General features: G+C 38.0%; 2 protein-coding genes across 3 annotated transcripts; both read right to left on the reverse strand.

Annotated features, from left to right (window-relative positions):
- Window positions 1-8,111: 8,111 nt before the first annotated feature.
- Window positions 8,112-26,068, reverse strand: tmem101 (transmembrane protein 101). 2 transcript variants are annotated; one of them, XM_059956569.1, is made up of 4 exons: window positions 25,987-26,068; window positions 19,959-20,139; window positions 17,610-17,756; window positions 8,112-10,910 (listed from the first exon to the last, which is right to left on the reverse strand). In XM_059956569.1, exons 2-4 carry the CDS (start codon window positions 20,100-20,102, stop codon window positions 10,602-10,604), a joined length of 600 nt encoding a protein of 199 aa, XP_059812552.1. In that variant the 5' UTR covers window positions 20,103-20,139; window positions 25,987-26,068; the 3' UTR covers window positions 8,112-10,601. The 2 variants fall into 2 exon arrangements, with proteins under 2 accessions (XP_059812552.1, XP_059812551.1); XM_059956568.1 differs by having other exon boundaries at window positions 25,849-26,017.
- An 11,197-nt stretch (window positions 26,069-37,265) lies between these two features.
- LOC132384495 (slit homolog 2 protein-like) lies at window positions 37,266-41,666 on the reverse strand. The gene is made up of 2 exons (XM_059955644.1): window positions 41,643-41,666; window positions 37,266-39,795 (listed from the first exon to the last, which is right to left on the reverse strand). Exon 2 carries the CDS (start codon window positions 39,456-39,458, stop codon window positions 38,391-38,393), a length of 1,068 nt encoding a protein of 355 aa, XP_059811627.1. The 5' UTR covers window positions 39,459-39,795; window positions 41,643-41,666; the 3' UTR covers window positions 37,266-38,390.
- Window positions 41,667-52,013: the final 10,347 nt, after the last annotated feature.

Below are 52,013 nucleotides of genomic sequence, written 5' to 3' on the forward strand. Positions count from 1 at the left end.
ATTTATTTTAACTGGACAAATGTTTATTTGTATGCTCCTCTGTTTAAGTGCTTCCCAGTCTAAATTAAAATTTTCTTCAATATATCACAATAAAAGTATAAATATCATGGAATTGGAGGAAAAAAACATTTTCTTTACAAAATAAATTGGAAATTGGCCAGATTAACGTAGTGCCTGTAGGTGAATCACTGCTTAGATGCATTTATGTGTAATCCACTTGAGTCACATAGCTCATTTAATTAGTGCTGTACTGTTTCCATCATAGTCAGATGGAAACAAACCTACAATTGCCCAAATGCCCCCTTTTCTATTGAGGCAAAGAAGGGAGAGATATACCTGAAGTCTAGCTATGAACACTGTCCTGCTTGTAAAGTGTACATGAATAATAGTCTTTGAATGTAATAATCCCTGTGACTGAGTAGCAATCATTTGCTGGTAGGGTCTCATACATGAATAAAGATGATATTGATACACCTGGATGTTTCCTGTTTTTTAACATGTATTTTCTATCAATATACCTTTTTATATGCTTAGTTTTGCATTATTCTTTATTGTAACTAAATCTGCCAGTTTTCTTAAAAATTAAAAAAAAATCATCTTTCAATGTCTTGAATGGAAGAAAAAAACCTGTTTTTGGAAAAACAAGAACCACTACATCCTAGGCTTTATTCTGCCAATGTTTTCAGATTTTAGCCTCATAGAACTTGTGCTAAACATTGGTTATGCTTCCACATAAACAGTTAATTCACATAGCCATTCGAATGTATGACAAGCAGATTGTACACAATGGTATAAAATGAAAGTTGTCAAGGTGTAAGTCCCGAATGTATTCAATTCTGTACCTTTTACCACAGAGCAATTTTCTTGTATTTAAGCAACTTACATGAAGTGGTGAAGTTAGAAACGTGTTTTTGATATTCTGATAACAAGGGTGACTTTCTACCACAGGCTTCTTTGGTTATTGCTCCACTGAAATTTCAGTTTACATGGCTGAAATTTACTGTTTGGTTTCTCACTTATTTTCTTCAGTTCAGTATCCAAACCCATTATGACAGCTCTAATTCATTCACTTGCATTGCCTCAAATTATGGACCACTTCACTTAAATGTTGTTTTTACCATACATAGGCTACTAAAACATTGTTTTGAAAGTACGCAATTTCCTGTAAATAGATTAATTGTTATAGATATTGTTGATTGTTGTGGCTGCTAAGTTGAATATCGAAAGTATGATAGCCAAGCCAGTGTCTCTTCTTTTCCAGCAGCCACAGGTGTGTAGTTTGTAAGGAACACTGCCTAACATTTAAGAACCAAAACCCTGTCTAAATTCTCTGCATTCAATGTAGAAAAGAAATGAAATTATTGCAACAAGAATGTGGCAGAAATAAATAATAAAAGCCTTTTTTTTAACTCACTTCAAGGCAGAAACACATACAAATATTTAAAATTGTTATGTTCAAAGTACTGGTTTAGAGTTCCATATTGTAATCTAGTGAATTAAGATATTCAACACAGCATTATAGCAATGGACAGATTGGATAGATTTTATTTAATACCACTGTTATGCAACACATATTAAGGATAAACAGGTATGTGGAACAGTGCTGATTTTTTTTTAAACAGAAAATTGGGTACAGTTAAGTATCGACCAGAGCCCATGGCTGACATGATGTAATGGACACTATGAAATGTGAAAAAATATTTATTGATTTTTTAAGTCTCTCTCCAATATTGCACAGCACCCACTTTAGTATGATTTTATGAAGGTTGCCAATATGATTAGGCCTACAAAACTGCCAATTAATGTCCTTCCTTACTCTTCAGTCTTTAATTGCAGAACAAAAGACACAGGCAGAACCCGGGTTACGTAAGGGTTCCTGAGAACTGTCCATAAGCCGGTTTCTCTGTAAGTCAGAAACATCCATTTTCTCTTGTCCAAAATACACTTGCTATAATTCTTTTATTTAATTGAATATACCCTCTAACACCACCCATAATTAAACTAATGAAATATATACTATATCCAATCATTATCATCTGGAAGAATGTTTCAAAAATGCGTGGGGAAAATACAATGAAGTAAGTAGGCTTTAGATGAAACATCAAGAATTTTTTAACTAAATGGTTAGAAGTCCCAGAATGTTATTGCATTGAAAAAGAGAAGATACTTCTATCTGTACCAGCTTTCTGAAATAGTTACATCTTAATCCCATGTCCTTGCCCTTCACAATTAGAAAAAGATCCAGCCCTTTTTTAAAAAAAAGTGTGAATTCTTCCAGTATTAATACATGTGGAAAATGATTTCTCTAACTTTCCATTCTTTCAGTGAAGGTTTTAAATGCATATCCCCTGGATTCATACAATATTGAACAGATCTCATCTTAGCTGCTTCATAGTGATATTTTTTTAAAGACCTTGGTCTTTAGTTATTTTAAGGGAATGCGGATTCTCAGCTGAAGTAGACCCTGGTACATAAAATGGAGCACAAAAGCCTCTAAGAGGAATTGCCATTATTTCTTTTCCAGGACCCACAGGTTGTATCCTAATCTGTAAATTGAAAGTGCATCTTACTAAAAACTAAAAAAGTGGAGACAAGGAGTCGTAATAATACTTCATGCTTACACCCACTTACTGGCTCGAAAAACATTTCCACCCTAGAAGTGGCAATGCTAACGGTGTGTGTCAGTATACACAAGTGGAAAAACAGTGGGAAGGTGAAAGGTCACAACATATCCAATAGTGATTGGGAGTTATTTTCACTATTTTGATGCCACAGTTGTGACTGAGTGGACAGCACTGTTGCCTCAGTGAATCTATAATTCTGTTACACTCTGTGGAAAAGGACAGCTCCAAATATCAATCACCACATAAAAATGTTTAACCAAGGAAGATTCCCTTGGAATAAAAAATGACCAAATTGCTAGAAATGTATAGTTCAACACCAGAAGAAATGGGACTTTTTCACAACACAGATGCAGCCAGCAAAGTACTTCTGTAATTTAGTGTCAGAATCATACCTAATTTGTGTACAGGAACTTCCCATAAAATATGGAATAATATGAAAAATGGATCTTAATAACAATTCAATTTTTCTCTACTCACTGCCTGAGCTGCTGGGCATTTCTGACATTCTTCTTATTGTTACACGTCTGAGAAATAGCTCTGCTCGTAATTAAACAACTTTAATGTGTTCCTTATTCTGTTTTCTTTCTAATTGCCCTCATTAATAAATGAGCCAAATGGAATCACCTTAACAACCAGTCTCCCCCTATCAGAGATATTCCCTCACCCTCTCAACAACACAAAAATATCTTGTTTTCTCACTTTCCAAGTTCTGATGGAGGGTTACAGCACCATGGTCAAACAGAATGGAAATAGGCTATTCAGCCTACCGGACCATCAAGCAAAAGAGGTGATGCTGGAGTTTAATATATGAAGAATGATCTCCAGAGTGACAGATGGCCTTTTAAATAAGGATACCAGCATCTTGGATTATCAATTAGGTAGATTACCAATTTCTTTGAAATTTGAGATTGCCATTTATGCTCATCTTTAAAGTGGGATTCCCTGAAACATTAATTCATTCTTTCTCATTAACTTTTTGTCTTTCCACAAATCCTCCCTTGACCTGAATTTTTCTGTTTTTTTTTGTAAAACGTGATGCAAGCCTTGGTTTTTGTACTTTTAAGACTGTGCTCATTTTGCTCTAACAAATTTTACTCCAATCTATACTTTTAATAGCTTTGCTTCATTGATTTATTATTCATTAATATGGAAAAACATAGGAAGGTTAAGTTATTGGAACAGCATCCAATGTTTCTGGACCATTGATCCAGAGGTATGTTTGGAATCCACCCTGACAGCTGGAACATGGAAATTCAAGAAGCTAAGTAAAATCTGGAATTTTAAAAAAGCTGTCACAGTAACTCAAGACTGTTGCAAGAATGCATATAGTTTATGGAAAGAAATCAGCTACTCTTCACTGGTCTAGCCTATATGCAGCTCCAATAACAGTTAATTCTTAACTTTGACATGTAAAATTACTTATTCCTCCCTCAACAGCCATAAAATAGAAATCATTTATTTGAAAATCAAACTGACTAGATATGTAGGAAATCTGAAAGTGCTCAGCTGGAGGGAGAAACATAGTCAATGTTTCTTCAAAACTGCAGAAATGATAAAGTTAATTGTAGAAACAATTGACGAGAACAAAGGAAATGTTGCTGATAATGTGGAGACCAAGACTACCTAGGTGTCACACCGCTTGCAGAACTGTCTAGTTAAGAAATGAATAGTCAAAAAAATGTTAGAGACAGGAAACTGCTGGAACTGTAAGAGGCAGAGTGCAACAGTTGCTGGAAATCTGAAATAAAAATATTGGAAATTAGAGCATGAAGGTAAATGACATTAAAACCAGCTAATTCATACACATTCAGAAATGGTGACGTTTGACATTGCTGAATTTAATATTGGAGTTCCAAGGCTTCAAGATGTCTAAAAGGAAGATGAGGTGCTGCTCTCGAATTTACATTAGGAGTCATTCGTTGTAGGAGGCCAGAGTAGTGAAGTCTGAGAGAGAAATAGAGATTGAGTGATAGGTGACTAGAAGCTCAGGGTTGCCTTTGCAGATGGAACGGCAGTGAGCTGCAAAGCTAGCACCAAACCTGCAATTGCCTTTGCAGAAAGCCTCATTCTGTCCTTTCCAGCTATGATTTTAGTTCTCCAACTCACTCCCACTCTGACCTCTCATCTGCAACTACTTAAACTGTTCTTTAGAATTTCCAAATATAAAAGCATAGTTTTTTTATTCGTAAGGAATTGCAGACTATTACTAGCAATGCTGGCATTTCATAAACATGAGAATATTCGCAGATGCCAGAAATCCAAAGCAACATACACAAAATGGTGAAGGAACTCAGCAGGCAGCGTCTATGGAAATGAATAAACAGTTGATGTTTCGGGCCAAGACCCTTCTTCAGGATATTTATTGCTTATCCATAATTTTCCTTGAGAAATTGGCAATGAGCAACCTCAATGATCTACTCATGCAAATGGAAAAGATTCTCCCCTCCAGTATGGAGTTCCAAGATCCAAATCAAGCAACAACGAAGGAATAACACATCATTCTTACTGGGAACATTGTGCAACTTGAAACTTGATGGTGATAATATTTTCAAATACCTGCTGGCCTTGTGCTTTTAGAAGGTAGAGACTGCATTTAAGATGGATTGCCAAAGGAAACAGACATAATTCATGATCTTATAGGAGAGGAAAAATCAACAAAGCAGGTGAATTTTTTAGACTAATCAAATATGTTCGGTGTGCAGTTTGGAAGGCAAGCTGCAGCCACTGGTGTCTGCATCTGCTGCCTTTACCCTTCTTGGTGGCAGAATCCATGGGCTAGAGAGGCATTGTTAGGCATTTTGTAGATTGCATACACTCAGCTTCAGTGAAGAGAAGTCAGGTGAACCGCTCTGACATGGATGTCATTGAGCTTCCCAACATTGATTATTCTTAGTTATTTGTTGCTAAAGTAAATTTATTCATGAAAACGTCAAGGAAAATTGATAAGAATTTTGTGAAAAACATTTCCCTCCCCTCACAAGGATTAAAGAATGACACAAAACATGCTTTGAAACTTTATTAGATTTAATATTGAAGTTTACTTTTACATTCAATTTGTATTTTAAACTAGAGAGAAACATTTGATATAATTCTAACCTTTAAATAATTAATGGTTTGAACATAAGCTATGGAAGCTACCCAGTGAAAAAGATGATTTGAACCTTTTAATAACATTTATGCATTGGCTGAAAATAAGAAACTGGAAAAGCACCTTCATTGTTAATTGGCTGCTAAGAAACAGTATACCATCAATTCCATTAATTTTAAAATCTGAATCATTTTTGAAAATATTTTCCCATTTCTCATACTGACCACATTTTTAAAATTGTTTGGAAAATAAATGTGAGCAAACATTTCAATGCATTGTTTTTTAAAATTGTTCTTACAGCCATACCGCATTGAAACAGCCTTCCAACCTGTTGTGTCTGTGCCGATCATCAAGCACTCATGTAGACTTAAGTATTTTCCCTCCTGGATCACCATCAATTGTAGCAATCCCAATTCGTGCCAACCTCTCCTCAATTCTCCTGCCACAGGCCTATGCCAATTATATTTTTAACAACAGTCTATTTGTCAGCACGTATTTAAAATGTGGGAGGAAAGTGGAGCACTTGGGGTGGTGTGGGGGAGAATCCACAGTCACAGAGAGAGCGTGGTAATGTCAAGATCATACATGGCCTTGAGAGTCGTGAGAGAATGGTCTAACTGCTGTACCACTGTGCTATTCATATAATCTTCAATGGTCAGTGTGGGTAACTTGCTTGAACTAAGTAAATTGGGAATAATTTGCAAATTTTATTAACCTCATGTCTCAGTGCAAGGGTCTTCAAATTCAGCTGCTTTACATTAGAATCTACACATACCTTTTTCATGACTAAGACTTATGATCCCATCCTCCTACAAATGAGTAAAATCACTGTTCATGGCATCTTGTATATCACAGCACAACTAAATTATATTTAGCTTTTCAATCCTTTGCCTTTGAAGGATAAGTTACCAAGGGAAATTAAGACTGATTTTATATAATTAAGATTCAGACTTTGCAGTGGGTGCATGAACTCTTTTTCCACGTATTGCAATACATTTTGCAAGCATCTTCATGAACTAAAATTTTTTCCATTACTAAAAATCTCCTGTATTTACAGGGTCACAAAAGTCAATACATTTGGAGAAAGACAGTAGAGGGAAAAATAATTCCTGCCATTTAATTACAAAACAGCTTGACATTAGCGTCACTGCACAACAAGGTTATGTAAACAATTTATGCAAGTGCACACAGAAAATAATTCATGGTTACTAGTTCAAGTTTCAATTAGTAAGTAGATTAATAAAGGTTTGTTTATCCAAAGAGAATCCTATAGATGGTCCTTTTTGTTATTATACAACTATGATTGCAGCCATTTAAGCAATGATTTCTAATTAGATGAGCTTATGTTTTCAGAATCATAATATTTTGGCATAAAATACAAAGAATTATCACATCTGGTAATGATGAATTTTGATAGAATTTCTTTGGAATTTGACCAACATGGTAAGACTCAAACACTTCATTACAAAACAAGTTTGCTTTTGAAGTTTTAAACTAATTCTGTTACAATTTCCCCTCATTCAAATGACTGACAAAAGTGAATGAAATTGAAAAATTAGATTTCACATCTATGTACCAGAATTACTGCACATTTCATATAAAAAAAATCCTTAGGGAATATTCTCCAAACAAATATTGTATTTTGGTTAAAGCTGCAATAAATGTCAAGTACTTTCTCACATCAGAAAGCTACATAAATAATGAGGGATGATGTAATGATGAAATTTGGCTCAAGAAGCTACAAAATCATTGTCTTTCACAAGGAAAAATAAAATTTGCACTTTGGTATGGTGTAAGTGAACAAAAAGATTTCATACCAAATTGGATTTCAATAGATTTTCCTTGAAATGATTAAATTAGCAACATCCACCTTGAACAAGTTTAGAAAAAAGTACTTAAATCCAAATAATTCATGTACAATGTCAATCAGCCAAGAAACTGTAAATGTTTGAATTGCAACTATGTTAGTGCTATTATTGCCATTGCATTTTAAACTTTATGCTTGGATCAAATTCTACTAAGTACAGAACGCAAACTGGTCTGGGAGGGGGGAAAGAAAAAGAGGCAATGGAGTATGCTTTAGCAGTGATGCTGTGTGGTAAGGAAGTGGGCGTGGATAAGGATGTGTGTATCTGTGCTGGCAAAATGCATGTGTGTGCATCCAATGGATATAGGCACTTGCGCATTATCACGTGCTAAGTCTGTACAGCAGAGCCTGCTCATCAGTCATTTTGGACCAAGATATCATGCTGACAAGACCTTAAGGCAATTGGTATGTAACATTATTCCCAATTTTAAAGAAGTCACACAGGGGCATCACCCACTCGTCACTCAAGGGGAAGTAAGACATCCTTCCTTGTGAGTGCAAGCTATGAATAAAGTAACTCAATTTTAATAAGTCAGTTAAAATGACAAACTTTTTAATGACTACAAACTAATTACAGCTTGGGGCACATTTGCGTTGACTGGTAACCTATTCAGTTTCTATTCAGATTGAAAATAGAATACGTGCATAAAAATTATCCATGGAAAATTACCAATCACTTCGTGATTTAAACAAAAGAGCATTCAAATCATTCTATAGTTAACTTCATTTGAACAGCTCCTTAGGCTTAATGAAAGCCATTTTGTCATTTACTATATTTATAGTGAAAATTTTACTCCCAATCTATACACTCACAGTTTGAAACAAACACTTATACAATATCGATCAACCTACAAGGAACAGAAGTGAGTGGATTGGATCCAACTGATGCAAAAATTACCACCACCCACTTAATCTAAACATACTATTCACGGAGAAAAGTAACAACGATAATATTGTCAAGGATAGATTAACTTTCGTTTTACATTCTTCAGCAATTTCAGTACAGAGCATAGAAACTCTACAGGCTTCAATACGACCAAAATATAACTAGATTTACAGACATTTTCAAAACGAGTTACAAGGCTGCTACAGTTTTACCTTGTACAATATTGATCCCATTTTTTCAAATTATCCAGGTGCCACAGTTCACAAGCACTTCAATTGACAAGCCAAATTACTAAAACATATAGCATGTTCTGTGGTGAAATCATGTGTTTTTTATGCTCTCCTTAAAATGCTCATTTAAGTTCTTTTTATTCCTGCATAAGTATTCACAAATACAACATAAAAATTTGGAAATTCCAAATATTTATATATGGTAGGCATTGGTCTCTTTTTGTTTTAATTAAATGTCTATTTCCTTAAAATTGAAATGCATTTCTGGATATTTGCTTACAGAAATGGAAGTCCTTTGCACTTCAGTGAAATCACAATGAAAAAATTAGAATAATGTAACTTAACTATTTTAAAGAGACCTTGATTTCCCTAATTTCATGGAATCCATAATTATGGATGAAATCCATAATTTCATCACAATCTGGCTTCATCAATCAGAATGGGTGCACTTGCTGAACTTTTTATAAAATGATGGGAAACAAGAGATCCTCCATTTCTTCACAAAAACCAATACATTTTTGAAATCCTGACTCCACTTTTTAAATTCTGTTTTCCAAATGAGCACAACTGTTTGTGAGACTGTAATGCTTTAGTAAAATTTTGTTCAGTCATCAGGGATTAGATGAAAAGATTGGGAAAGAAAAAGAAATCTCACAGTAAATCTGAAACTATTAATTAGTCAACATACTCCAAGAAATTCCTAAAAGCTCTATCTCTGTTTCACTCTGAAAACAGACAGCTACATTAATGCAACCTGAAAAGCAACCATTAGATTATAAAAAGACAATTTTTAAACTATAACTTGAACTTATATAACCATAACTATCCAAATGCAACCACTCATTGTACCTCGAGTTATTAAAAGAGAGATTCACCATTAATAACCACAGCCCGCCAAAAACTGCAGATGCAGAATTGAGACAAAAAAAACCCCAAAAAAATCTGTTGAAAAATTAGATAAATCGCTTACTTTGCGAAAAATATCAACATAACCAACATGTTTAAAACAACCATTTCACTCAAATGGATTGATGCTACGGCTTCATACCAACACGTACACTGCTGTGATCAACAGTATTCACTTGGACCGCAGTGCTAATTCATCATGTATTCTGGTTTACCTACCCTTCCTGCTACAGAGGTTCATGGGAAATTCTAGAGGAGTAATCCTTCAGAAACTGATAGTTAAAACTAGAGACTGCTGATGGATGAACTGACTATTGTGCTAACAAGTACAACTGGATAAAAGTTTTGTCAGTGCATCAGAGTCCAATTAAAACATTATTCAAAAACATGTCCCACATGTGGATTGTAACTGATCCACTTCCTCAAGAATTAAGGAGTTCTTCAGGCTACCAGTTAGATCAACCAATACACTAGCTGCATAGGTGTAGTTCATCTGTTTGCTCAGATAAATTGGAAAAATTGCAGCTTTAAGGGAGAAATATACTCATTCATAATAATAGAAATGTGTTGTATTATACTACCGGGAATCAAGTTACATAAATCATGACATAATGTTGTATAAATTATAGAGCTTACTTATTATTCAAGACAGTGCATGGAATTTAGAGTGAGGATTATAAATGAACACAGTGAGCCAATTTTCCAGATACATACATGTAGTGTGAAAGCCTATCTGCCAAAGGCAATCACTCAAGACAGTCCTAAAAAGTGAGACTGTGCCAGAAGCAAAATTACAGAATGTTGCCCTCAGTATGCACGTTCACTAGAATCTAAGCTATTGCTCACACAGCTGTTTATCTTCAGAATTGTGTAAGAATAATAACTATACTGAAAATATATTCAAGAACCTGTACAATTTTTTTAAATGTCAAATAAATAGCAGTACAAGGCAGTGGTTTCATTAGTGCCATGCAATGAGAAGCTCAACCTTTAAAAATCATTAGCAATCTGTGGCCAAAATGATGGCAGCACCAAAAATGCCCACATTCTGCCCAAGCAGTTTCATTTGATTCCAAAATTCAACCCGACGAGAATGGTGCCAATAGCCCACATTTCCATCAATAAACAGAACTACAATAGGCATAAGAATAGAAAGCATTTGGGCTGCAGTCCGAACACAGTATCCAGAGAGGAAAGACAAAGCCAACACAGCATAAAGTACAAACAACAACTGCAGTGTAATTTCACCTCCTATGATGTGATTCAGATAGGCCAGGCGATCCTCCTTACTGTGCTGAAGGGAGTAAGCCTAAAGATCAAATACAATAGAATTAGAATACCAGTACTTAAACTGCCATCTATCATAACTACTGCATGTTCCAAAGAACATTTTATTTCTGCAATTTCTGCTACCTCAAGCCAAAATCTAACTGAAATACAATTCTACATTGCTGGAAGGCTTTTGGGGAGGAGGCAATTAAGAGACTGAAGTGAATTAAGTCAGTATCACAAACATGAGAAAATCTGCTTATGTTGGAAATCCTAAGCAGCACACACAAAATACTAGAGGAACTTAGCAGGCCAGGGGTCATCTATGGAAAAGAGTAAACAATCGGCGTTTTGAGCCAAGACCTTTCTTCAGGACTCAAAAGTCCCCTATTGACCCGACATGCTGACTGTTTACTCATTTCCCCATAGATACTGCCTGGCCTGCTGAGCGCCTCCAGCATTTTGTGTGTATTGCTTTGAATTAAGTTAGGACAGGTCCGAATATTTATTTTACAAAAAAGGAAAAAAAATATTCACATAATGCATAGAAAAACATTATCAAAAATATACCGGGGTGGAGTTTCAAGATGGCGACGTAAGCATCTGCCTTTTAGGCGCTCTTTATTTTTTTAACTATAATCACCCTTTAATTAGATCTTTTCGAACTTAATCATATGAGTTGCTACCTTTGATTGACCCTTTTTTCCTAAAATAATAGTTGATCTAATCTTGTCAAACTTAAAATGGCTACAAGTAAGAAATCGGCTAAGGATCCTGTATCCATCGACGCAATTTCTGGTCTTTTGGACATTAAACTGGATGTTAAATTTGCGGGTATGGAAGGTAAATTGGACAATAAACTGGATGCTAAATTTGCGGGTCTGGAAGGCAGACTAGAAGGTAAATTGGACAGTAAACTGTTAAGTTTGGAAAGGAGGATTACTTCGAAAATATCCGATCTTGAAGGAGTTGTTAAATCGCTTGAAACTAAGTTTCAGTCGCAGGCGTTAGAGGTTCAACAGCATGGAAATAAGATCACGACTCTTGAACAATCAATTTGTGAAAAAGCACGTACAATTGAAGTGTTAGAGAAGAAGATAGAGTCGACTGCTAAAACTTTAGATCAGTACAAGTTTAAAATTACTGATCTTGAAAATCGTTCTCGCAGACAGAATTTGCGCATCATCGGAATTCCCGAAAAAGTTGAGTCCGGTGATTTAACTGAATTTTTCTCTAAATTACTGTGGGAAATTTTCGGTGGTGAAGGTTTGAAAAATGAACCTGTTATTGACCGCGCTCATAGAGTTGCGAGGCTTTCGTCTGTGCCTGATAAACCACGAGCGGTGATTGTTCGCCTTCATTATCCTCGTGAGAAAGAGCTTCTAATTCGATTAGCTCGTAAAAAAGGTATGATCTCCTACAGAAATTACTCATTTCGAATAGTTGAGGACTATTCGTATGAAGTAATGAAAGCCAGGATCGCTTTTAAACCAGTGATGGCAGAGATTCATTCGATTGGATTTAAACAAGCTTTAATGTATCCAGCGAAGCTTAGAATGGTGCTGCCCGACAACAGTCTACACTTTTTTAACACTCCTGAAGAAGCGAAGAAATTTGTTGAAGAATATCGATCCTCTAGTGCAACTTGAACTATGAGTTACATTGAAGATTTTTTTTTTGGAGAGAGGATGTCATTTCATTTTAAGTTTTAACCCTGGAAGTTGGGTTATAACTTTTTATTTTGAACTATGGGTCTGGGTCTTTTTTTTTTTACTACTATTATTATTGCTTATAGATGCTGTTTTAATTTTTATAATATCCTTTTTTATACACGTTTGTATTTTGTAATAATGAATTATTTTTTCAAAATGTCGTTTCTTCTTCCCATAAGTCTTTACTTTTTATAAGCGTTTATTTGCTTGCCTGTATTTAGAAATGGAACAAAGGTTTTGAGTTCTTTTTTTTTAGTTTTTTTTTATATATGTTGTAGTGTCTATTAAATCTTTTTTTTTTAAAATTCTATTTTGATAACTTTTTTACTAAATTTTCTTATTAGATTGCTGAATTTATATTCATATTTTGTAATATGGCTTTCTCAAAATGTCGTTTCTTCTTCCCATAAGTCTTGGCTTGTGAAACGTCATCTTTGTATCTGAATATGGAATTTCTTTTTTAAAGATGTATTACATTTTTAAACTTTAATGTTCATTTTTTTTTTATTAATGATTTTTCTGGTTTTACTATTTTAGTTTTTTTTTGATTTGTCTGATATGTGTGTGTATGTGTATGTGTATATATATATATGTAGGTATATATATATATATATTTTTTTTTTTTGCAACTCTATATTTTAATTAGGGTGTTATATAGTTTTTTCTTAAAAAATTTTCTTATGGAGCTGCCATCTTGAAATGGGGGTAATATTAGTATTAGTTTATGCGCCTGCCGCTTGGCTTTCTTTCAAAGGGTGGGGGGAGGGGGGAGGGATCTTTTTTCATGCTTTTGCTTTTTATTTTTTTGCTTTTAGTTTATGGGCTGACTTTAAATTGTTAATATTGTTGAGGTGTCAGGATCTCCGGTTGCTCCTGAATCAATTTTCCTTCTTCCTAAATTGTGGGTTATGTGTCTTTTTAACCTTTTATGATACCCATATTAGGAGGGAGGATAATCAACGTTTTTTTAGGTTCTGGAAAGGTCAACAATTTCACTCAAATTGTACCGCTAAAATTAGGGGTGTGTCTATTTTTATAGACGCCTCAATTTCGTTTACACATTATGAAATTATTTCTGATCCACAGGGTAGATTTTTGTTGATAACTGGTTCACTTTTTAATCGGAAAGTTGTTTTAGTTAATATTTATGCTCCAAACTTTGATTGTCCTGAATTTTTTAAACGTTTATTTACTTCTCTTCCTAATTTGAATGAATATATGTTGATTATGGGTGGAGACTTTAATTGTTGTTTGAATCCTTCGATGGATAGATCTAAACCTATTCGAACTCTTCCGAATAGATCAGCTTTACTTATTAATTCTTTTATGGTTGATTCTGGAATTACTGAAATATGGCGGTTTTTGAACCCTAAAGATAAAGAATTTTCATTTTTTTCACATGTATATCATAGTTATTCTAGAATTGATTACTTTCTTATTGATCATCGTTTATTAACAGATGTTATTGATTGTAAATACGATTCTATTGCTATTTCGGATCATGCGCCTTTGAAGTTATCTATCAAGATTTCGGACTCTTCTATCAATACTAGATCTTGGAGACTTAATGCTACTTTACTTCAAGATCCAGAATTTATTACCTTCATAAAGCAACAAATTGACTTATTTTTTTCAACAAACTATAATGAAGAGATTGATAAAGGAATACTTTGGGACTCTTTCAAGGCTTTTATTCGTGGACAAATTATTTCATATTCCGCTGGTAAAAGAAAACAAAGATATTCAGATATAGCTTTATTGGTGGATAAAATTAAAGAAATTGATAAGATTTATTCCGTTACTCCTACCAAAGAACTTTATAAGAAGAGAGTTGAGCTTCAAATGGAACATAGTTTATTATTATCTTCTTCAATTGAGAATCAATTAATTAAGACTAGGGCTCAATTTTATATTCATAGTGATCGAACTGGTAAATTGTTAGCTAATCAATTAAAAGCTATTTCGACTAAGCGACAAATTATTAAAATTCGTAAACAAGACGGTAATTTAACTACTGATTATAAAGAAATCAATAACACTTTTCAAGATTTTTATAAATCTTTATATCAATCAGAATTTGACGGTGACCGGTTTACGATGGATAATTTTTTTAATAATTTGAATATTCCTAAACTGATAGATGAAGATTGTAGCTTGCTTGATGCTCCTATTTCTATGGATGAAATAAGAGAGGCTATCTCATCAATGAATTCAGGGAAAGCTCCTGGTCCTGATGGTTTTATTGTAGAATTTTTTAAAACTTTTTCTTTATTGCTTTCTCCTTGGCTATGTGAAATCTTTAATGATGCGTTTGTTAAGAAGAGACTACCTCAATCGTTTTATGAAGCTACTATCTCTTTAATTCTTAAAAAAGATAAAGATCCTACTTTATGTGCATCTTATCGCCCTATATCATTATTAAATGTAGACTCTAAGATTCTTACAAAAATTTTAGCCATTAGATTAGAAAAGGTATTACCACAGATTATTTCAGAAGATCAAACTGGTTTTATTAGGAATCGATATTCCTTTTTTAATATTAGAAAATTGATTAACATAATTTATACTTCATCACCTACAACCCCAGAATGTGTTATCTCATTAGATGCTGAAAAAGCCTTTGATAGAGTTGAATGGACATATTTATTTAATGCATTGAGAAACTTTAATTTTAGTCCTAATTTTATATCATGGATTAAATTAATATATTATAAACCTGTTGCTTCTGTTCTTACAAATAATTATAGATCCTCTTTTTTTCAATTATCTCGTGGTACGAGACAAGGTTGTCCTTTAAGTCCTTTATTATTTAATATTGCATTAGAACCTTTAGCTATTGCTATTCGTGAGTCTCCTAATATTTTTGGTATTACCCGTAATGAGAAGTTATACAAATTATCGCTTTATGCTGATGATTTGTTGTTATATATTTCTAATCCTAGTAGGTCTATTCCTGCTATTTTATCCTTGTTGGCTCAATTTGGTAGCTTTTCTGGTTATAAGTTAAACTTAGATAAGAGTGAGTTATTCCCTTTAAACGCGCAAACTTTATTGAGTGATAGGATGCCATTTAAAGTTGTTACTGATAACTTTATCTATTTAGGTATAAAAATCACCAAGAAATATAAAGATTTATTTGGACTGAATTTTTTACCTATGCTTCATCAAATTCAGCAACTTACTACTAGATGGTCTCCCTTATTTTTATCATTAGTTGGTCGGATTAATGCTATTAAAATGATGATTTTACCGAAATTTTTATATTTATTCCAAGCTTTACCAATTTTTATTCCTAAATCTTTTTTTGATAATATTGATTCAAAAATTTCCTCATTTGTGTGGCAAAATAAAAATCCTAGGTTAAGCAAAAGGCAATTACAAAAGTCTAAAAAAGATGGTGGTCTAGCTTTACCTAACTTTAGATTTTATTATTGGGCGAATAATATTCGTAACCTAATGTACTGGAAACTAGATTTGGATTCACCTGTGTGCCCACAGTGGGTAAATTTAGAATGTAGTGAGGTTAAGGGATATTCTATATTTTCCGTTCTTGGTTCTTTTCTTCCTATTGATTTAGCCAAATTCAATAAACAGATATCTAACCCTGTTGTTAAACATACACTACGAATTTGGTTTCAATTTCGCAAATTCTTTAATCTGAAAAACTTTGCTCTGGACAGCCCTATTTTATGTAATTTTTTTTTTAAACCTTCATTGACAGATCAAGCTTTTAGTATATGGAAAAGGAAAGGTATAAAATGTTTTCGTGATCTTTTTTTTGAAGGTACTTTGATGTCTTTTGATCAACTATCCAACAAATTTGAATTACCTAAATCTAATTTTTTTAGATACTTACAAATTAGAAATTTCTTACATAAAATTCTTCCATCTTTTCCTAACTCAACTCCATCGGATTTTTCAGATTTGATTTTTACTTTTAATCCTTGTCAGAAGGGATTAGTAGCTTTTATTTATAACATGATTATGAAGATACAGCCAGAAATATCGGATAGAATTAGACAAGAATGGGAAAAAGAACTTCGATGTAATATATCAACAGATAAATGGGAAAAAATTTTACAAATGGTTAATTCCTCCTCTATTTGTGCTAAACATGCTTTAATACAATTTAAAATTGTACATAGAGCTTATATGTCTAAAGATAAGCTTGCCCGATTTTATTCGCATATTAATCCTCAATGTGACAGATGTCACTTAGAAGTGGCTTCATTGACTCACATGTTTTGGACATGTCCCACTTTACATAACTATTGGAAGGACATTTTTGATGTCATTTCCTCAGTATGGAATATCGATTTACAACCCCATTTTATTACTGCAATTTTCGGTATACCAAATGAAGATGGCAATCAGCTTTCCCCTTCAATCAGACGAATGATTGCCTTTGTAACATTAATTGCCAGAAGGTCTATATTACAAAACTGGAAAGAAGTAAATTCTCCTACTACATTTCAGTGGTTCTCCCAAACTATTTCTTATTTGAGTTTGGAAAAAATCAGAAGCACTATCTTTGATTCTTCAATTAAATTTGAAGAAACCTGGGGACCATTTATTCGACACTTTCATATGAATTAATTTGGCCTATTTCAGATCCTTTTCTCTACTTATACTTGTTCAGGTATGGAGTTCCGGAGTTCTTTTCTTGACACCTTTATATATTTATAAAGTGCTATTATTGCCCATGTTAGTTTTAGTTTAGTATTTTTTTTCAATATATATTTTTTCTCATATATAATTTCAATTTTTTTTTTTCTTCTTTTTTCGACGATTATTTTTGTTTTTTTTTCATACATATTTATATAGACTTGATTGATTTATGTACCTTTTGTTGATGGATGTTTTAATAGGATATTATTATCCTATTACTAATGTAATCTCAAGTTTATTGAATCTGTAATCTATTCATTATTATGTGCTGTTTTTTTTATATATGAAATTTAATAAAAAGATTGAAAAAGAAAGAAAGAAAAATATACCTTTAGTGGAAAAAAATATTAATTACTCACCACACAAATAAGGTGGATGCCAAGAAACACTTGCCCAGTGGACTGTAGTGACCTTGTACGAGGTTTCTGCCGATATACCTCACCAGCTCCACTTGCTAAAATCAGAAATCCTCCAATTACAGCTATAGTCCTGGAATACATTCTTACCTGTGGAATTCAAAATACTTATTTACATAATCTATATGGTTTTTTTAAAAACTGCATCAGTCAAGTCACATTTATGATGTATGCTATTGTATTTTATATCTGAACACTGGTCATCATCCAGTAATAAAAGGTCACCATATTTAAAAAGGAATTCAATCACTGCCCAGAAAATACAAACTGCATTTTGATGCACCCTTAATATCCAGCAAGGCTCACAGATACAAACAGTACAAAAGAGTCCAACTGAATTCTGTTCATCCATCATAAGTTTTATTTTTCGGCGGATTAATGGTGCTGAACAAAGACACTTATTTTCTGCAGCATAAACAAGCAGATAAATGATGCTAAAAAAAAACAGAAAAATCTTGTTTGAATAGACTATAAGGATACAAACCCAGAAACCTTTCAGTTTTGAAGGATTATTCGGGCATTTTCAAATCACAATTTAGTATTAACTGCTTTAGCGGTATATGGTCAAATAAAATCAGTGAACATCAGTGGCAAACAAGAATAAAAGCCTCATTGAATGTACCTCAATGTACCCTTCCATGCTGACTAATTTCAGCTGATCATAGAAACTGGTACTTAAAAGTTTAAAGTAAATTTACTATTAAAGTGCATATAGGTCACCATATAGAACCCTGCAATTCGTCTTCTTGCAGGCATTCACAGTAAATACAAAGAAACATAATAGAATCAATTAAAAACTGCACATAAAAACATTCAAACAACTGTCTGCAAAAGACAAATAGTGCAAGTACAAAAAAAAACAAATAAATAATAAATATTGAGAGTATAAATTGTAGAGTCTTTGAAAGCGAGTCCATTAGTTATAGAATTAGTTCACTGTTGGGATAAGTGAAATTATCAAATTAATGAATAACGCATGCTAGGAAATCATTTGTGCTTAAGGTTGCCTACCCCTGACCTAGATGATGGGTGCCATTTCCCTGGGGCCACACTTATCTACCATCCTTTATAATCGCAGATTCATGTGAGATGTGATGTTCACAGATGAAGAGAAGGAAATAAATATATTTTAGAACACAGAGAAAACAAAAATGACATAAATGCAAGTCATTCCTCAAATTCATGCTAATTCTTGCCTGCCTGTGGCTGCAAATTAAATAACATGAACGTAGGCCACAACTTGACTAACTTGTTTCGCTGAACACCTACGCTCTGTCCGCCAGAGAAAGCAGGATCTCCCAGTGGCCACACATTTTAATTCCACATCCCATCCCCATTCTGATATGTCTATCCATGGCCTCCTCTACTGTCAAGATGAAGCCACACTCAGGTTGGAGGAACAACATCTTATATACCGGCTGGGTAGCCTCCAACTTGATGGCATGAACATTGACTTCTCTAACTTCCGTTAATCCCCCTCCTCCCCTTCTTACCCCATCCCTGATATAATTTAGCTTTCCCCCCCTCCTTTTTTTCCTCTCTCTTTCTGCCCATCGCTCTGCCTGTTCTCCATCTCTCTCTGGTGTTCCCCTCCCCCTTTCTTTCTCCCTAAGCCTCCCGTCCCAAGATCCTTTCCCTTCTCTAGCTCTGTATCCCTTTTGCCAATCACCTTTCCAGCTCTCAGCTTCACCCCACTCCGGTCTTCTTTTATCATTTCGCATTTTCCCCTCCCCCTCCTACTTTCAAATCTCTTACTATCTTTCCTTTCGGTTAGTCCAGACGAAGGGTCTCTGCCCGAAACATCAACAGCGCTTCTCCCTATCGAAGCTGCCTGGCCTGCTGCATTCCACCAGCATTTGTGTGTGTTATTTGAATTTCCAGCATCTGCAGGTTTCCTCGTGTTTGACTAAAACTGATTTGTTTTGCAAAAGTGATGTCTATAATGGTGCTAATAAATCACAACCAGACTCAAACTTGTGCAGCATTATTAATTACCCTGTAGTTATTATTATACTTCAGCAATTCTAGCACCAAGAAACACTGCCATCCAAGCATGTCAACTGAGGATGATGTCAATCTCAGGACTGATTCAGTTTTACTTAATCTGAATAGTCATAAGTAGCTCCCTTCCAGTTTTCCTCCTTTGAGTAGAGTTATGCTGAAATGACAGCAGGAAATTTAAGGTCAACAACAGATTATGAGTGGCATGAATATCATATAAAATGGAATTACTTCATGGTATCTCCATTTGAATTAGATTTTTGATTTTCTGGTGCAATCTGGCTTCCTTACCTTAAGCCAGTCCCCATAGTGCACTTGCTCTCCAACGTATGATGCATATGTGCTGATAGCCAATTGAAGGGCAGCTCCCAAAGCAAACCATCGCCTCTTCACACCAAAGGACATGAAACTGGCACAGATAACTGCAGCACCCATATCAAAATAGAGGTATGGCACAGGAATATCTGGCTTCCTAAGAGCAAACATGAAAGTAGTTAAACTGCAATTACAAAACATTCTTGACAGCCTTCAAAAGAAACCAATTAGTTTAACAATGAAATTTACAGACTAAATTTCACAAGATATGAAGTCTATAATTTCCTTACAACATGGAAGAAAACCATTTCAAGACACTGCATCTGAACTGGTTCAAGGAATAATCCTATTTCCCATTAATTTTCCCTGCAACTTCTCCCCACATTCCCATCAACTCTCCCCAACCATCTCCTATCCACAACACAAAGAGAAAATTTACAGTGGCTTACTAAATTACCAATCCATGCATCTTTGGGACATCAAGTAAGCAAGGGAAAATCCACAGGAAAAGCATGCAAGTCTCACAGAGACAGGATTGAATCAAAATCACTGGAGTTGTGAGGCAGCAGTTTATAAATGGAACCACTGTGTGGCTCCACTCACTAATAGGAATACTGAATATTAGCTTAAAACTACATTCCTCTCGTGCTGTGGGCAGCATGGGAGTTAGCTTCGTTCAAAGCTGTCTGATTGCTCAAATTAAACAAAATTGTCACTCTGTTCCAGAATTCACGCCCTCAGCTGTGACAATCTGGGATTGGAAATATTTAAAATTTATTGCAAATTCTCTTTAATAGAGTCTACCTCAGCCTACATTCTAGACTTTTTGACAAATTGGTGCCTACCAGATTACCAGTTAGCAAATCAATGCAAGTACTGGTTTAGCTGTTGATTTGGCTCTTCTTAGACAAAGCTAGTAATGGGCATCAGCATCTTTGGGTGAGCTAAATGTTGAAAATGAAGTTCCTCATCAGTCCAGTTGGGAAAAGAGGTTAGTTAGCCTGATTTCAGTGATTGGCAAGATGTTAGTCCACTATTAAGAATGAGGTTTTGGGGTAGTTGGAGGAAACAGCAGACAGAACAGACAGAGAGTTAGTGGATGTTGTTTACTTGTATTTTCAGTTGCACATGAGGCTGCTAACCAAGATAAGAGCTGATGGTATTACAGGAACAATACTAGCATGGACAGACTGACTGACTGACTGGCAAAAGGTAAAGAGTGGGAATAAAGGGTACCTTTCGTGGTTGGCTGTCAGTGACTGGTGGTGTTCCGCAGAGGTCAGTGTTGGGTCTGCTACTTTTTACGTTGTGTGTTAAAGATCTGGATGATGAAATTGATGGCTTAGTGGCCAAGTTTGCAGATGTTACAAAGAAAGGTGGAGGGGTAGCAGGTGTTGAGGAAGAAGGGAGTCTACAGAAGGAATTGGACAGATTAGGAGAATAGGCAAAGAAATGGAATATAGCGTAGCTAAATGTATGGAATAGAGGCATAAACTATTTTCTAAACAAGGAGCAAATTCAGAAATTGGAGGTGCAAAGGGACTTGAGAGTTCTAAAGCAGAATACCCTGAAGGTTAATTTGCAGGTTGAGTCAGTAGTAAGGAAGTGCAAGTGCAATGTTAGCAGTTATTTGAAATGCTGCTAGGCTGGAAGACGATGAAGAGTGAGGATCAGAGAAACCATTTTATTGCTCTGGCCAGCCAACAGCAGAGGTGCAGGAAATAAATGAGAAGCAGTCGAGGCTCTAGCATCTATGGTTGAAGGGAAGCTAAAGAAAGATGACATCTTAGAATCATGAAAAGTCTCTTCATCAAAGCAGACATAACACAGACAGAGGAGCTAAATGAATGGGATGAATCCTTATGGAAAGCAGGAAGAAGTACTGGCCTGTGGGTTCATAACCAATATCATGGCCTATCCCCAAAGATGGAGAGCGAAAAATCCAGCAGGGGAAACAGAATCAGAAAAGGGTCATGTTAAATAGGCAGCAGAGAAAACCAGCTGCAAAATTATTGAAATTTAAGTTCTGTCTGAGTGTAGGAAGTAGCAATACATTCATCCATGCATAGGAACAACAACTGAGGAAAATAAGTATTAAATCTTCTGTTCAAGTTTTAAGCTGCACCAAGTCTTAGCAATCTGAAAATTTACAGGGCCGTGGTAAATATATTCAACCCCCAACCCTTTGTTCACATAGATATGTATTTTAACCAGGGATTTTGATCAATTTAACTGAGAACTTTTATTCATGAATCACATGCTCTTTTTTTTTCACAGTACAGCCAAAAAAAGTGATAATTGTAGAGCACAAAGAACTAAAAATTCAAAAACTTAAGTGTCAGCAACTCAAAAGTATTCATCCCCCTTTGCTCAGTACTTAGTTGAACCACCTCTTGCAGCTATTACAGTTGCTAATCATTTCGGATAAATCTCTATCAGCTTTGCACAATGTGATGAAGCAAGATTTGCCCATTCCTCCTTGCAAAATTGTTCAAGCTGTGTCAGGTTAGTTGGGGATCGGCAGTGGACAGCAATCTTAAGGTCTTGCCAGAGGTGCTCAATCGGGGTAAGATCAGGACTCTGACTGGGCCACACAAGGATATCAATTTTCTTTATCTGAGGCCACTTCATGGCTGCTCTGGCAATGTGCTTTGGGTCATTGTCCTGCTGAAAGCCAAACTTCCTCCACAGGTTAAGCTTCTGTCACAGGCTAGCAAGGTTTTATCCAGGATCTCTCTGTACTTAGCAACACTCATCTTCTCATCAATCGTGACCAGATTTCCATCCCCATAACAGAAGCTATCTCCACCATACTTTACAATGGGGATAGCATTACCTGGCTGATGTGCAATATTAGATTTATGCCACACATAGTGCTGAGGCCAAAAGGTTCCACTTTAGTCTCATTTGAGCAAGTTTAGAAGGGCAGCCTGACCTAGACAATGTGGCTGTGGCTTTATACTTTGTCCACTTTTTCACAATGGACGGCACTGAGCTCAAGGTATGTTCAGTACCTTTGAGATGGTCCTGTACCCTTCCCCAGATTTGTGCTTCTCTATTATCATTTCCGACATACATTGAATGCTCACCTGGAGAAGAGGGATCCTTATATTAGAATGCTGTCCTTGGACTATAGGTCAGCATTCAACACCATAATTCCCCACAGGCTCGATAAGAAGCTCAGAGATCTTGGCCTGCACCCTGCCTTGTGTAACTGGATCCTGGACTTCCTGTCAGATCGTCGGCAGGTGGTAAGGATAGGCTCCCTCACCTCCGACCCCCAACACAGGAGCCCCGCCAGGACTGTGTCCTGAGCCCCCTCCTCTACTCCCTAGACACGATTGTGTTACCATACACAGCTCCAATCTGCTGATCAAATTTGCAGAGGACACGACATTGATAGGCCTTATTTCCAACAATGATGAGACAGCCTACAGAGGAGAAGTCAATAACCTGACACAGTAGTGCCAAGAAAACAACCTCTCCCTTGATACGATCATGGATTACAGGAAAAACGGAGACAGGCTAGCCCCTATAGACATCAATGGATCTGGGGTTGAGAGTGTGAACAGCTTTAAGTTCCTCAGCATAAACATCTCTGAGGAGTTCATGTGGTCTGCACATACCAGCTGTGTGTTGAAAAAAAGTACAACAGCGTCTCTTTCACCTCAGAAGTTCAGCATGAGTCCCCAAAACTACAGGGGCACCATCGACAGCATCCTGACTGGCTGTGTCATCAGCTGGTACAGGAACTGTACTACCCTCAACTGCAGGGCACTGCAGAGAGTGGTGCGGACAGCCCAGCGCATCTGTGGATGTGAACTTTCCTCTATTCAGGACACTTACAGCAGCAGGGGTGTAAAAAGGGCCCAAAGGGTCATCAGAGGTTCTAACCACCCCAACCACAAACTGTTCCAGCTGCTACCATCTGGCAAACGGTACGGCAGCATTAAGGCCAGGACCAACTGGCTCTGGGACAGCTTCTTTCATCAGGCCATCAGATTGATCAATACACATTGATCTGATTGCATACCTGGCTGCACATACATGTATATAAAACAATTATGTATACAATTTTAGTCTTTGGGCAATATCCTCCCACATTTCTCCTCTTTATTGCTTGTACAGTCAGCCCTCCTTATCCGTGGGGGATTGGTTCTGGGACCCCCCCCCCCACGCGGATACCAAAAATCGCGCTCAAGTCCCTTATTTAACCGGTCTCAGTGTGGTGATCTTTAGGACCTGGCGCAGCTCTGAATCCGCAATGTTTTTGTTCACGAAAATAATCATGATTGAAAATAAGGTGGAAGTAATAAAGCGATCAGAAAGAGGTGAAACGTCATTGGAAAAGCGTTAGGCTACAGCTCATCAACGATCGGAACAATTTTAATGGAGCATGTGAAAGGCCCTGCCCTGATGAAAGCTACAAGTATTACTAAGCAACGCAGTGGTTTAATTATTGAAATATGTACGTTTCTTAAGTTTTATATGCAGAGAAAGGTAAAATATATACTATACACTAAGAAAAACGTTTGACTAACTGATGCTAAATAATACCGGATGTACCTGTTCTGACTTCAAATCCGACTTAAAGACAGACTCAGGAACGGAACTCCTTCATAACCTGGGGACTGCCTGTACTTTTAAATCATCTCTAGATTACTTATAGTACCTGATACAATGTAAATTCTATGTAAATAGTTGTTATACTGTATTGTTTAGGGAATAATGACAAGAAAAAAAAGTCTGTACATGCTCAAACAATGAATACTGGAGAGAGAACTTCCGGGTTTCCCTGATCCGCGGTTGGTTGAATCAGCCCATGCAGAATCCGCGGATTAGGACGGCCAACTGTACATTGCAATGGAGACGCAGCTTAAAGGTTTTTTATTCCCTTAGATGCAAGAAATAAAGTATTTTATTCTATTGTTTTGACTTTGGTTTGGTCTGATGAAAATCTGCCATACTGTTGGACCTTACAGAGAAAGGGGTATTTATTCAGATGACCCTCCAATTTTCTACATCAACAAATTGGGTGAGTTGGTATGGTAATATACTGTACTGCACCTAAAGAAAGTTAACATAGTAATTACAAAAGGGATGAATACTTTTATAGCCTCATAGTTTTGGTTTTTAATCTTCATGAAATTTTTGACAGGTTTTGGAATTTTTCTTTTGATTTAACACAATGCAATGTTTTGTACATTAGCTCAAAAATTCTATTTCAATACATTTTAAATTTAGAAACCGAGACAGTAAAATGTGAAATTAGTTGTGGGGGCTGAACGCTTTTTCAAGGCACTGTAAAAGAAAATCATTGCAAAATGCAAAAATAAATGGCAAATAAATGACAATACAGCATAACGTCAGAATCTGCACTGCTGTTGTATAGGAGGGAGATAAGGTATTTCAATCTGATCTCATAATTAAATACACATTAGAAGGGCAATAGAGAGATGAAAGTAGTTTGTAGTAACCAGGGGAAGAGAAGAAATTCCTTAATTTGTCATGGAAAAGCTTGAACAACACAGTTCAAGATTTTGTATTCTAATTCCTCCTCCCACCCTTTTTCCTCACCACTCTCCTCCACACTGCTATCCCCATTTACCTCCACCCTTCGCTCCACCATCCTCCTCCATTTTACACTGCTCCACTCTCCAACGTTCTCCACCCCTCCTCCCTTCAAGACCCCCACCCTTCTTTGCCCCTCAAACCCCATCATCCTTCACTATCTCCCACTCGTCCCTCCTAATCTTACCACTCTACTATTCTCTCCTTACTCCACCTTTCCAGTCGCATCACCTACCTTCTCCCTCCCTCCACCAAGCCCAACTCCTGCACCGTAGCCCCCCGGAGTCACACTCACCTGCGCTGATCAGCTCGTTCCGCAAACAGCATCAACATGCTGAAGCAATTCCAGAAGGGGAACCGCGTAAGGATAATGGCGCCGAGGCGCATGAGGAGTTTAAAAAACCGCCTGCGAGCATCCAACGCCATGACTTACCGGGCCGCCCGTCCACAACTAAAGTCCGGCCGGAAACCCGGGCTCAGCGCGCTTGTTCCCACCTCCGCCAGCAGTAGATTCATCAACCAGGGCCACATCTATGAGCGTGGATATCTTTGTGGCTCAGAAACTCGTTTTTAACTAATTTATTTACATAAAATCTATCTAATCTGCTATCTTTCACATTTACTAAAGTAACTATAGAGACGTTGTTTGGCAACATTTCAGTTTTTTGTGTTATACGGATACCGACTTCCTTTGTCCTGAAATTATAAATTGAATGATCACATATATTACAGGACAGCATTAGTTTAAGGAAACAGTAAAAGACAATATAATCTTTTTGAATGTTGACGGTGGAATATTCCATTTTTTTAGTGATCGAGATATCTAAATGTGTATATGTTGTTTTACTGTATTTAAGGTAGATACTTCTGCTTATTTTGTAATATGATTGTAACTACATTCTGAGGTCCATCGTTTCTCATTCATGTGTAGTCTTAAGTTAAGTAGTCTTAAGTTCATAATTAAAGATAGTTTTCTCAGTGCCGAATAAAAACTAGCTCAACGCCCTCAGTGAGACAGAGATTGGGGCTCCCAGGAGTTCACCCTAGACAAGTAACATCTGTGAACTGCAACTCAGTCACTGAGGTTGTGACCTTGGTTCCAGAGTGTAGTTGCTGCAAGTTGAACAGTCTCCCATTAATTTTGAAGATTTAAACTACCTCACTTTCCCTTACCTTCTTATATTGGTTATCTCCCCTTAACTCTTTCAGTCCAGATGAAGGGACTCAACCTGAAATGTAAACTGCCCAATTCCCTCTGCAGATACTGCCTGTTGATTGAACAGCTGTTTTTGGTTCAGATTACAAAATTTTTGTTTGGGCAGTTGATGGCTCTAGGCCTGTACTCAATGTAGTTTAGAAGAATGAAGAGGGATCTCATTGAAAAATATCAAATATTGAATGGCCTAGATAGAGTGGACATGGAGAAGATGTTTGCTACAGTGAGGGAGTCTAGGACAGAGGGAAGAGCTTCAGAATACAAGGACGTTGCTTTAGAACAGAGATGAGGAATTTCTTTAGCCAGGGTGGTGAATCTGTGGAATTCATTGCCACGGACTGCTGTGGAGTCCAAGCTATTGGATACATTTAAAGCAGAAGTTGATGGTGTCAAATGTTACAGGCAGAAGGCAGGAGAATGGGGTTGAAAGGGATAATAAATAAGCAATGATAGATTGGAAGAACAGACTTGATGGGACAAATGGCCTAATTGTGCTCTTATGTCTTACAGTTTCATAGTATATCTGGAAGCTTTTCTGTATTTGTTTCAAGAAAAAAATTCCAGGTTTTTCCATCCTAGACTTACAGTTGAAATGTGTCACCTTGAAACTATTCAAGTAAATGTTTTTTAGCTCCACCCTTCATTTTGATGGGAAACTATTGATCTTTACTCTTGCATTAAGTTTATTTTATTGGTTATTTTAGTTAAGTGATAATAACACTTTTTAATTGTTCAGTGGAATAGATTGGGGGAAAAAAAACTCAATGCGGAGTCATTTCCACATGGCTTTCTAGCAATTTCTCACTTAAGTCAGGCTAGGAATTCAGGAGAATCCTGATAAATTTCAAAGTTGCTGTATATGTTGATCGAACATTCCTTCATATATCTTGAAATTAGATTAAAATTTGGTATGATTCCTATGTTAAAGTCTATTAATTCTTGTAACACCTTCTTACATGCACCAGGTGGTGGTAGTTTCATGCTATTTTCTCCTTGGCCTTCTAGGTGGTAGAGATTGCAGGTTTTCTGAATGGAACTTTAGTAAGATGAAACTGTGCTTTTAATTTGGAAGTAGTGTACACTGGAACAATGTTGTTTTGGTGCTAGATAGAGAGTCTGTTCAGGGTGATTGAAGGATTACAATTAAGCCTTGGTCTTCAAAGTTCAAAGTAAAATTTATTATCAAAATACATATACTGCACGTTGCCATATACTTCCTTCAGATTCATCTTCCTACAGACATTTGCAGGAAGAAAAATAAATAAAATAGAATTTACCAAAAAATATACATAAAGTGTGGCAAACAACCAATGTGCAAAAGCAGACTTGTGCAAATAAAAAATAAAACTGAGAACATGAATTATAAAGCATCGTTAAATGTGTGTCTATAGGTTGCAGAATCAGATCGGAGTAGTGCTGAATGAAGTTATTCACGCCTGTTCAGGAGCCTGATGGTTGAACCTGGTGGTGTAGGTCTGTACCTCCTGCCCAGTAGTAGTAGTAGTAGTAGTGAGAAGAGATCATGGCCTGGATGGTAGGGTCTTTGATAATGGCTGCTGCTTTCCTGCAACAGCGCTCCATGTAAATGTACTCAATGGACTCATGGTGCAGAGGACTGTGCCTGTGATGTACTGGGCTGTATCCACCACATTCTGTAGTCTTTTCCATTCCCGGGCATTGGTGTTTCTATTAAAGGCCATGATGCAACCAGTCAGGATACTCTCAGCTGTGCATCTATAGAAGCTTGTCAAAGTTTTTGGGTGGCATGCTGAATCTACACAAACTTCTTGGACAACTTGTGAAAGCAGAGAAAATCTAGGTCAGTGCAATATATTCCTTCATAATATTAATATGACAATATGTAAATATCAGAAAGGCTTGAGGAACCAAAATGTGAGTCTCAGATAGATGCAGTGACTGGTCTGATCCACACAGAGAAATCATTACCCTGCACATTTAATTGAATTCCTAGGTATTGCAAGTGGCTGCATGATTCTCACATGTGAATCCAGGCATACAAGTATTTGTCCTTATCCTCAAACAAGCAGAAATCCTTCTAGGGTGCTGGTTGACAAAGCTGATTGGTGTAATATAAATAACTTGCTCCCTGGATGTCTAGAATTGATTATCAAGTTTTCTGGAAATGGTTACATAAAGATTAAAATCCTTTGTAGTTTCAGTTTAGTTAATATCCTGAGGTGGAACTGTCAAGGTAATATAGATACAGTAATGACCCACTTTATCTCAGGAAGGCCATAGTGTTGGTAAATCTTACCATCCCCACCCCTAATACCATAGACCACCCCTTCCCAGACTCATCTCCTTTACTACACTCCATCCAAGGAGGAGATGAACTTTATTCTTGAACAGAGAGCATTGGCACCTTTTTGATTGTGACTAGAATCAACAAGAAGTGACAGTATCTAGGGCTACTATTAGCTCTAAAGCCATTACTGGAATGGTCCATGCATTGCTCTGCAGATGTACTAATGGTTTAGAGTCAATGGTCTGACACATCCACATACAGTAACAGCTGTCTGGCCATTTGTTGGATGTGCCCTCCTGACCCTAGCTCCTACTTCTGACAGGCAACCCTGCTCCACAGACCCTCACCTCCTCCACTCTCCACCTTAAGGCCTGATTCATAGTTACCAACATCTGATTACCAGTGTAAACAGACAAAGATATAACTCGGGATTTTGAGCTCAGTCCCAGCAACAGTACTCGCTAGGTAAGTGACATAGAGTTTCCTCTACATTCCACAGCTCAACTGCAGTTCTCATAAATGAACTGAACACTTAATTACCAACAAACATTCAGGCATCATAGGTTATGATGGGTTGGAAATATTTTTTCCTCTTAATCTATGGTTTTTCATGCATAACTAACAGATGCCATTTGATGAATAACTACAGTTCAGGATTGGTGTCTATGAATGATAAATTCCAAATCTGTATTCTTCTGCTATGAACTAGAAAGTTGCAACATGTTGAATTGCACTAAAAAAGGCCAGAGATTTAAAAACAAATTGTAATATTAATATCTTGTCATTTCGTAGTATCCTTCATCACCAGAGTTCCGAGCCACTAGCCTTGCTTGGCTGGTGATGAGAATGAGAACTGCCATCTCGAGCAGATCCTTCACACACAGCCAGAGTCTCAACCCCGTCTTATGTTGCCATTCAGGTGTCTGTGATGTGGAAGATATCTCCTGCATTGTTTATTTGTCATGACGGTTTGGAAAGGGATGCAAATTTCTTGTTGAAGTTTATCTTAAGCAGGTGTATAACATTGGACTCTAAGCTCCATAAAGTATTTACAGGGTGCATACTAAAACAAATGTCAGCTGCTGCTGGAATATCTTTAACTTGGTGAATACATGACAAGAGGTTGAGCAAACTAAGGCTTTTCTGTTTTGAGTGAAGGAGAATAAGAGGTGTATAACACGATAAGAGGCATAGATACAGCAGACTGTCAATGCCTCTTTCCCAGGATAAAAATAACAAATGTGAGAGGGCATAATATTAAGATGTCTGGAAAAAAGTATAGAGGGATGTCAGAGGTATTGTTTTTTTTTACAGCGAGAGCAATGGAACACACTGGTGATAGAGGCAGATACATCAGGGAGATTTAAGAGACTCTTAGGAAAGCACATGGATGAAAGACATGGAGGATTATATGGGAAGGAAGCATTAGATTAATTGTGGAGTAGGTTAAAAGTATGATCCAACATTTTAGGCTAAAGGGCCTTCACTGTGCTATGCATTTCTATGTTCTACATACTTTGGTCTGCCCACATCTGCTGACCTTCCAGCTGAAGGACATGCTCACAGCAGAATGTTGCAGGACCATGTGCTGAAACATTATTATGCTGGGACAGACTTTATTAAAACACTAAATCGAACAGAGTCTTCCCCAACCAGAAGCCCTGGATGAACCATGAGATGTAAAAGCTGCTGAGGGCCAGATCCGAGGCATTCAAGTCTGGAGACCGAGAAAGCTACAAGAAGTGCAGGTGTGATTTCCGGAAAGCCATCTCATGGGTGAAGTGAGAATTCCACCCAAAACTTATATCAACAAGGGATGTTCAACAGCTGTGGCAGGGCTTGACTGCTATCACCTCCGACAAAATTAAGTCAAGTGACATGGGCGACAGCAGGGCTTTGCTTCCAGATGAACTCTGTGCTCACTTTGACCGTCAACATGGAGGAACCATAGCAAAGTCACACATCCCCGATGATCCTATGATTTCAGTCTCTGATGCCGACGTGCGGGCAGCTTTCAGGAGGGTGAACCCATGAAAAGCATCCGGCCCAGATGGGGTACCTGGCCAAGTACTAAAGACTTGTGCTGATCGACCGGCTGGTGTGTTCACTGAGATCTTTAACCTCTCACTTCAGCAGTCTGAGGTACCCGCCTGCTTCAAGCAGGCTTCAATTATTCAGAGTAAGAAGAACGTGTGGTGACCTACCTCAATGACTATCACCCAGTAGCGCTTACATCCAGTGTGATGAATTGCTTTGAGAGGCTGGTGATGAAACATTTCAACTCCTGCCTGTGAAGCAACTTCGATCCGCTCCAATTTGCCTACCGGAGCAACAGGTTCACAGCAGGTGCCTTCTCATTGGCTGCTCTCACAATCCTGAAACACCTGGATAGCAGAAATGCGTACATCAGGATGGTCTTTATCAACTATAGCTCAGCTTTCAATACCATCATCCCCTCAAAACTAATCAATAAGCTCCAAGACCTTGGCCTCAATAACTCCTTGTGTAACTGGATCCTCAATTGCCTCACTTGCAGATCCCAGTCAGTGCAGATTGGCAACAACATCACCTCCATGATCTCCATTACCACAGGGCTGTGTGCTTAGCCCTCTTTTCTACGTGCTTCACACTTATGACTGTGAGGCTAAACACATTTCATCTATGTTTTTATTTCAGATGTTCAGTTTCTATGTTTTTTGTTTTTTTTCTTAAAAATAACATCTCTACTTCTACATTCAGTCCTCTTGCAACAAATAATATTTTGTTCGCTTTCCAAACTACTTGCTCTAATGCACACTAGAATCAGCTGTATTTCAAAGCACACCATTTAAAGCACACCATGCTTCTTTTTTCATGTTTTTGTGCCAAAATCAGAATCCAAATTAGGTTTATTATCTCTGACATTCTGTATAATAATAATAATAATAATAATAATACTTCATTGATCCCAAGTGGGAAATTCTTTCATTACAGCAACAACATTTAGAAACACATTGATGTCTAAAACTTTGACAAACTTCTATAGATGTGCAATAGAGAATGTATTGACTGGCTGCATCAAGGAAACACCAATGCTTTTGAATGGAAAATCCCATGAAAGGTAGTGGACTCAGCCCAGTAGATCACAGGTAAAGCCCTCCCAACCATTAAGCACATCTACGTGAATCACTATCATAGGAAAGCACCATCCATCATTAGAAACATGAGAAATTCTGCAGATACTGCCTGGTCTGCTGAGTTCCTCCAGCATTGTGTGTGTGTTGTTCCATTATCAGCCAGGTTTCCCACCACCCAGGTCATGCTCTGTTCTCACTACTGCTATCAGATAGAAGGTACAAAAGCCTCAGGACTCGCACCACAAGGTTCAAGAACAATTACTACTACTCCTCAACCACCAGGCTCTTGAATAAAAGGGGATAACTATGCTCGCTTGCCCCATCATTGAAATGTTCCCACAACTAATGATCGCACTTTAAGGACTCTTTATCTACTGTCTCATGTTCTCATTATTGTTATTCTTTATATTTGCATTTGCACAGATTCAGAATCAGGTTTATTATCACCGGCATGTGTCGTGAAATTTGGTAGCATCAGCAGTACAATGTAATACATGATCATATAGAAAGAAAAAGTATTTTAAAAATAAGTAAAACAACTATATATATATATATATATATATAAATAGTTAGATTAAAAATAGTGCAAAACAGAAATAATATTTTTAAAAGTGAAAGTGTTTATGGGTTATAGTGTTTATATAAAATAGTTAAATTAAATAAGTAATGCAAAATTATAAATAAAAAAGTAGTGAGGTAATGTCCAAGGGTTCAATATCCATTTAGGAATTGGATGGCAGAGGGGAAGAAGCTGTTCCTAATTCGCTGAGTGTGTGCCTTCAGGCTTCTGTACCTCCTACCTGATGGTAACAGTGAGAAGAGGCCATGTCCTGGGTCCTTAATAATCAACACCACCTTTCTGAGGCACCGCTCCTTGAAAATGCCTTGGATGCTACGGAGGCTGTTACCCAATATTAAGCTGACTAATTTTACAACTTTCTGCAGTTTCTTTTGGTCCTGTGCAGTAGTTCTTCCCCCCACCCCCCCCCCCCCCGCCACAACCTCCATACCAGACAGTGCTGCAGCCTTTCAGAATGCGCTCCCTGATACATCTGTAGAAGTTTTTGAGTGTTTTAGGTGACAAACCAAATCTCCTCAAACTCCTAATGAAGTATACAGTAGTTGCTGTCTTACATTCTTTATAGCTGCATCGATACATTAGGACCAGGTTAAATCCTCAATGATTTTAATACCCAAGAACTTGAAATTGCTCACTCTCACCACTTCCAATCCCTCTGTGAGGATTGGTTCGTGTTCCCTTGGTCTTGCCCCTTCCTGAAGTCCACAATCAGCTCTTTCATCTTACTGACATTGAGTGCAAGATTGTTGCTGCAACACCACTCAACTAGCTGGTTTATCTTGCTCCTTTACACCCTCTCATTGCCATCTGGGATTCTACCAGCAATGGCTGTATCATCAGCAAATTTATAGATGGCATTTGACACAGTTTGTTGTCTTCTGCACTCTGATTGATATTTTATTGACCCTGTTATAGTTACTGTTCTATCAATTGGCTGAGTATGCTCCCAGGAAAATGAATCTGAGGGTTATGTATGGTGACATAGATGTACTTTGATAATAACATTTACTTTGAACTTTGAGTTGCTGAAGCTACTTCAGTCTCATGCAGAAAGGTTACAGCAAAGGATTTTCCTACCAAAGCACATTTGAAGGACTAGTATCAATTTAATAATCTCCGAAGTCCATGGCTGCTTAAATGTTTAGGAACAGAACATTCTTTCTGTTAGCATAGTATAAATTTGATATGCAAATACAGTTAAAGGCTCGCTTCTATGAATTTGTTAATTCAATGTTTCATGTTGTGACAACAAAAATTTTAGTTTTGAGAAATCAAAAAAATGAGTGTCATTCTAACAGAAGATTAAAATTTAAATAATATTACGGAACACAGAAATCTACAGCACATTACAGGCCCTTCAGCCCACAATGTTGTGCTGACCATGTAAACTACTCTAGAAACTGCCTAGAATTTCCCTACCACATAGCCCTCTATTTTTCTAAGCTCCATGTACCTATCTAAGAGGCTCTTAAAAGACCCTATTGTATCCGCCTCCACCACAGTCGCTAGCAGTGCACTCCACGCAACCACCACTCTCTGTGTGAAAAACTTACCCCTGACATCCCCCTTGTACCCATTTCCGAGCACCTTAAAACTATGCCCCTTCAAGTTAGCCATTTCAGCTCTGGGAAAAAGCCTCTGGCTATCCACACGATCAATGCCCCTCATCATCTTATACACCTCTATCAGGTCACCTCTCATTCTCTGTCTCTCCAAGGAGAAAAGGCCAAGTGCACGTAACCTATTCTCTTAAGATACACCCTCCAATCCAGGCAACATCCTTGTAAATCTCCTCTGCACTCTCTCTATAGTATCCACATTCATCCTGTAGTGAGGTGATCAGAACTGAACACAGTACTCCAAGTGGGGTCTGACCAAGGTGTTACATAGTTGTAACATTACCTCACAGCTCTTGAACTCAATCCCACGGTTGATGAATACCAACACACCATACGCCTTCTTAACAACACTGTCAACCTGCGCAGGATCATCTCTCTGATCCTCCACACTGACTAGAGTCTTACCATTTATATTATATTCTGTCCTCAAATTGGAGTGGCAGATACAATATATGACCCAAACTGACTCATGGATGAAGTGTCGCCTCGGCTAGAAGGGCTGTTTTAGGCCCTGAATGGTAGTGAGGGAGGAGGTGTAGCACTTGTTCCACTTACAAGGATGAGCACCAGGAGAGAGATTGGTGGGGAGGGATGAATGGACAAGGGAGTCGCATAGGGAGCGATCCCTGTAGAAAGTGGAGGGGCGGGAGAAAGATGTGCTTGCTGGTGTGATCCCATTGGAGATGGCGGAGGTTACTGGGGTGGTAGGTGAGGACAAGAGGAACCTTAACCTTGGTGGGGTGGCGGGAGGATGGGGTGAGGGCAGATGTGCACGAAATGGAAGAGATGCGGGTGAGGACAGCGTTGATGGTGGATGAAGTAAAGCCCCTTTCTTTGAAGGGGGACATCTCCTTCATTCTGGAATGAAAAGCCTCATCCTGAGAGCAGATGCGCGAAGGAGGAGGAACTGAGAGAAGAGGATGGTATTTTTACAAGTGGCGGAGTGAGAAGAGGCATAGTCTATGAGAATCCGTGGGCTTATAAAAAGATATCAGTAGATAAACTGTCTCTAGCAATAGAGACAAGAGATCAAGAAAGGGGAGGGAGGTGTCGGAAATAGACCAGGTAAATTTGACAGCAGGGTGGAAATTGGAGGTAAAGTGGATGATGCCAACAAACTCAGCATGGCTGCAGAAATCAGCTCCAAGTAGTCATCGATGTAACGGAGGAAATGTTGGGGAGCAATGCCGGTGTAGGACTGGACTATAGACTGTTCCATGTAGCCCACAAAAAGTGAAGCATTGCTGGGACCTATGCTAGTGCCCACGACTACACCTTTCATTCAGAGAAGTGGGAGGAGCCGAAGGAGAAATTATTGAGAGTGAGGACCAGTTCCACCAGACGGAGGAGAGTGGTGGTAGAGGGGAGCAGGTTGGGTCTGGTGTCCATAAAGAAATGGAGAGCTTTGAGGCTTTTCTGGTGGGGGATGGAGGTGTATGGAAATAGACGCCCAAGGTGAAAATGAGACAATCAGGGCCAAGGAACTTGAAAAGATCCAGAGCGTGTGACGTGTCATGGATGTGGGTGGGAATGGTCTGAACTGGGGGGGGGGGTAGAAACAGGGCTGAGATATTATCTAGAAAGAAGCAGAGAGCTTTAAGCTCTCCATCAGCTCTTGGGTCCTTGGAGACTCCATCTTCCTTCCATCCACCTTCCCTGAAAAACCTAACCTCCCCTAATTCTCCCCCTCCCCTCTGATCCCACCTCTCTGTGCCAGGTCTTCACTATTCCCTGTGACCTTCCCCTCTCTGAGGCAGAACGTTCTGTCTAACCTTTGTCCCCCTAAGCCCACACTTCAGTGAGTTACGCGCCCACCTTGAAGCTGAACGCTTCTTCCGTCGCATCCGTCTCTGTGCCTATTTCTTTGGCAAGGACTCTCCACCCCGCACCGATGACCCCCTTCTCCCGTCTTCAGCCTTCCTCATCTCCCTTGATGCTCTGCCCTAGTCTTCTGCTTGCTCTGGCTCTTTTCATTGCTAAATGCCGACGAGCCTTCAACCGTCTCAACCTTACCACTCATCGCTCAAATTCTAACCTCACTCCTTCCTTAAAGCTCCCCACTTCTTTCTAGATAACAGGCCGGACCTACTCCCTTCCATGACCACTCTTCCGTCTGGCGGAACCCCAGTCCTCACTTTTAATAATCTCTCCTTCCACTCTTCCCGCTTCGAAACCAAAGGTGTAGTCATGGGCACTCACATGGGTCCTAGCTTTGCCTGACTTTTTGTCAGCCACGTGGAACAGTCCGTGTTTCAAGCCTGCACTGGTGGCCATCCCCCACTTTTCCTAAACTACATCGACGGCTGCATTGGTGCTGCTTCCTACAACCCATACGGAACTCTTCGACTTCATCAACTTTGCCTGCAACTTCCATTGCCCTCAAAATGTACCTGCTCTATTCTGACACCCTATCCCCTTTCTCGATTTCTGTCTCCATCTCTGAAGACATTTGCCTACTGATTTTTTAATAATCCTTTTTATAACCCCATTGATTCTCACAGCTACCTGGTACTTAGTTAGCCTTGTAAGCGGAGCAAGTGCTCCACCTGCCCCTACACCTCCCCCTCACCATCATTCAGGGCCTCAAGCAGTCCTTCCAGGTGAGGCAAAACTTCACCTGTGAATCTGTTGGGGTGATCGACTGAGCGAACACACACACACACAGACAGACAGACAGACAGACAGACACACACACACACACACACCCTTCTTCCTTCTTGCTCTAATTTCATATCTTTTTTTCTTGTTCTGATGAAAGGTCTCCGCCGGAAACGTCGACAGTTTACTCATTTCCATAGATGCTGCCTCACCTGCTGAGTTCCTCCAGCATTTTGTGTGTGTTTTACTGTTTATTGGCATTAATCAAGTGTTCACTGTACTTTGATGAAATCCCCCAAATGTCTTTATATAAAATGCAAACAAATACAGTAGTTATAATTTCCAGCACGCAAGGAACAAATTTTCAAATATTATTTAAAAGAAACCTCTGTTGACGGTTAAGGTTGATGAAACAGCTAATAATTAATATTAGTTTTTAAAGGAGACACTTCAGTTTAACTTTTCACCAAAATGAACAGTAACACAAAACAGTTCATTTTCGCATACGCCATTTTGCCAGGTAATGATGGCTGCAGTATCAATGCTTGTCGTGAAACGGTTTAAGAAAGCTACTGTGATGTAGCTATAAAAGCTCAGAAAACATCTAGAGTTTCAAAACTGAACTTTGTTTATAACATTTTAAGAAAGCAACGAGCTGACTTGTTAATACACTTAACTAGTGAGCTTGACATGCTGTTGAATTCTTTCGGAATGCAGTAGCCAGTGGATCGCGCGGAACAAGGAATTCTATGCAAAATGCTCAGTTTTACCTGTTCATCGAGCAATTCAAAGCTAAGAGTAATTTAAGAGCATTCACTTCCACTTTGACTTAAGCAGCATTAATCAATATAATCGTTCCCTGATACTTTTGTATTACAGATATACATATAGACATGACTTCACTGATTTGCCGTCTCATATTCTTCCAGTCCCTTACATCACCGATGTTAATGGACTCCGAGCACTCTCCGTCTGCTTGGATCGGACTACAGCTGGGATATTTTCAAGTCTAGCCAAAATTCATGGTCTGTGTTAGCTACAAAAAAATAGTTAAACTATAAGGGAATTGGAAACATTCTATAGCAGACGGGGTGACGGGGATTCAGTGTTGTTAATATTCCGGGAAAGTGTGCTTTCTCAACGGGGGGTGGGTGGGAACAACCGGAACAACTCTCAATGAATGATTTATCGTTTGACATAATCCTGACAGATCGGGAGATATAGAGAACGGTATACAATTTCCGTTCAAACAAATGGTTGTGTTAATTTCTCTGAACATGGGTTTACTTTTGTGGGTTCTCAGAACACGGGCTCTCAGAAACTGGTTACAATTTATCAAGAACATTTTCTTGAAAGATAATGTTTTATGATAAGATGCTCTGGACCAGGCATCTCAGCGGAAACTGACACCGTTGATCTAAATACGGTTCTTCAGCAAAGCGTCATTTCTCCTGAGAGTCAAAGGGCCCATCGCTGTCGTTCCAACTCTTGTTACCGCCTTTCTTCCGGTTTCTTTCGGCCATGACGATAGCGGCGATGACAGTGACCAGCACCGTGCCAGTTATCACCAAGACGGTGGCAGTCTCGGCCACGCACAGCTGCGAATCCACTGCCACCAGTGGATATCCCAGGAGGTGCCCAGGAGCTGAGCAAGTGATGTTGCTGTAATCGTCCACGTGCAGATGCCGAACACTAACGATCTTCCCAAACACTCTCTGGAGGTCGCAGTCACACGTCCAGTGATTGTGGGCGAGCTGCAGGTGGGTGCCTTGAGTCTGAATGTTCAGAAACGTTTTGAAGTTGATGTGATTCAAACGGTTTCCATTCAAACACAGGAGATTCAAGCTCCGCAGGGAGCCGAAAGCTTCTCCCTGGATGGTTGAAATGTTGTTGTTCTCCAAGTGAAGAACTTCCAGACTTTGTAGCATGAGGAAGTATCCGTTTTCAATGACGACCAGCCTGTTGTTTGTCAGGAACAGAGTCCGGAGTTTGGGCAGACCTCTGAAAACCCCGCTTTCCATGGACGTGATCAAATTGCCGCTCAGGTCCAACTTCTGCAGGCTTTCCAGATTCCGCATGCTATCGCCGTGAATGTATTCAACATGGTTATTCGACAGTCTCAGTTCTATCAAGTGCTGCAGGCTATCAGAAAGATCCCCGGGTAGGAACTTTATACGATTTTGATCCAGATCTAGGCTTTCCAGAAAATTCAGGGACTCGAAGGCTCCAGAATGGATGAGATTAATTCGGTTGCGAGCCAACAGGACTACCCGCGTGGACCACAGTCCGCTGAAGGAACCGCGGGGAATCTCGGCCAGGTTGTTGTACCTAATATCTAGCATCCATGTACCGTGTGGGATATCCCTCGGGATGGAAGTCAGGGAACGCCTTTTGCAGTCCACGAAATGGGAGAAATCATCGCAGGAGCAACGGTGCGGGCACAGTTTGAATCCATCGGTCTTCAGGATGCCCGCCAAGACACCGAGGCAAGTGGTAATAATTAGGTTCATACCGTTTGCAATTTTCAAAGTGCTTCAGAAACCGAGGCTTTCGAGAGACGGATAAACAAATTCCTTCAAGTATTTGGCGAATGCCAGTTCCATTAAACTAAGTCACTTTAAATAGTCACTCTTGCAAATAATTCAACTATTGAAAACATATATCGTAGCATTTGTGTCTTTTGCTTACATTTACGGATTGTCCCCTTGATTTCTTTTCTAAAACTACTTTGTCCTTTGATTTTTGGATATACAATATTCACTTTGTCACTGCAGGCTCATCGCTTGTCGTTTGTTTTTGATTTCTTCGTTGTCAAGAACGTCCTAATCTACAACCACTTTCATGTCACTGTAACAGTAAATAAAACGTATGTTACTTAACATAATGTCTAACTTTTCTCCCGCGATCCACATCAAATATACATTCCAATCCCTTATTACCTTTATATTTGTCTGGGTTAAATTAGTATTCCCGACAATTATATATTAAATGGCATGTAGTAAACTTGTGAATATTGTGTCCAGTCTTGGGTGCCTCCACTATTAGGATCTAGAACCCTTAAGATTAGGAGTTAACTATTCTGCACTAAGAGGGAAGATTTCTTCACCCAAACTATGTTGAATACATGGAATTCTGTATCCCAGAGGACTGGAGACTGGGTCACTCAAGTCTATTCATTCCCCAGATCAACAGATTTTCAAGCAACAGGGCATTAGTGCACGAAAGTGGGGCTAAGGTAAAAGACTACCCACGACCTTGTTGAATGACAGCTTTGACTAGGGCTGAAAGGCCTGCAGGTGCATCTGTCTATTCTGTTCTTATACATAAGCTGAACCTGGAATAAGAGCTGATTAAAGACACCAGGCTCCTGTAGATCAATCAAATGTCATTAATGAGATCTGGATAGGGTGTTCAAAATTGATAGAGTAAATTGCAAGGAGCCCGTTTACATTCATCACCTTCTGTAACCAAAGGACAGAGATGGGTAACTGCTGATAAAGAGGGAAGGAGGTGGTTTGTTGAATTATATTATACAGTAACTTCAAATATCTTGCAATATAATTTGCCTTCCTTTACACATTGGTAGCCAGTCGTTATTTATGTACACTTTTTCTATAAATTCTATTGGATGTCTTTATTTTCCTTTATATGCCTGCAAGAAAATGAATGTCAGGGTGGTATATGGTAACGTACTTTGGCATGTACTTTAGTAATAAATTTACTTTGAAAACTTAAGGATAAGCATGATGTAAAACGTAAAGTTGATACATATTTGAGAAAGGATAATTTAAAATGGGTTGTGAACTGTGTTGGTGGATAGGTGTAAGTGAATAACCCAGTCAAATGATTAGAGTGGTGATAATGGACCCAATGGTGTCCTATGCTTTGAATCAACTCTGGATATTCCTTTATATTTATTAATGTTTTGTTTGTGAATTTATGAATGTAACATGAAAAATCATTTAATTTTACACTGCACAGCAAGAAAACTTAAACCAACAAGTAGAAGACAGTCAGTTAGAAACAAAAAAATCAAAACAATTCACAACAAAATTCTCCCTTCCTCCATGGCATTTCCAGCAGCCGGTGTTAGTAATTTTTTTGTGTATAGAAAAACAGCATGTACTCCATAAATGATGTTAACATAATTTTACTTTTACAAATATTTCTGAAAAATTCAAAACACCTGTAGGTAAATTCAGTGCAGGGTGTCACAAAACTGAAAACATTTCTGGTGTTATGAACACCATTGAATTTTCTTCTATAATCCTTAGGAAGGTGTCCAATGCGTCAGCTGTCTCTCATTTAAAAATATATTATACATGATGTAACACCCCATTCTATATCACTTCAATCCATAAGAAATTACTGTATATTTCAATTTTTTTTAAAAGTTGTCAGCCAATCCAATAAAAACTGGAAGCACACAGCAGGTTAATCATTATATAGCCACTTCTTCTATTCCTCAGAATATGGTTACAGCAATTTTACTTTTCAGTGCCTGCAGTAAAACAAAAGTTGCCTGTTATTTCCACAAATTATGGCTGATCCACTGAGTTTTTCCAGCATTTACTGCATTTAATATTTATAAAATATGAAACATTTTCTCTTTGCTTATCAGTGCAGGAATTGATTAGATTAATAACATGTAGGTAACAAGATCTGAATATATCAATATACATGATATCACTTACCCCTCTCTGTAGGATGGAATGTACTTGCAGTCTGAAGGTTTGGTTCTGTACCGATGGTTTTATAGAGCTGGGGCTGTCACATGTGAAACTGCTTCCAATCAATTTTTACTTTGTTCTGACATGTCCTTCTGCAGTAACCACAGATGTTTTAACTGGAAACTTCTGTCTCCACAGATTGACAGCTCAGATTTTATTAAGATTACACTCATCAACCAAGATTAATTATTTAAAAGCCAGTTGCTTTACAGCTACCATTAATGAAGATTAAAAGTTACCGTCACAGTAAAATAAATATCTTCGAAGGAGGATTGTCATTTACTAATGCAGTTGCAGAGAGAGAAAAAAATAAAATTAAAAGATTGAGTTTCTGGCTCAATTCTTTATGCATACAAAAGAATTCTAGTCTTTTGTATGCAAATCCTGTAGACAAATGGACACAAGAGAAGCTAATGCTAATTTTCTTCAGTGAATTTCCCTCAGAGGTTGATCATAACCCAAAATACAAGGGGTGATTGATAAGTTTGTGGCCTAAGGTAGAAGAAGTCAATTTTAGAAAACCTAGCACATTTTTTTTTCAACATAGTCCCCTCCTACATTTACGTGCTTGGTCCAGCAGTCAGGGAGCATACAGATCTTGGACCTCCAGATAGTGTCCACGGCATGGGTGATTGATAAGTTTGTGGCCTAAAGTCGAAGGAGATGAGTTATACTGCTCTCGTTACATGCACATGCAGTTCAACTCTGAGTGATTATACAGAAAGTTTGAAGTTAATAACTCATCTCCTTCTACCTTAGGCCACAAACTTATCAATCACTCCTGATGAGTTATTAACTTCAAACTTTTAGTCAACCATCTTCTGAAAAGGTGAAGTCAGGTATAAAATGATAAAATAGCCTTTTCTATACACATCAGCTTCTTTGTAAAAAAAAACTTTTGTTTTATTTGGTGCCCCTCATATTGTCACATTATTGGAACATAGGTTAGTTCATACATGAGTGTATGTGACAAAAGTCAATAATCAGGAAATTGCTTAGGTAAAGATCACCAGAAACTATGGACTAGTAAAATGTTGCACTTCATTTAAATACAATAGTGTGAAATGTAGAGTGATTTCCCAGAATGATATATTTTTAAATTGTGTTGACCACATCAGAAAGAATATGAAAGGAGATTATATGTATCTGTCTAGAAATGGAAGGGCTGGGCTGGTGGCTGATTAAAAATGAGATTAATTTCAACTTTACTATGTGCATGTAATAATTTGCCAAATCTCCTCTATGTCCCCTGGAACCTAAAAAGGTGAAAAATTAAAATTCACAGATTATAGATTAGGGTAACAATTACAGAAACAAATATTGAGGAGATGATAGAAACAATAGATCCCATTGTTGCTGCCTTCAAACTTACAAATATTACATAAATGTTATCTTAAAGAAACAGGTTTAATTATAACAAATTAAAACATGACCACAATTTGCCCCTCCTGGTTACCACCCATCTAACTTCCTCAGCTGATGAATGTCGAACATTTGAAAGAAGCACTAAAAGCTGAAAGGACACAGAATACAGTCTGGATGGGGGGCTTCAACATCCATCTGACTGTAACATATAAGATTATTAAGGGATTGGACAAGACAGAGGCAGGAAATATGTTCCAGATGCTGGGAGAGTCCAGTACCAGAGGACATGGTTTAAGAATAAGGGGTAGGTCATTTAGGACAGAGTTAAGGAAAAACTTCTTCTCCCAGAGAGTTGTGGGGGTCTGGAATGCACTGCCTCAGAAAGCAATGGAGGCCAATTCTCTGGATGCTTTCAAGAAGGAGCTAGAGAGGTATCTTATGGATAGGGGGATCAAGGGATATGGGGACAAGGCAGGAACCGGGTATTGATAGATGATCAGCCATGATCTCAGAATGGCGATGCAGGCTCGAAGGGCCGAATGGTCTACTTCTGCACCTATTGTCTATCCATCTCCAAGAATGGCTTGTTAGAAACAGCACAGTGAGAGCTGGTCAAGTCCTGCCAAATTGGATCCAATATTAAGGATAAGCCTACTTGAGCAATAAACAATCTGCCAGAGGAACCCAAAGGGTTGAGCAGCACCCAAGGGGGTGGGGGGGGGGGGGGGGAGAAGGAATTGTTGATGTCTCAGATTAAAACCCTGCATCAGGACTTAGGGTTCTGATGGACCTCAAAGGAAAATTACTCCAAAAGTCATAGCTTGAACAAAGGTAGATGGATAAAGCATCCCATTCCCAGGATAGCACAGTATGCCAGGAGCAAATATTTTAACCTGCCTCATCAATGATCTTCTTTTCATCAGTAAGTCAGAGGTATTCCTCATGATAACAAAATGCTCAATTCAATTCACAGTTTTTGAGAAATAAAACATTCCATGCCAGCATACAGCAAGATCTAGAGAACACACAGACATAGATGATGAAGTGGCATAATATTCACAGTATAGAATGCCAGACAATGATCATCATCAGCAAGAGAGAAAGAAAGAGTCTAACCATCTATCTGTGACATTCAGTGGTAATCATTAGCATCCTGGGGTTTACCATTGAAACTCAATTGGTCCAGCAACCTGTTATGGCTGTAGGAGCATTTTTCACTGCTTGGTTGAGTGCAGCTCCAACAAAATTCAAAGAAGCTCAACAAAATCCAGAACAAGGGTGCGCAGTTGGCTGGTACACAATCCACCACCTGAAGTATTCATTACCAATGCATTGCAGTTGCAGTTACAGTACTACATTGTGGTTCAGGAACAGTTGTTGCCCTACAACCACTGAGCTCCTAGATGGCCTCAGTAACCTCAACAGTGAACTGTGGACTCACTTCTGGAGACTCTGCTGATCATGTTCTCGGTATTATTTATTTTATTATTTTATTAATTGCACAATTTGTCCTCTTTTGCCCATTGGATGTTTGTTCGTCTTTGTTATGTATGGTTTTTTTCTTGGATTCTATTGTATTACTTTATTTTCCTGTGGGTGCCTACAAGAAGATGAATCTCAATCTTGTATTTGTTATACCTACTTTGATAATAAATTTGCTTTGTACTCATAAACTGCAATTATTCCCTTAGCCTACTCCCACAGCACCTCACCCAACTCATGATCTCTACCAGAAAGGAACAAATGGTTTCAGGTGAATAGGACCACCGCCACCTGTAGGTTCTCTCCAAATCACACTCCATCCCATCTTGGAAACAGTTCACCCTTTCCTCACTGTCACCAAGTCTAAGTTCCAGAACCCCAATTCAACATTACGGTGGGGGGGGGGGGACCTTCAATGGTTCAAAAATATGGCTCATCCTCCCCTACTCAAGAGTAGTTAGGGATAGGAAATAACTTCTAGCCATACCAACAATGCCAAAATGCTTTTTAAAAGTCTTAAGTATAACTAAGACTACAGTCAAGTGCAAACACGAGGAAATCTGCAGATGCTGGAAATTCAATCAACACACACAAAATGCTGGTGGAACGCAGCAGGCCAGGCAGCATCTATAGGAAGAACTACAGTCGACGTTTCAGGCTGAGACCCTTCATCAGGACTACACTACAACAGCGCCACCCCCCACCCCGTCAGTGGGTTTTATAGTGAGGTTGGGATTGGTGCGGTGGGAGCGGAGAGCAGAGCGTTTGGTAGGAGTGAGGTTGGAATTGGAACAAGGTGTGGTGAAGTCGAGACAGTTGATGTCCCGTATAGTGGGGTTGGGATTGGTGCAATATTCCTGATGGTCCTGTTCCACCAGCTGTGCTACAGTCAAGTGACTAATTTAAAACATTAAGAAAAAAGAGCAGGGATAAGAACGTACAATTATACTTGGAAAAGACAATAAATATATTGGATCCTCTTCAAAGTATTAATAATTTTATATGTATTCTTGGCAAGATCTTTAACCTTGATTCTCAGTCAATAACAAAAATTAAATGCAAATTTCCAGTCTTACTGATCTATTTTTATGTTCTGTAGAGGGATGAAACTAAACACCACATGAACATGATCACAGCAGGAAATTTGAATCAACTTTGCTGCGTGACCCAAAGGTTTCCCCAGACAGCTATAAACAGATTGCTTTCGTACTTCCATCAAATTGAAACATAATCTGGATATATCCCTGCTAATACCAACCAATGTGTTCATCCTCTGGGTCTCAATATAAAACAATTAAGGAGTGCTTTATTGCATTGTGAGCCAAGACCATTTTCTCAAATGACATCTGAAATTAGATGCTGAATTTAAATTGCATCAATTAAAAACACATAAAAAGTAATAAAATTGTAGGTTGTATTTTCCCAGTCAAAATATTCCAAGCCTTTTTGATGAACCATTCCAAATTTACCGTTGCCTGTGTTATGTTAAGAACATCTTATGCTTCATCAAGTTCCTTTTGGTGGCTTTAACAATGGTACTTAAATTTAAAAGATCAATGATCCCTCCAAAATAACAAAATACTCATTTGAATAATTATTTCCCAATATTGTGTATAGAAATTGTGTCGATACTACTAAAAAAAAAATTTACTTAATTATGCTGTTGGACTTTGTGGTAAAAAGCCAATAAACTTTACAATTTTATTGTAACAAAAGTATGATGAATTTAACAACCCCCCTTCCCCTTCCATCTGAAAAACCCTACTTTATTTGTGCAGCAAAATTGCTAGAAATCCAGGTTTCCAGTAATAGCACAAGATGACATCTGGGATTCATCAACTTTGTGCTCTATGGCCTTTCTCCTCTACCAACCAAATTTACAGAACAGGGCAAATGTTGGTGAAGGGAATGTGTGGATTAATGTAAAGTTAAGTGTAGACAAATAAATAGAGAAAGGAACAAAGTGCAATAAGATGGAGATTAAGAAAAGACAAAAAGTTTATAACAAAAAGTGATGAATACGCAGAATAAGAGTATATGATAAGCCAGGTATAGTGTGGATTTGTTGGTCCCTGGGAAGTTTATTATGAGCAAGATATATATTCAAATATTCTTACTTATATCCAATACTGCAAGTTATTTTCCAAAAGAAGTCCGTTTACTTTGCATTTCTAAATGTGAAATAGAAGTTATATTTTGTAAAAGTGGCACATAAATATTATGGAGAATATAAAAACTCTTTAAAAGTATTATCCATAAAAAATCCAAGACCCTCACCCCAGTTTCACTTGTTTTCTTTAACATTGGAACCATAAATCATTTCATTAGCAGAATCCATGCAATGAGATATACCAACCGTAAATGGTGGAGATGAGATTTAAGTCTCAAATACTGTGCAAGCTATAAATTTCATGATACGTAATCTATTCCAGTTAGGACTGGATAGCACAGTTAGTCTTCCTATCTTTTTAGCAAAACTAATGATGACATGAAGCAAAATGTGAAGAAATGGAAATTATATTTTAAATGTAAGAAATAAAGAATATTTCTGGAAATCAAAAATAATACAAAATGCTGGAGGAACTCAGCATGTCAGTTAGAATCTATGGAAAATGAGAACAGTTTGGGCCAAGGTCCTTCAACAGGAAGGTCATGATGAAGGGTCTCAGCCTGAAATATCAACTGTTCTCATTTCTATAGATGTTGCCTGACCTGTTAAGCTCCTTCAGCATTTTGTATCTGTTTCACTGGAACTTATATTATCTCTTTTTCACAAATTACTCAACTTTTACTTCTTAATGATTGAAAAAGCAATTATTTTTCAGCAATTCCAAACACATCATGTTATAAGAAATAAATTATGTCATCGTGCTGCTGAATGTTTATAGCCTGCAGGCAACCTTGATCTTTGTCAATGACCTAGCAAAGCAGATTGCTTTGCAATTTTAACAAGATCTACCAATATACTGTTACCTTGTCCATCTAATCAGGATCTGAGTTGATGGAACCCATTAAGTATATTGCAGTAGAAGATTATGCATTTTCCAGTATTGACTGGGATTGCCTTAATGTAAGGGAATTAAATTCTTTCTCTAAGTGCATTCAATGAAGTTTTTTTGAGAAAAATATATACATACTTTTTGTTTTAACACACACACAGTCCTACTAGGGACAGGGCAGTAGTCGACCACATCTTGGGAAATGAAACTGGGCAGTTGATGAAAGTGTTGGGGAGGGGAGCAATTTGGGAACAGTAACCATAATTCCTTAAGTTTCAAAGTTGTTAGGGAAAGGGGAAAGGTTTTTAATTAGGAACAGTCTGATTCCAATAGCGCAAGATGTTGTCTGCTGAATGTAGATTGGGAGCAGATGCTCATGGATAAATCAACCAACGACAAGTGGAAGTCTTATAAGACCATAAGACACAGGAGCAGAATTAGGTCATTTGGCCCACATCTGCATTGCCATTCCATCATGGCGGACTTATTTTCCCTCTCAATCCCATTCTCCTGCTTTCCCCCGTAACATTTGACACCCTTACTAATCAAGAACCTATCGACCTCTGTTTTAGATATACCCAATGACTTGGCCTCCACAGCCATCTGTAGCAATGGACTCTGCAGATTCACCAGCCTTTCGCTCATGAAATTCTTCCTCATCTCTGTTCTAAAGAGACAGTCTTGTCTTCTGAGGCTGTGCCCTCTGGTCCTAGACTCTCCTACTATAGGAAACATCCTCTCCACATCCACTCTATCTCAGCCTTTCAATATTCAGTAAGTTTCAATGAGATTCTCCTCACTCTTCAAGATGTCAGTGAGTACAGGCCCTGAGCTACCAAATGTTCCTCATATGTTAACCCTTTCAGTACTGGGAGCATTCTTATAAACCTCCTCTGGACCCTTTCTTAGATATGGAGTCAAAACTGTTCACAGTACAACAAATATAGTCTGAGCAATGCCTTTTAAAGCCTTGTGAAGGCTATCCTAACAAGGATTATACATATCAAAAGAGACTTGGTAAGAGTTCAGTGTGAGCATGCTTCAATAAGTGAGAATGGCAAAAATAGCAAGATTAGGGAACCTTGGGTGACAAAGGGTATTGAAAACCTGATAAGGAAGAAAAAGTAAACATACAGCAGGCATAAGTAACTGGGACTGAGTCTCTTGCGGAATAGAGTGTAAAAGAGTCAGAGTATTACAGCACAGAAATAATCCCTTTGACCCAACCATTCATGCAAACCAAGATGCCCCATCTAAGCTAGTCCCAATTGCCTGCATTTAGACCATATTCCTCTGAACCTTTCTATCCATGTACTGTCTAAGTGTTTCAATTGTACCCACCTCTACATCTTCATGTGGCAGCTCACTCCATGTACCCACCACATCTGGGTGAAAAACTTGCTCCTCTCACCTTAAACTTAAGCTCTTGAGTTTTACATTCCCCAACACTGGGGGTTTAAAAAGACTACTAATACCACTCATTATTTTATAGACATCTATAAAATCACCCCTCAGCCTTCTTCCTCCAGGGAAAACAATCTGTGGGGGGGGGGGGAGGGGGGGAAGGGAAGGGAGGTATATATTCAGTAAATGGAAGCATGCTGAGGAATGTTGATGAAGAGGAGCCTTAGTGTTTAAGTCCATGGTTTACCGTTAGTGGCAATGCAGGTAGATGGGCTGTATGGTATACCTGCCTTCATAGGTTATGATATAGAATGTGAAAGTTGGATGTTTATGTTGCAAATTTACAAAACCCTGGTTAGACTGTACTTGGAGATGAAAGGGCTGAAAGAGGTAAATAAAGTTATAACATGCATAGATAGGGTAGATGGGGTATGTTAGGGGTATCAAAAGCAAAAGGATTCATTTCAGCTGAGGGGAAGGAGTTTTAAAAGGGATTTAATGGAGATGGACAAGTATTTTTTTTAAAACAGCTCGTTGATATCTGGAACAGCAGAGAATACAAAATCCTTTCTAATATTAAAGAAAGAATTTGGCAAAATATATTAATCTTAAAGAATTTCAGCAAGTTATTTTAGCATGGCATTTTTTCTTGTTAAATAAATATTAACAAGAAAGAGCCTACTGGAACAGCACAGGAACAGGCCCTTTGGCCCACAACATTTGTGCTGGCCACTATACTAATTTAAACTGCTCATCTTCCACAACATGGCCAAAATCCTTCCATTCATTTGCCTGAAACATTCCTATCATATGTTTCCAGCATTTCCCCTGGCAATGTGCTACAGACACCTACCACTATGTAAAAAAAAAAAAAAATTGCCTCATAAATCTCCTTTTATACAAATGCAAGATGATTTCCTTACTTTTATATTTGGTGCCCCATACATCTTAACACTCAACGCCATTGGAGTTGCCACTTTCAGGGAGCTAGAGAGCATCTGATGAGGTTAGCAAGCACCCAGCTCATATTTTAAAAATCTGTACAACAGCATTGCCATAGCTGAAGTTCTGGATAAATGGATTGAATTAGTGCTTGGATGGAGATGGGAGAATCTCCAGATTGAAATTCATCTGCCAAGTACATTAATAGGAGGTAGCAGCTCAGATCAACTAAGAATTCGAGAATATTCCTAATCTCTCAGAAACCAGATGTCTTAGTCCTGACACTAGATTCATACTGCTGCAAACAGGAATAAAGATTTCAGTCTAATAATAGATTGAGGAATTTTCCATCATGAATAAATTTGAACATGAGAATTGTCTATTATTGTTACTTTATGTCATTTAAGTATCTATTACCTTCAATCATCATACATGATCAAAACCTGTGCAACATTCAATTAAAAATTCATTATTCATGGCTGAGATGCAACTGAACAATGACACCTGTGTTTATTAGGTTCATGGAGGAATATTTATTCCAGAATGGTCTTATTAGTCAAAGAAAAACATAAGAATAAATTAGCCTAGATGCTTGTGAAGTTAGTTAACATAGTCTTGCAATGCTGAATTAATAGTATACTTCAAGATTCTGATAGCAAGAGACCAGAAATAAAACCTACTTTGCAGATTTTAAATCTACACCTGACCTCTAGCCCACTACAGCTGGATGATGCAATGAGTTGAATGAATGGGACAAAGAACAATATAAGAGTCAGGTTTTGAAATGAAGAACAGTTTAAATTTCATGAAAAATTGAAGCACAAGAATTAAATGTTTTATATTTTAACTATGAAAAATGTTTGAGAATTACATTTAAACTATGGGCACATTTACAACACTAAAATAATTTCAGATAGCAACAATGTCTTGATTTGCTTTATACAGAGCATATTATGTACGGTAATCAAAAAGGCTGACAGACTGAGTACAGGAATTGGCACTTCCAAATAACTGAGTTCCAAGTCGAGAAAAACTACATTCAATCCTTTATTACGAAACCAGCAAAGACAAATGATCTTATAGCAACATTAAAAATTAACTAAACTTAAATTAGCAATATAATGAAATAAGCAAGTAGCATTCAAATTAGCGTAATTAAGCGGTCAACAAAGAAAAACACCACCCCCAGCTCACTCCCTCTCAACTAAAGTAAAACAGAGTGAATGCAGAACAATAATTCTTGCTTCTACCGCACCCCAACCTACATGACAAATTACCGAAACTTAAAGTAAACGCACAATACAAAATGCAATACAGACAAAAAGTAGATACATGGCTCCTACATTATGAATACAAACCTATTGCATCTCATTAAAACTTTGCAACATTCTTTATTGAAGCAAACACTGTAGTGTAGTAACGGGTAGACAGAGTGGTGATGGAGGTTTCTGGTACACTGGTCTTCATCATTTAGGGAGCTAATTATAGAAGTTGGGATATTATAGCGCAGTTCCACAAGACTTTGGTGAATCAGCACTTGGAGTACTGTATTCAGTTTTGGTCACCCTCCTATGGGAGAGACATTATTAAACTGGAAAGAGTGCAAAAAAGATTGGCAAGGATATTGCCGGAGATTGAGGGACTGAATTGTAGGGAGAGTTTTGACTGAGAGGCAATCCTATAGAGGTGTATAAAATCATGGGGGGGGGGGGCATAGATAGAGTGACACACATATCATGCTGGAGGAACTCAGCAGGTCAGGCAGTATCTATGGAGAGGAGTAAACAGTCAACGTTTCAGGCCAAGACCCTTCATCGTGTTTGTTTCCAGATGGTGAATTCACTTTGTCTTCCCTCCTCCACCTCCAGAGTGGCAGAAACAAGAACTAGAGGACATAGATTTAAGGTGAGAGGGGAATGATTGAGTTGGAACCTGAGGGACAATCTTGTTTCTCCCCATACAGAGAGTGGAATGTATAGCATATGGAATGAACTGCCAGAGAAAGCAGTTGGGGCAAGTATAACAACAACTTTTAAAAAGTACCTGTACAGGGACATGGATAAGAAAGGTTTGGAGATATATACACTAAACAGGACAAATGGGACTAGTTTGGATGAACATCTTGGACAGCATGGATCAGTTG

Source organism: Hypanus sabinus, chromosome X1 (genome assembly GCF_030144855.1).
Source record: "Hypanus sabinus isolate sHypSab1 chromosome X1, sHypSab1.hap1, whole genome shotgun sequence".
Lineage (NCBI taxonomy): Eukaryota > Metazoa > Chordata > Chondrichthyes > Myliobatiformes > Dasyatidae > Hypanus > Hypanus sabinus.

Bases quoted from the DNA above. Each gene is read 5' to 3' on its own strand.
- LOC132384495 (XM_059955644.1), bottom strand. From the start codon at position 39,458: ATGAACCTAATTATTACCACTTGCCTCGGTGTCTTGGCGGGCATCCTG.
- tmem101 (XM_059956568.1), bottom strand. From the start codon at position 25,979: ATGGCGTTGGATGCTCGCAGGCGGTTTTTTAAACTCCTCATGCGCCTC. The intron at 17,757-19,958 runs GTAAGGAAGCCA...TGAATTCCACAG, and splicing joins ACTATGGGGACTGGCTTAAG to GTAAGAATGTATTCCAGGAC. The intron at 10,911-17,609 runs GTGAGTAATTAA...TTTGATCTTTAG, and splicing joins GCATCCACCTTATTTGTGTG to GCTTACTCCCTTCAGCACAG.